Source organism: Rattus norvegicus, chromosome 2 (assembly GCF_036323735.1).
Source record: "Rattus norvegicus strain BN/NHsdMcwi chromosome 2, GRCr8, whole genome shotgun sequence".
In the NCBI taxonomy this organism is placed as follows: Eukaryota; Metazoa; Chordata; class Mammalia; order Rodentia; family Muridae; genus Rattus; species Rattus norvegicus.
This window is the reverse complement of record NC_086020.1, coordinates 175,160,637-175,232,725: the sequence shown is the minus strand read 5'-3', so window position 1 is coordinate 175,232,725 and position 72,089 is coordinate 175,160,637. Positions and strand designations below refer to the sequence as shown.

Here is a 72,089-nt window from a genome sequence, read left to right as displayed (position 1 = left end):
GGCTCTGATTATAAAGGAAGAGACTGTGGTTGGCCAAAGACTGCCCTGGAGCTAAAAGCTGGTACTATGCAGCCACAGGTTACAATAATCATGCAGACAGTGGTGCAGAGAGGGGAAATGCTACCTGTAGCAGACCTGGCCCATCTCTTAACAGTTCCCCCTGAGAGGTCCAAGGATGTGTGGGAAATTAGTCAGTGTTACTTTAAACAGGGCTGAGAAGACATGGCTGTTTGAAATCTACTGAGGAGTGTAGCCATTAGGCAAGCAACATCAGAATGTGGAATTGGAGTTAAAGAGGGAGCATAAACAAGGCCAAGGAATATTCCATGGATGTTTTTCCACTAGTGAGGCTAGGATCAAACAGTTAATATTTGTTCAAGCAGGAACTTATTTCAAATTATTATTATTATTATTATTATTATTATTATTATTATTTTGGTTAGTGTACAAAGTAATGGGTTTCACTGTGACATTTTCATGCATTAAATCATTATACTTTGTTCTCATTCATTGCCCACTGCCCTTCCCAGCCTAACTCCCTCTCTTGCTAGTCCGTCCCTCCCTCCCCCAACCTTCCCTTCTCTACGTTGAGTATTCTTGCTTCCCATTTCTCTTCCCTTTAAGTTTCCTCCTCCTCCCTTCTCTGTAGGAAACAGAGGAAGCCTTGAGTTAGTGAAGTCCTGAATGGATGGTTATTGATGGCATAGGTCAGGCTTCAGATTGTCAAAACCTTCTTCCTCTGGTTCAAGTAGGAGCGTTTATGAATGATTGAGCCATAGGTGCAAAACCCAGTGACACCATCTTCCTCCTCTCAGACGTTTATATTCAGAGACTCCTGGTAAACATTCAGAGACAGCTTGCCTACAGAGATCTCCTACCCTATTGAGACTAGCTTGAAGAGGGAATCTCCTATTAGCAACACCTGTCAATATAAAAACCTATAGCCAATGAGCTGAGGCAGAAAATGGGAGGTGGGACACTGAGCGGAAGAGAGAGGATTCTGGGAAATAATGAGAGGCTTTGGAGATTCGCCTGGGAACTCAGAGGAGTCTGTGGTAAGCCAGTGGTAGCTGAACTGAGAGTAGAATACAGAGAGATTCGCCCTGGACTTGAACGCATGAAGCTGAGGAGAGGTAACTAGCCATGTGGAAGACATGATGTTTTGAATGGGTTAAATAAGCTATGAGATAGTAGGGAAATGAGCCAAAGCTTGTGGCCTAGGTATTTATTAATAAATAACTAGTCTTAGAGTCATCATTCCAGGAGCAGGGTCTGAGAAGGAAAAACAGAATTTTTTTTTTAAACCCTAACCCTAGCTACCCCTCCCTGGTACTGTATAGAACAAATATGCTAAGGTTCCAGATTGAGGCAAGAGTAGGAGTGGCTCCATTAGAGTACGCAAGGCCCACCTGACCCCTGACCCAGGTTTTCTATATCCATGTGTCTTTGTCACTCTTTAAATGTCGCTGTCCTTTGTTCATTCTAATTGGGCTTAAGACTTATTCAACAAGAGGGACATCATAAATCTATGCACCAAAGAAAGGCAGCCATAGCACACCAAAGAAACAATTGTGTCAAACTCCAACTTGGTGGTCCAGTGAATTTTTACTGGGGTCACTGACGGCAGTTTTTGATGAGGACTTAATTGCATCCCACCCCCGAAAGCGAGCGGTGACCTAGAAAGCTGCACCCCGGAACTCCCTGCACAGCTTACAGGCAGCTTACAGCCCCAGAGATCTTCTTTCAGCAGCTCCTCTCCTCATCTCCTGCCTCAGCTCCTCTCCTCATCTCCTTTCAGCAGCTCCTCTCCTCATCTCCTTTCAGCAGCTCCTCTCCTCATCTCCTGCCTCAGCTCCTCTCCTCATCTCCTTCCTCAGCTCCTCTCCTCATCTCCTTTCAGCAGCTCCTCTCCTCATCTCCTTTCAGCAGCTCCTCTCCTCATCTCCTGCCTCAGCTCCTCTCCTCATCTCCTGCCTCAGCTCCTCTCCTCATCTCCTTCCTCAGCTCCTCTCCTCGTCTCCTGCCTCAGCTCCTCTCCTCATCTCCTTCCTCAGCTCCTCTCCTCATCTCCTTCCTCAGCTCCTCTCCTCGTCTCCTGCCTCAGCAGATGCTTCCACAGAGGGCCTCTTGTAGATCTTGTGGGTTTCAGCTATCCCAGACAGGAAGTTGTTTGCCTTCTCACAATCTTCCCCTTCTCCTGGAAGAAATGCTATACAACAATGATTTGTCTAGTAATAGATATTTTCTAGAGGCAGCAAAATGGTCTTTTGAAATTCCATATGGATTTTAAGTGTATTTTTTTTCTGGGAAAAAAACCCCTGAATTTTGTTAGATGTTGCATTGAATATGCATATTTCTTTTGATTGCGTTGGCATTTAAACATCATTACGTTTCTAATCCTTGTATTAGGGTTCTCTAGAGCAGCAGAACTGATAGATCTGTCTGTCTACCTATATCTATCTATCTATCTATCTATCTATCTATCTACCTACCTACCTACCTACCTACCTACCTATTTACAGAAAGATATGTATTAGAATGACTTTCAGGCTGCAGTCCAGCTTGTCCAACGATGTCTAATGATGTACCTCAAAGTCCTAGAAAAATACGTAGAACCAAGACCCAAACCAGCAGATGGCAAGGAAAAAATAAAAATCAGAGTAGAAATGAATGGAACAGAGAGTAAAAAAATTGTACACAAAATTAATAAATCTACCAAGTTCATTCTATAAAAAAATGGTTCTTTGAGGACACATGGCTGATAAACCATGAGTCAAATGAGAGGAAAGATCGAGAAGACCCTACCTAATAAACTCAGAGATGTAAAGTGGCGGTCACTGCAGATTCCGGTGAAACCCAGAGACTATTTAGAGGCAACTTTGAACATATACTAAAATAACTTGGAAAATCTCTAAGTAGATAATTCATAGACATGTCTAACAGTCAAAATTAAATCAAATGGGTAATAAAAACTAAAAGAGACCCATAATAATCACTGAGGATCAAGCATTAATAGAAACAATCTCCCAGCAAAGAAAGCCAGGTGGAGTCACTACAGAATTATACTAAATCTTTAAAGATGGGCTTACATTAATGCTTCTTAATCTGGTCTGTGAAACGAGAAAGGGAGGGATGGTACCAAATGCATTCTGTAAAGCCAGCATTACCTAATGCTCCAAACTAGACAACACACACACACACACACACACACACACACACACACACTAGCCACTAAACTCCCTGATGAACATAGATGCAAAAGTTCTGAATCAAATGCTTGTCAATCGAATTCAAGAATACATTAGGACGATCTTGCACGATGACTAAGGAAGTTTCGTTGCAGGGATTCATAGTGGGTTCCACACATGTAAATCAGTAAGAGTAATTCAGCGTATAAATCTACTTAAAGGACAGAAGTCACATGATCATTTCAATAGATGCAGGACGGGTCTTTGATAAAGTTTGACATTCTCTCCTGACAAATGTCCTGAAAAACTAGGAATACAAAGAACCATATGTTTCCTAATAAGCACGCACATGACAAACGTATATGACAATATTATTGTTGTCATCGTTGTCGTCGTCGTCATCATCATTATCATCATCATCATGATCATCATCACTATTATTTGGAGCTGGAGACTGAATCGGGGGTCTGTGCTTGCCTGGCTTCTGAGCTAAACTCTCAATGTCTAACAATCATTGTTCAAAATGAGAAAGCTCAGAGGGTTTCCTTTAAAACGTGAAATGAGACAAGGGTATTCTTCATTCATTCATTCATTCAATATGCATTTGAAGTCTTAGCAAGAAAATAAAAGAGAAAGAAATGAAAGGAACACACACAGGAAAATAAGAAGTCAACTTGTCCCTATTTATACAGGACATAGTCTTTAACTGAAAAACAAACAAACAAACAAACAAACAACAAAACAAAAAAACACCCTAGGATTTCATCATGAAACAGCTAGACCCAATAGACACTTCCAGCAAAATAGGAGGTAATAAAACCAACACACATAGAATTAACTTTTCTGTATGCCAATAGCAAACTTGCTGAGAAAGAAACTAGGAGGAAAAAGAAATCCCACTTACAATAGCTTTGAAAAAAATCAATGACCTAGGAATAAACCTAGGCAAGGAGGTGAAAGGTTTCTTCAGCGAAAATCTTAGGGCACCAAAGAAAATGAAGAAGACGACAGACTTCAATAGAAAGACTTCCCACGTTTGAGGATTGACAGAATTAATATAAAAAAGTAGCCATGCTACTTAACACATCTATACATTTAATATAGTCCCCCTAAATATTCTAATAATATCTAGAAGAACATTTCTAAAATTAAGTAGAAGCACAAAAGACCCAGAAGAGACCCCAGGACACTGAAGCTCCAGACACCGGTGGTCCTTGCCTGACTCCCATCCTCCAGCTCCACAGAGCGACTGCTGGAACCAGAGGCATCGGCACTTTACCTTTTAAGTCTGCACAACCGTGCCAACGGTAACCCCATACGTAGTATATGGTTTATTATTTTCTATTACTTAATTCCCACCTCCTCAGACAGGTCTCATGATGGTTTTACTTTTGTTACAGATTGCTCAGTTCACTTCCAGAATTGCTGCTTGTGTCTTTCATTTACTGTAAGGCATTGTTTACGCTCCAGCTTAACTATTAGTCCTTAAAAAAAAAAAAAAAACCAGAATATATATCTATATACTGTAGCAGTCTTCAGACACACCAGAAGAGGGCATCAGATCCCATTACAGATGGTCGTGAGCCACCATGTGGTTGATGGGAATTGAACTCAGGACCTCTGGAAGAGCAGTCAGTGCTCTTAACCGCTGAGCCATCTATTACTTCTTTTTTCCCCACATCTTTCCTTTTTCTCATTATTATCCCCTTAGCTATTTGCTTATTAATTATAATCTTCCATAGTGCTATCAATCTCTAAAATCTGTGGACCCTAACAATAACCCAAATTTTCCCTCCTAGACACATTATCTACCACCTTTTTTTGCATTTCAATGCTAATCTAATATTTAATTTTTATTTCCTCCAACTCTTAATCTTATTAACTAAGATCTGGCCTCACTTTGGTTGTTTATCTCCCAACAGTTATCGAAGCTGAAGGGGCCATGGTTATTAATTGGGTAGTAGTACAGAGTCATAGTGGTAGTATTAAACAGCTGTGGTTGCTCTGATGTGAGAGAAACATATTTGCTAAAGCTTAGAGCCTGGCTCTCAGAAATGTAGGGTACTTACAAGAATGTTTGCTCACCTGCATTGTTCTGCTTCTGTAACTACAGGGCATTCTTGTTCATTGGTCAAACAGAAATACCATGGAGACACAGCTGTGCTACTCTTATTAAAGGTTCATATCCTGTCCTGCTTGCTAACAGCCATTGTAGGTACGACAATGGGAACTACCAAACTTGTGTTTTTATTTTATTTTATTTTATTTTATTTTATTTTATTTTATTTTATTTTATTTTATTTTATTTTATTTTATTTTTATGGAGTCTGAGCTGGAGAGAGCTGCACTGGTCTGGGCTTCTCCACTGAGCAAGGAGTATTGTATACACTTCTCTTCTGGCTTGGGGGCTCCTTTCCAGGTTCATTTTTACCTTTATAAACCCTGTGCTCACCCAGATTGGGGCTGATTTGTAGTTATAAGAGTATGTGTTCCCCCCTTCCCTGCCAGATCTGTGTGGCTCAATAAAAAATTCAGATTCATAAAGAATTCCTTCTGGTCTCCTCTTGGGTGAGAATAGCCCTGATACAGGAGCTCCAATATTTAATATCCTTTTTAGGGAATAAGGCTACAAATCTACAGCAAGTGAAACCCTAGAGCACGCACGAACTCAGGGGATCAAGCAACACAGTATTGAATGGTGAATGGGCCCATGAAAAAAATTAAGAAGGAAATAAAAAAACTTCCTAGAAGCAAATGAAAAGAATCTACGATAAACAGAAATTAAAAATCTCTCAACTAAAGAGGGAAATAGGAAAGGAAGAGACATTAGTAAACTCTTTAGTGAAGCTGGTATTACTCTGATATCAAAAGATAAAGATTTACCAAAATAAAATTACAGACAGACCAGTTTCCCTGGCAATAACAATATTAGATTAGTATAATACTTTCAACTCAAGTTCAAGAACACATCAGAAAGGTCATTAACACAATGAAGGTGAGTTTATCCCAGAAATTCGGGGACGGTTCAGAATATAATAAATCAATAAATATTATAAATTAAATAGGCTCATAGACATAAATCATATGCTCAACTTGGTAGATATAGAAAAGCTTGTGATGAGATCTAATATCCCTTGATTTATTTATTTATTTATTTATTTATTTATTTATTTATTTATTTATTTATATAAGTTCACTGTCCCTTTCTTCAGACACACCAGAAGAGGGCATCAGATTCCATTACAGATGGTTGTGAGCCACCATGTGGTTGCTGGGATTTGAACTCAGGACCTCTGGAAGAGCAGTCGGTGCTCTTAACCACTGAGCCATCTCACCAGCCCCTTGATTTTATTTTTATGTCTATGAGTACTCTATCTGCATGTACACCCGCATCCCAGAAGAGGGCATTGGACCCCATGGCCTGTGAGCCACCATGTGGTTGCTGGGAATTAAACTCAGGACCTCTGGAAGAGTAGTCAGTGCCCTGGGCCATCTCTCCAGCCTTTGTTCAGGACATGTAATATCTGTTATCATTTACAAAATCAGGATGAAGGGACAGAGACAGCTAGTGTATGGTGTAGAGGAGGCAGAGGATCCAAGCTAGGGCATTCTAGACTGCAAAAGGGGTGACCCACTAATAGGCCCTATGTCTTCTCAAGGCTGAAGGGGATAGGGATGGAGACAGATGTGAGACCTTGTCCTGGAGCAGAGAAGCGAGGATTTCACACTGTGTTGTCCTGCCTGGAACGCAGGAGGTCACACTGCCTTGAAACTGTCCTGTGGAAGAGGGGTCCAGCTAGACTTCTGGAGTCTGAGCTGGAGAGAGCTGCACTGGTCTGGGCTTCTCCACTGAGCAAGGAGTATTGTATACACTTCTCTTCTGGCTTGGGGGCTCCTTTCCAGGTTCATTGTCACTAAGCAGAGGACCTTTGAGGTCCTGGGTATGTCTTAAATCTTTGCATGGAGTTTTATCACCAGTTTTCATTTAAAATATGAAAAAGAGGAACAGTATGGGGGAAACCTCCTTATTACTCATAGACACTGTTTCTTTCTCCTCTCTGACATGCTGCCTGGCCCTGGGGAATCTCAGGTGAAACCTTATTTCATAATAGGTCTTAGAGAACCCTAGAAATCAGAGGAGGTGACCACCAATTTGGAATTTTGAACCAGTTCAGGAGAGTGTGTATTGTGGAGTGAGATGCATGCTCAAAGGAACAAATGTGTGTTGTAAGGGAGGAGTTTCAAGTTCCCAGGGAGCTAAGATTCTCATTCAGATTCAGGAAACTCAACACAAACCTTATTTTACAAAAGGACAAACAGTTTCCAGAACTAAAAGATCCTATGCAAATACGATGTGGTTGGTGGTGAAATGAAACTGTCAGGGGACTGGTGAGAAAGAGAAGCACTGAGCCAGAGGGTGGGGGTGGGGAATGCTTAACACACAATACATTCTCGTATGAAATTTTAAAACAGAAAAGAAACAAAATAGAAAGATCTCAGGAACTGAGTGGTAGGAAGGCTTTGACTTACATTAGAAAGAACCCAAGCCAGTAATGAACGTCCAGTGAGTTTCACGCAGCTTGGTGGACTGGTTAGAGTACATTTGTGAAATAGAATTGTGGAACGAACAGTGATCTCTTCAGCCTTGTTTAAAATAGGGAGCTTTTGTGACAAAATGGAGAGCATTCCATCTCTGGATGCTATTTAGTCGGAGAAATATATTAAAGGGAATCTAACAGGCTCTTAGACATTGCTCTTGCTGAAAAGCACCAACTCCTCTCTTGAGGCTGTAAGGTGACTCAGAGCTGAGTGAAAGCCTGACTTTCTGGACTTTAGTTTTTGTTGGTCTTTTCCTCTTTCCCCCAAACTTTGGGGGCAGACGTTGTGCTTAACTGGAGAGTTAAGTTAACTTGGGCATGTTAATTACCCAAGGGGCATCTATCTGAGCAGCTGTGTGATGCATTGCTATACTTCTAGACATGGGAGGCTGAGGCTGGAGAAAGAAGGCTTAAAACTGTCTCAAAAATGGTGATACTCTCACTCTCTTCAAGACTGAAGGAACCAAGATGAGAGTAATCAAAGAACACTGCCACACCCTCATCAAGATTCTAAATCTGGGGGTTGGGGATTTAGCTCAGTGGTAGAGCGCTTGCCTAGCGAGCGCAAGGCCCTGGGTTCGGTCCCCAGCTCCGAAAAAAAGAAAAAAGAAAAAGAAAGAGAAAAAGAAAAAGAAGAAAAAAAAGATTCTAAATCTGTGTTCATCTTGGATTCCAGACACATCAGAATCTACAAACAAATCACCCCAGCAGGAGATAGCCCAAATAGGAGCAGTCATCTCATGGGGAACAAGATTGCCCCTTAGCAATAAAGACTTCTTTGGACTGCATGTCTAAATCAGACCTTAGAGAATGAGTAACTGGAGCACTCTTGGACCAAGATGGCTTACTTATGCATGCTTTTCATTCCTGCCTCAATTCATCCTCTGTTTAAAGTTTAAACTTGAGCCAGGACCATGAAGGTGGGCTGCAGTGTTCTGTGCCTCTCTGAATAGCTATTTTGATAAACTCTTTTCTTGCCTCTCATCTTAATTTTCTTTGCTTTATTGGGTAAGTGGCTGAACCTGGTATGTTGAACAGGGACCAGGCCTCTGGTCTTATACAAGTTGTCTTCAGGGCACTGGGCTCGGAAGATTACAAAAGAAAAATGGAAGACTAGAGACTCTTGCCTGCATTGTAGCCAACATCTAGGCTTCTGTCAGGATTTGTGCTACCGGAAACCGTGGCTAGATCCATTCTGGGCCTTTTCCACACTACCCCATTTCCTCCTCCAGGCTCTAGTGTCTCACATCCTGTGCCCTGGCTTACTCAGACTAACTTCCTGTACCACAGCCGAGCTCTAGGTTTCTGCTGAAACCTGCACTACCCAAAGCTCTTGCCCCAAAGTTCCTTATTAGGCCAGTCCTACAAACTCAATAGATATCACATCTTTGGGAAGAAGAAACTCCCCAAAATATCCAGACTTCCCATATTTTCCTCTAGAGTCTAGCCTAGTGAGTCTCCCTGACCTCCCCACTTAATATCCTCCAGAAGATTTAGCCTTGGTCTCTTAACCCACAAACTAACATAGTCTGACTTTCCCTGCCTTCACTGTAAAGAATACTAGGCAAGATCCTCTCACTGCTTATCCCTAAACCATAGGACTCTATCATGTCATATGCAACATTTCCAACCAGATGTATCTATGCATTACTCCATGATTGGATCAGAAAGCACATCCTGTATTCTATTGCAGTCCCCTCTGTCTATCTGACTTCAATACCACTGAGCTGTTTCCAACATCTAGATCCAACCTGGACTCACCTCTTGCCTTCTACCCCAACATTTTCTGTTCATAAGAAAATTGAACTAGCAAAGGAAGTTCACATGTCCTATTCATTGCAATAATAACAGTAAGAAGAATCAAGCCACTATCTTCTCTCTAAAATGTACCAGTTTTGAGGTAATGTTTGACAATGAGAATTAACTAGATGAACCCCAGAACACAGAATTTAAAAGAACCATCATAAACTTCCTCAACGAGGAGTTTAAAGGTAAAACAAAGAACCAACTTGATGAAATCAAGAACGAAGAGCTTAAGAAAAATAATTATTTGACTGATGTCCAAGAAACCACAAACATAAGGCTGATATGGAAATGATAAAGATAACCCAAGGTTTGAGAACAGAATTCAATTAGGGGATAGAAACATCAAGGTAGACTCAAGCTGAAATGAAGATGAAATTGAAAAAGACAAAAGCTCAAGTAGAAAACTCACAGTAGAACTTTACAAGTCAAATGAATCAAGCAGAAGATAGAATATTAGATCTCCAAGATAAAATAGAGGATCTAGAGCAAATGAACAAGAAACATAAAAAAAATTAACAAAACAAACAACAAAAAAAGATCACACAGGAAATGTAGGACACCGTGAAAAAGCCAAACTTTCAAATTATCGACATAGATGAGGAGAAAAACCCCAAGTTGATGGCATAGGCCAGATCTTCAAAAGATCATAGAAGAAAAAATTCCTTCTTCCCCAAACAGAGGAAAGACATACTCATACAAATACAAGAAGTACATGGAACACCAAATAGACAAGACCACAAAAGAAAAACCCCATAGCATATCATAGTTAGAACAGTAAGTATATATAATAAAGAACATGTATTGAAAGTAGCAAGAGAAAAAATGCAAGTCACAAGTAAAGGAAAACTGACCAGAATAAGCTGGAGCAATGCATTTCAAGTCCTAAAAGACTATAATGGCTAACCTAGAATACTATACCCAGCAAAACTATCTGCCGTGATTGAAGGAAAAAAATTTTTCTATGATACAAATAGCTTAAAAAACATGTCCAACAAACCAAACCTAAGGAAAATACAGAAAGCATTATATTTTTGGCTGAGGAGAAGAATGAACAAAGCTAACAGGCAGTGGAAAGACATATGAAGCCCATAATTAAAACAAACAAAACCAAACTATCACCAAGAACTCAAGCAACATGATGGCCAGAATCAACACACATATTTAAATAAATAATTTTAATATCAATGGCCTCAATTTTCCAACCAAAGGACACAGACAGAAAGAATGGGCTAAGAAACAAAAATCCATCTATCTGTTGTCTACAGAAAATATTTCTTGGTTTTAAAGAGAGTTACTGCCTTGGAGGAAAAGGGTAGACAAAAGTATTTCAGTCAAATGGGATCAGAAAACAAGCAGGCATTACTGACCTATTATCTGACACAATAGACTTCAAACAAAAATTAACCAGAAAATATAAATTATTCTAATCAAGGGAACAGTTACATAAGAAGACAATAGTATTCTAAACATACATGTACCAAAATCACAGGAGCCCAATTTTGTAAAAAAAAAAACGTACTAAGGCATTTAAAGCCACAAATTAACTATGATATTCTGAGGGGCTTTTCTTTTGTGGTCTTGTCTATTTGCTATTCTCTGTACTTCTTGTATTTGTATGGGTGTACCTTTCCTTGGTTTGGGGAAGCTTTTCTTCTATGATCTTGTTGAAGATCTGGTCTATGTCATTGACTTGGGATTTTTTTACTCATCTCCTCATCTATACCTGTAATTTGAAAGTTTGGCTTTATATTGCTGATGCCAAGAAATACAAGCTGACAGGAACCTGATATAGCTGTCTCCTGAGAGGTTAGGCTAGACCATGCAAATACAGAGGCAGATGCTCTCAGCCAACCATTGAACTGAGAATGGGGTCCCCAGTAAAGGAGGTAGAGAAAGGATTGAAGGAGCTGAAGGGGTTTGCAACCCCATAAGAACAATACCAACTAACCAGAGCTCCCAGTGACTAAACCACCATCCAAAGAGTACACATGGACAGACCCATGGCTCCAACTGCATATGTAGCAAAGGATGGCCTTGTTGGACACCAAAGGGTGGAGAAGCCCTTGGTCCTGCCAAAGCTCAACCCCTCTTTGTAAGGGAATGTCAGGGAGGGGAGGCGAAAAGGGGTGGGTGGGTAGGTGGGGGAACACCCTCATAGAAGCAGGGGAAAGGGGGATGGGATGGGGGGTTATTGACTGGAAACCGGGAAAGGGGATAACATTTGAAATGTAAATGTAAAAAATCCAATTTAAAAAAAAGAAAGTTTGGCTTTATCATGGTGTCCTACATCAATTAATAGTAGGTGATTTCAACATTCCACTTTTCCCAATACATAGGTCATCTGGACAAAAACAAGTAAAACCAAACCAAACCAAAATGAGAAAACCAAACCAAACCAAAACCAAAACCTGAGAAATATCAGAATTAATTGATATCATATATCAAATGGACTTAACATATCTACAGAACATTCTCCCAAAACATCAAAGAATATACATTTTACTCAATAGTACAGGGTACTTTTCTAAAATCGACCATTTCCCGGGACACACAAAAATCTTACAAAGTTAAAATTTTTAAAGTCACTCTTCATTCTTATCTGAATATAGTGTAATAACACTTAGAATTCACAGCAAGAAAACCTCCCGTGAATATTCATGCCCATGAAAATAACTGATCAGTTGGCAAACTGTTAAAAACCAGAGGGAGAAGAAGCAGAGGGAGCACTCCCAAACTTCTACAGCCTCAGCCAAATATCCAAACCAGACAAGGACACAACAGCAGCAGCAACAACAATGACAAAAGAAAGCTACAGGCCATTATGGCTGACAGACACAGACTCAAAAATACTAAACAAATACTCACAAACAGAATATAGACATTTATCAGTGCCCAAGTTGGCTTTATCCATGAAATAAATGCAGGGATGGTTTAACATAGTCAATAAATGTAATAAAGCGTAGACTCAAAGACAAAAATCGCTTGATCATCTCAATAGATATAGAAAAAGCCTTTGACAAGATCCAACATGACTTCATAGTAAAAGTCCTAGAGAATACAGGGCAGGAGGGAACATACAATATGAAAAAGGTTGTATTTGAGAAACCCACAGTCAATATACTCCTAAATCCGTGGTACTCAACCTTTGTAATGCTGTGGCTCTTAAATACAGTTCTTCATGTTGTGATGACCCCTACCATAAAATTATTTCCACTGTTACTTCATTACTGCAATTTTGCTATTGTTATGGATCATAATGTAAATATCTGATATGCAGAATTATCTTTATGTGACCCCTGCGAAAGGGTTGTTTGAATCCCAGAGGGTTTGCAACCCACAGGCTGAGAACTGCTGTACTCAATGGAGAAGGCTTGAAATAATCTCACTGAGGTGAGGAAAGAGACAGAGATGTCTACTATCCCCATTTCTTTCTAACATTAGTGCTAGAAGTACTAGCTGGAGTGATTAGGCAAGAGAAAGAAAGTAAAGGGATACAAATATAAAAGAAGTCAAACATTCTCTATTTACAGATGGCATGAAAGTATACATTAGAGATCCTAACAAAGTCACGACAAGCAAAGATTAGCAACGAGGTGCAAGACCAATGCAAGAGCCTCATCAGTGAAGACTAGCAAAGAGGAGCAAGGAGAACCAATGGAAGAGCGTTGTCACGCCATCTTTGGGGTTATATTTATATTTTTTTTAAATCATCATGCATCCTTTTGTGTGTCTACTTCAGCAAAATATCCTCTCACCTGTGTCTGCTTCAGCAAAACATCATATGACATAACTGAGTCTTCAAGGAAACTAGAAATGTCCACTTCACCAACCAATAGCTTTTATACATACCAATAACAAATCTATAGCAAAGAGATCATGGACATACTTCAATTCATAATATCCCCCCCCCAAAAAAAATAAAATGTCTAGAAATAAACCTAACCAAGGAAGGGAAGAACCTCTGCAGTGAAGACTAGAAGCTCCTGAAGAAAGAGATAAGAAAGACACTAGAAAATGGAAAGACATCCCATGCTCATAGAATGGTAGAATTGATGTTGTGAAAATGACCATTTTACCAAAAGCTATTTACAGATTCAATGCAATCCCCATCAAAACCTTCATCCTACTTTTCATATCAATAGAAAAAATTGTCCTAAAATTCATGTGAAACTGCAAAGACCCCCCCCCCCAAGTGGCCAAACAATGCGGAGTGAAAAGAACGATGCTGGAGTGATTACCCTTCCAGATCTTAAGCTGTATTACAGTCATAGTAATAAAACCAATGTGGTATTGGCACAAACCGGCATGTAGACCAATGGAACAAAATAGAAGGCCTGAGCAGGAACACACATAACTTCAGCCAATTCATATTTGAAAAGGACACCAAACATAAGGTAGAGAAAATATTCAATAAATGCTGCTGGGGGAACTGGATGTCCATATGCAAAAAATAAAATTAAACCCATATCTATCACCTTGCACAAAGCTAACTCCAAAATGCATCAAAGACCTAAACATGAAACCTGAGAGAAATACTGAAGCTGATGTAAGGAAACAGTATGTTACATGTTATAGGTGTAGGAAAGAACTTCCTGAATAAGACTTCATTTAGCCAATAATTCTAGCCAACAATTTACAACTGGGACTTCATAAAAGTAAAACGCTTCTGCACAGCTAATGAAGGTGAGGAGGAAACGTGAGCTGTATATCTGAGAGAAAATTAATATCCAGGATATTCAAATAACTCAAAAAAGGAAAGATTAAAAGCCAGAAACATCAAATGACCCATTGCAGAAACAATAACTGACAGAGCTCTCTGAAGAGGAAAAGAATGGTTAAGAAATATTTCAAGGGCTGGAGAGATGGCTCAGCGGTTAAGAGCACCCAACTGCTTTTCCAGAGGTCCTGAGTTCAATTCCCAGCAACCACATGGTGGCTCACAACCATCTGTAAAGAGATCTGATGCCCTCTTCTGGTGTATCTGAAGACAGCTACAGTGTACTTATATATAATAAATGAATAAAAAAAAAAAGAACACTTGCAAAGAAATATTTCAAAAAATGTCCATCTTCTATAGAAATTAGGGAAATGCAAATCAAAATGACTTTGAGATATTATCTTACCCCAGTCAGAATGGCAAAGATCAACAAAACAACCAACAAGAATGCTGGAGAGGATGTGGTGGAGGCGGGGCTCATTCATGGTTGGACTGCAAACTGGTGCAGTTATATGAGAGCTGTGAGCATTCACCTTCCCACTCCTCCTGACGCTTGCCTCTTGCCTTTCCCCACCGTGATGGACTCTTACCGTTCCCTCCGTGATGACTCTTATCTGTATGGAACCTCAAGCCCAATTAAACTATCAGTTGCCTGGTCATGGTGTTTTATCACAGTGGCTGGAAAGTAGCATTCCTGTTTGGATTCCCATTTCTTTTTGCTTGTCTATTAATGGTCCTTGTTTCCAGTATAGATCATCTTTTGTGAAGGGAGGGGGCACAAAATAGAGACTTGAAAGTAGGCAAGTCACAAATCACAAGAATTCTTGCAGAAACACCCGCTGAATATGTTAGTGAAAATTGGTGGGCTGCAGGGATCAGAGGGACTGACGATGTGAGGAAACCTGGAAACCAGGTTTGGGTGAAGGCCATTTCTACCAACAATGGCAGTTAGGATAAGTCAGGGCTCGCTTCATGTGGAAGGAAAAAAAATTGCCAAAGCAATTCATTAAATTGAGCTCGGGTTTTAGTAAAAGCTTCTAGAAATTGCTTAAATTTGTTTGCATTGATAAAGAATGATTGTTTCTTTAAAATTATATATACTTATCCATTTATTTAGCACGTGTTTGTGTACCGTGTGTAGTATACATATGGAGGTCAGACTTGTGGGAGTTGGTTCTCTCCTTCCACCATGTGTGTCTTGGGGATGGACTGGCTCCTTAGGCTTGGCAGCAAGCACCTTAATTACTGAACCATCTCAATGGACCTGATTTTTTTTTTATTTTGTTTGAAGCACAAAATTGAGAACCACAGTGGCCCCCTATTCGTGATCATGATGGTTAATTGTATGTTAGGTTGACTAGATACTTAATCAAACATTATTCTGGGTGTTCCCGTGAAAGTATATCTGGGCTAAATTACAGTATGTGTGCCCTCTATCTTTTTTTTTTTTTTATTAACTTGAGTATTTCTTATATACATTTCGAGTGTTATTCCCTTTCCCGGTTTCCGGGCAAACATCCCCCTCCCCCCTCCCCTTCCTTATGGGTGTTCCCCTCCCAACCCTCCCCCCATTGCCGCCCTCCCCCCATAGACTAGTTCACTGGGGGTTCAGTCTTAGCAGGACCCAGGGCTTCCCCTTCCACTGGTGCTCTTACTAGGATATTCATTGCTACCTATGGGGTCAGAGTCCAGGGTCAGTCCATGTATAGTCTTTAGGTAGTGTGTGCCCTCTATCTTACACAGGCTTTACAAAGCAGTGCTTAACTTTGAGTCACCAACAATGCATCAATGGCACATTAAGAAATAAAAGTGCTTCCCTGGAGTCTTTTTTTTTTAAAGAATTTATTTTATGTCTATGAGTACACTAGCTGTCTTCACCAGAAGAGGGCATCGGATCCCATTACAGATGGTTGTGAGCCACCATGTTTGAACTCAGGACCTCTGGAAGAGCAGACAGTGCTCTTAACCCCTGAGCCATCTCTCCACTCCCTGCAACCCCCAAGTCTTTTACGCAAGAATGGGTTCAGATCTAAATTCTCTACTTCATGCCACCTGTGTCTCACATCCTCAGCCTGTCTGTTCTATGAGTCTAAATCTGTACCTGCATGAAGGCTGTCTTAGGAATCTCTGTCCCTGTGCCTCTCTGTGTCTATCCCTATGTCTGTCTGTTGTGTGAATTATGTGTCTCTGGGTGTGGTATCTGTCTGTCCCTAACAAACAGCTTCACTGTTTATCCATTTAACAGCATGAAAAGCATCACGCAGGGAAAGAATGGAGTACTTTACAAACTTAACTGAGTTCTACAAAAGTATTAACTCACTGGCTCCAACTGAGCCCAACTGACCCAGATAACAAACATCATTGTTTATCAATCAATATCCATAAATGATTGCAGTTACCCTTTATAGACGTTGCTTTCAATTTCTGTATTTGCAGTTTCAGCACAGTCAGAAGACGTGTGTCCAACTCAAGCCATCAACCAAAGGAGCTCCTCCTTACCCAGGGCCAGGTAAGCCCTGTTTGATTTAAGCCTTCAGCTAATGGGATGTGTGCTGACGCCATATTCTGAAAATGTCTCTTACATTCTAAGAGACTGGACCTTTAGCTGGACCCCACAACCAGTTAAGAATAAGGCTTGAAGTCACTATCATTGGTTTCTGTTTAGACATCATGGTGGTGATATGGGTCAGTCGAAGCATGACTGACACTGAGCATTCTGGGAAGCCAGAAAGTAAACAGTGATATGATCTGTTAATGTAAGTATTAATGTCAGAATGCCACTTTTGTATAGATTCTGTATAAAGATGGCCTTGAAGTCAGAGGCCAGAGGCCTCAGCTTCTTCCTTTGACAGCAAGTCTATGTATTTGTTGGCTAGCCTATGTGTTTGCCATCCTGAGTTCTGTGTGCCACTTGCTTGTATACCGTATTCCTGCTTGTGCCTGGGTGCTTGTCTAGCACCCTCTGCCCGAGGTGAATGATGATGATGATGATGATGATTATGATGATGATGATAAGTTGTTGTTTTAAATCTGCCCACATATTCTCAAAATCCCTTTAACCTCTTGGACTATTGTGACACTCCCCACCCCCTTTCCTGAAATCAAAGCATGGACCTTGCACCTTTCTTCTAGTTTCCCTGTCTTCACCTCTTCTCCCACAAACTCACATTTTTGGGGCTCTGTTTCTTTAGAGAATAATGCTTAAAACAGGGTTAGAGGTCAAGAGAAGGCATGGCAGGTATGATAAATGGGGAGGACTACCTCAGGAATGGAGAGAGATATCTGAATGTAGAGGACATATTCATTCATACATCATTCACAGTCTGAGGCCTGAGGAGAAACAACACTGGTGTATTCCCTGCTAGGGTAGTTGGCTAAACCCAAGATTCCCTGAGGGTGCTTGGTTAGTTCAGTGGATAGTGTTCTTAATGTTCTATTACTGTGAAGAGACACCATGACCACAGCAACTCTTATGAAACAAATCATTTAATTGGGGCTGGTTTATAATTCAAAGGTTTAGTTCATTATCATCAAGGTGAGGAGCAGGGCAGCATGCAGGCAGGTGTAATGGTGGAGAAGGAACTGAGAGTTCTATATCCAGCAGAGAGAGATAGAGGGAGAGAGAGAGAGAGAAAGAGAGAGAGAGAGAGAGAGAGAGAGAGAGAGAGAGAGAGAGAGAGAAAGAGAGAGAGATTGATTTTCACTGGATCTGGCTTGAGCTTTTGAAACCCCAAAACCTACCCTCCAGTGACACACTTCCTCCTATCCTTCTCAAGCAGTGCCACTTCCTGATAACCAAGCATTGAAATATATGGGCCTATGGGGGCCATTCTTACTTAAACCACCACAATGCTTTTGGCTAAAGAGTGGCTCAAAGCACTGAGTGTGATTCCTGTAAACATCCCTGTGGAGTTTGGCAGAGGGTAGCCAGATCTGCTTGACTAGTCTCTGCCAAGACCTGTAGGACCTCAGCTCTTAGCATAATCCCTGGAAGGCTATTAGAGATGCAGACTCTCAGGCTCTATCTAGGCTGAGGGCCTGCACCTGCGTGTCCATCATGTCCCCGGGTGATTATGAGCACATGAAGAGCTGAAGCCTCTTGATGAACCGTCTTTCCCACCCAAATTTTCTCTCATTCTCACTTGGGGAAGAGCAGGGTGCTTCTGCGTTTCTTGCAGATTGTATAGGATCCCATATTGCTCTCTTCCTCACTCTTTTCTTTTCTTTTTTTTTTTTTTTTTTTTTGGTTCTTTTTTTCGGAGCTGGGGACCGAACCCAGGGCCTTGCGCTTCCTAGGCAAGCGCTCTGCCACTGAGCCAAATCCCCAACCCCTTCCTCACTGTTTTCTAACATTTGCACAGTACTTCCTACAACTCGAGAGACACTATGGAGTCCTTGGTGCTCCTGATCTCGACTTTTATACCAGGTGCTGACCTTAACGTCTAGATAATCAGAAGAGAATAAATGCAGCTGTGCCATAAGGAATTCGTTGTGAGTCCACTGTCCAAAGAGTGTGTGCTTGGTAAAGCAGTACAGAGGGCCACCACGCTGACACTATGTTCCCTAAGAACAGGACTCTCAGCTACAGTTGAGCAGTCCTAATCTAGGGGCAGCAACAGCCATCAAAACTGAAGGTCAGTGAGGAAGACAGGAGATAGGACTTTCCCTGGGGGTAGGTGGGAGCTCAGTAGGGCTGTGTGTCTTGGCCACTTGGCACAAAGAGTACAGGATGTACTTAAGACTCAATGCAGAGCAACCTCTCTCCCAAGGAGAATGCTAGGGTGCACCAGCTAAGGCAGGAGTTGGGAGATCCGTGAATTCATCTGTGAGGTGCTGAGGTGGCCGACTTCTGGAGCCTAGGGTCTGTGGTGCCTGTCAGCTTCATCTGAGTGTAATGAGAAGATTCCGTGAGGATGAAGAATTCGGGTGAGGGCAGAGCTGGCAGGCTCACAAGGGAAGCCACAGGTGTCAGGACACTCACAGTATCTGTGGTCACCTTGAGCTCAGAGGCCACTGTAGAATTAAAATGTGGGTGCTGCTTAGAGGTCTCTGTGTCCTGTTTAGTGAGGTCACCCTCTGCCCTCTATCCTTTCCCTGGCAAGGTTCCCCAACAGCACCTCACCATGCTGCCAAGGGCTGTCAAGGGAAGGCCATTTGCTTTCTTGTCTGTTAGTTGTTTGATCTTAGATTTGTGCTACACATTGTGGAGAGGCAGAGGTACCATGGCTGAGCCCTGGGTTGGCCTTGCCACCACCCTAGCAAGGGCTACAACACTCAGCTCGCCTGGTCTGTTTCTCATCTGTATGATGAGAGCTACCTCACTATCTGTAGAATTACTGTGAAGTCATGTGCATTTGCATGCAGGTACGCGTGTGCTGTGCCTACATCTGTATCCGCATAAGGCCCATCGTCTTCATAGTGTGGACAGTATCTTTATTCTCTTTTGCCATCTTCATATATGCTGCAGTCACACACACTCAGGTTGTAGTTCTAAGGGAGAGAATACGTTTTTTACTTGTAGGTCTTAGTACATAAAAACTGTTCATACTGCTACAGTTGCTTGAGCATCAAGGTTTTCTGAAGCTACTGAATTCTTTTTGGTGGTTTACTACTATATGACCTCAGGCCAATAATTGAAGGTCTCAATTTTTTTTTTCAACTTTTTTTTTTTTTTGGTTCTTTTTTTCGGAGCTGGGGACCGAACCCAGGGCCTTGCGCTTCCTAGGTAAGCGCTCTACCACTGAGCTAAATCCCCAGCCCCCTGAAGGTCTCAATTTTTATCATCTACAAAATAGGAACAGTAATGCTTACCTAACGGGGGCTGTAAGGTTAAATGGCCTCATGTGTATTACAGAAGAAAAGCGAGATGCAAACAATTTGTTTGACTTTATGTAAGTTGGAAACCCAGACCAGGAAACACAGTGGTTAGAACCACACAGCATTTTCTATAAAGAAAAGTCTGCTCAAGGACTTGGTCCCCCTTTTCCGTCCTGGTAGGAAGAAAGCTAGGCTCCCTCACTGAAGTCACCTGCATGCAACAGTGAGACTGCCAACACACAGCCATTGCCACAGCTGCTCAAATGCTCCTGCTGCAAAGCACTCCTATGGCTGTGTCCTAAGGTCATGCTCAACACAGTTCCACATGACAGCATAGTGCCTGGTGTTTGTGACTCCCTGACATTCACACTCTAGCCCTGCAGCCTGTGAACAGGCGATCCTAGGTAGAGAATATAGGCCTTTAGATTGTGGATCATTCGTGTGGGGGAAAGAATCCTTAGCGGTGGGAGTCTAATCATGTGAATTGTTACATTCATATGAGTCCTTAAACTCAGACACTTTCCTTCCTGTGGTCAGAGTGAGGTCTGACTCTGAAGGTTGATAAGAGTGTAACACACTCGGTAATGAGGACACAGGAAGTGGGAGGCGGGAGGTGTCACTCCCCCAGAGCAGGTGACTTCTAAAAACTAAAGCAGACAGGAAGCAGATTTGCCCCTCAGTTCCAGAGACACACATTGCCCTTCCGAACCTTGAGTTTTGCCGGTCACACCGAGCTACAGAGCTGCGAGTCTCTATCTGTGCTGTTTGACGCAGCCGTTTGGGGTAGTTCACTATAGTATTAGTAGTAAGTACTGTCTATAGGAAGGTTTTACGGACGGAACACTTGTGTCTGTTCATCCTTTTAAGTTCTGGCTTGCAGTGTGGTGCTTTCAGAGTGGAGCCTTTTCGGTAATCTGCCCATGATGTGACTAGTGCTTCTCTGAGGCATGAAAGTGATGATTTTGTTACCATGAGGAACATAGAAAGAAGACATCTGTCTGCTTGCCACAAAGGAGCTCCCGTTAGAAACCTAACAGGCTAGGGTAGTGCAGGACCCTTTAATCCCAGCTCTCAAGAGTCAGAGGCCGGTGGATATCAGTGAGTTTGAGGCCAGTCTGGTCTATATAGCAAGTTCTAGGCCAGTCAGAGCTATGGAAAGAATCTATGTAAACAAAAACAAAAAAGTTCACCACTTGGGGCTGGGGATTTAGCTCAGTGGTAGAGCGCTTACCTAGGAAGCACAAGGCCCTGGGTTCGGTCCCCAGCTCCGAAAAAAAAAAAAAAAAGTTCACCACTGTTATTGGCCTTTGACCACTGCTGGGGGATGAGAGTCAGTGTTCTTCAGGGGCACAGGTCCTGAGAGGTTACCCATGCTTCAGCAGATGGTGTCACATCCGTGTACACGCAGGCAGCACTAAAGAGAGGAGCAATGGCTCAGTGGTAAAGAGCACTGACTAATGTGCTTTGTAAAATGGCGTATGTTGCAGCAGGACGGGGTGCCTCAGTGGGCCCATGCTGAGGCATCCCCAACCCCTGAGGTACCAGCCATATGACAGATCTAGTTTAAAATAAGGTTTATTTGGGGACATGAGAAGGGGGTTGAGAAGGGAGTAGAGGCAGAGAAAGAGGTGACAGAGAAGGACAGAGAGAGAGGAGAGAATAAAAGAGAAGAGGCCAGCCAGGAACAGGTGGAGGGGGTAGGAGGGGGAGGGAGAGGAAGAAAGAGGCCAAAGAGAGAGGGGGGGGGGGCAAGTGCCAAACAGTCCTTTTATAGCAAGCCAGGCTCTTACCTGGTAGTTGCTAGGTAACTGTTGGGCAGAGCCTAGAAGAAATGCTAACATTCTTCCATTTTGGTTTAATTAAAAAAATTAGAAACAAGGAAGAGGCGATGGTAAAGCAGGAATAGGGTCATTGTGATCTTTAGTTGCTTCCTTCTGACTTTGGGGTGACGTGTTTCTGGAAAACCTAAGAAAGTGGGGATGGGGATGTTGGTCCAGTCTTAGGAGAGTTGTCTGTTTCATTGCTGTCCATGCTCTGTGGGACCATCTGTGGGCAGGAAAGTGCAGGCACAGTAGACTGAAGTAGCTGCAGGTTGCTTCTCTGGAGCTGTCCTGGATGTAGATTTTGAATAAATAACTGGACTTGGCAAGATGCTGAAACACACACACACACACACACACACACACACACACTGAAGGCAGAATAAAGTTAAGTAGGTTTGGAAGAAAAACTTTTTCTTAGGTGTACATTTGAAACCCTTAGGCCTTGGTGGTTGAGGTGAATGGAGTCCCAGTCCCAGGGAACAGGAGAGGAATCCCACCTCTGGACTAGGTGACAGGTAGGAACTTAGGCTACTGATTGGCAAGTGTACTTATTCGGATGGAGTCTATTTGGTCCATGAGACGTAGATCTGAGTAGGTTTCCTGGAGGTTATAAGTTTATAAAGGAGATAAATTTGTCAACAACACAGTCTTTAAGGTGAGCCTAGGGAAGACAAAACCCTTTTGTGGAGTAGAAGGGGCAAGAAGGGATTTTTTTCCCTCTGTCTAAATGTGTATTAAGAAACTCAAAAATCTGACCTTGTGAATATAACAGTTGATCATGTAGATTTAACATGAGAGACACCTTACGTCTGTAGTTACAAGACAACTGAAGGAAACCTCAATTTGAACTTGTGATTATAAAAGTGGATTATGTGGTGGAATGTTTTATTAGAGTTGGGCTAATTTATCAGAACTCTGTCTTGAACATTTGAAGTCTCAATCTCACAGTGCCATAGCCGGGGGCAGGAATCTGAAGCACTTTGTATGTTAAATCAATTTTTATCTAAGTTTGTGTGTCCTCTAACCTTTAGAATTGCCAACCTTAAAACACCTTTCTAGACCCTCATTTAGATCTTTATAAACTTAAGCCTTTTATCTAATCATTTACCATGAGACATAAAGTTACTCACTGGGGAGTAGCCATCATTTCTTCAGGTAAGTAGCAAAAGGTTATATCTGCAAAAGGTTACATGTAAGACTTGTGTATCTTTTATCACGAAGCCAATGAGCAAGGCAGACCCATCTGCCTTTTTGATAAGAGATCTGGTAGTCTTAACTAGTTAACACATTGACGAATGAACTAATACGCTGGTGAATTGCCTTAGAGTAAGAAGCTAGGTCAATGTAATCAGAAATCTGGGAAGAATTAATTATAGTCTAGATGTCATATATTAATTAAAATGACAGAGGTCAGTCTATAGTCCATGGCCTCATCATCAGCTCCTGCTTCCTGACCTGCTTGAGTTCCAGTCCTGACTTCCTTTGGTGATGAACAGCAATGTGGAGGTGTAAGCTGAATAAACCCTTTCCTCCCCAACTTGCTTCTTAGTCATGAGGTTTGTGCAGGAACAGAAACCTCGACTAAGACAGTAATATTAAATTACGTTACTACTTAGCAAGGTAGGATAGAAATCATATGAAAATCTTATCTTAATTGAAAAGTGTCTTTGGAGACCTTTTTTTAAAAGTCAGATTGTTCTCGAGTAAGAAGCCGGTGAAGTGGGGACTGCCCATAACAAAGACAAGTCAGTGTGACTGCCTTCAACCAAAACTGTAGCTCTGCCCCTCCCCCACCCTCATCAAAGGCGGTGGAAAACCAGTTACATCCTAGAGTGGAACAGCGTTTATTTACAGAAGCGTGGCTATGTTTCAGCAAAGAAACACTTTTCCCTGGTAGGCAGGACATGATGTGCATGTGAAGAGATCTCTCCCTGTCTCCACAGGCAGCCTCTGCGGCTGTGCGGGTCTGAGCGAGTCTGAGCGGTGCTCGGCTGCCTGTGTCTGGAGGAATCTAGTAACCGCCAGGCCCTTCCTTCTGGCCTAGAGCTGGTGCGGACCAGAATGGAAAAAAAAAATCAGAGATAAATTTTTTTAGGAGATAGAAGCTCACAGGTGGGGAGCGAGAACAGAGTGAGTTAAATCTGAAGAGTTCTTTTAGAGTCAAAGGAGCGGGAAGCGAGAGTGAGAGAGCAAGCTAGCTGGATCAAGGGTAGGAGTTGGGGAATAGGAGGAATAAAGAGGTTTGGAGTGAAGGTAGGGAAGAGCTGTACATAGGAAAGCTTCCGTTTTCCAGATTGCTGGCAACAGTTGTAAATGTTCCTTCAAAAGTGTCGTTAAGTGGCCATTTAGAGATACTATCTAGTGGGTATTGGGGCCAAACTTAGTGTGTGAGTTGGGCAGACTTTTAGTCCAGGAGGTGTCCCAGCAGGGAGCCTGGAAGGAATGGTGAAGATGAGTTACCCATTTAGTGAGAATAGAAGTTACTATTCCTATCTCTAAGCGTCCCGGGGATAGACTTAATAATCAAGCATGCAGCACAGGCTACCTACATTACCAGGTTGTCATGTGACAACTAGGGGCTGGGGGAGTTGGTGCCCTAGAGAGACTGGATCACCCGCTATTCGGATTTTCCAGCAAAAAGAGTAATTGTGTCTCAAGAAGAGAGAGGCTTCACCCAGGGGAAGAGGTCCTAAGGCAGGAGGGTCAGTGAGAAAGGCTAACAATGAAGACTGTGAATATCTTGGTCCCCAAAGACACCAGAGGGTGACTGGGAGCCCAACAGTCCTCCCTTGGGACCAGGTACTGTTTACACTGACCAATGGGGTAGCTTACCAAATCGCTAATGTTTGGATGGACAGATCTAGTTATCCAATGGCTGGAAAGTACATGTGGCAGAGAGATCATGAACCTTCGAGTTTAAGAATCCATGTTATGGCATCATTGATATGTTTTGTCAAACGAGGTATGATGTGACAGGATGGGGTGTCTTAGTTTGACCATCCCTTCCCTGAGGGACCAGCCTATGGGTCTAGTGTAAAATAAAGTATGAGAAGGGGGTTTGAGAAGAGAGTAGAGGCAGAGAAAGAGAAGGACAGAGAAAGACAGAGAGTAAAAGGAGAGAAGAGGCGTGAGCACCCACACACAGTCCTTTTGTAGCAAGCGAGGTTCGTACCTGGCTGTTGCTAGAGCCTAGACGAAATGCTAACACTGACTGTTCATACAGAGGACCAGGGTTGGATTCTCCACCGCCCTCACACAGACATACATGCAGGCAAAACACTAAAACAGATTTAAAGAAACCAATACATATAAAAATAAATAAATAATAAATAAATAAATAAGAAATCATGATTAAAAAAAGAAGAGAGCCTGTGAGATTGAGAGAGAAAGGTGGTGGAGGGTGGGAAACAGAGGAGGGGCTGCAGACAGGAGCAGACTTGATCTAAATGTATCGCATGTATTTAATACAACATTAAAAACATATTTAAATGGTCAAATAAAAGTGAATAAAGAAAAGAAAGAAAACCTGGCGATTGTTAGCTCTCAAAGAAACATGGGAAAATGGTTAAATGAGGCCTATTTAACCTATCAAACCTGGCCTCTGACCACCAGTCTCCCTAAGTCCTTACTCACAAGTACCTGCTACAAACTTGTCCTGGCTGGCATACCCAGTCCTCTATCCTAAACCTCTCCATTTCCTGAGCTTGGCTTTCCTCCAGCTTCTCTTGTCTCCTATGTAACCCAGCCATGTTGGCTACGTGCCCTCTGGGCTTCAGGCTGATTTTTGCCTGGCTCTTCCTTGGTCCCATTTTCCTCTTTCACTTCTGTCTTCCTATCTCCTCTTATGACTGGGTTCAGTCTGCTGGCCTTGTTCAGTCTGGACTCTTCCAGATGCCTCTGGCTGTTCGGTCCCTCATATCTATAATAAGCCTTCTCCTCAGCCGCATCTGGGAGCACACATGTCCTCGTTTTCCTTCACTTGGTGCTGAAGCTGCTGTAGCAGGTGTAAGTTCCTTTGCAAAGAACTCAGTCCATCTGGGCCAAGCTGCTGATTTGACTCTCCTAAGGTATGGACGGCTGTTTCTGCTGGCTCCTGCCATCCATCAAATTTGACTCCAAATTCTGGTGTCTGCCTCTTCGTGTGCTTTTCTCCTCCTATTCTCTCTATGTACCTCATTGACTCAGTGTCTCTCTGGCTCCTGGCGCCTTCCATACCCTACCTGGGCATATTTTTTTGTCTCTTTGATCAATTACATCCACATAGATAGGCACTGCTCTACTAAAGACACTTACTCTCTCCCTCTCCCTAAAAGCCTCAGTCTGCCTTTTCTGCTGCTTCCTCTGCTCTCCTCAACTGGATTCCTGTCACCCTCGAGCTGCCTGCTTTGTCTACTATTATTCCAGAAGCCACAGCAGTGTGCCAGGCTGCTCCTCTTGCCCTACTGGGCTCCATTCCTGAGGAAAAGAATGTCTCATCTCTGTGGTTTGGGACATTTCTTTTGGAGGAGTCTCTCCGTTTTCTTGGGGACACACAGAATTGAAATCCTTAAACCTCTGTTCCATTTCAGCTCTTTTCTTCTCAGTTCTTTTCTGGAGTTTCCTTACCTCTCCCTAGAAGCTGCAGCCCTGTAGCTTCCTTAAGTCCTCCTGGGACCCATGACCTTTCCTTTGCTTTTTCTTGGGAGGTACCTGCTCCCAGCTCCTTCCCAGAGCTTCCTCTAAGAGCTGCAGCTCTGTATCTTCTTCCATAAGCCTACTTGGGCTTCTGTGATTCTGTCCCATGTCTCTCAGCTCCCTTCTGGAAGTTCTGTAGCTTCCTTAAACCCTCTGGGCCTCATATGACCCTTTCTCTTGTTCTCCTCAGATTCAGGGATTTTATTAAAGCCTCACTGTCTTACTCTAAATGGCTTGGCCTCAGTACTGCTCAATCAGTAGGGCATGCTCAGCTTATACCACCGCACCAAACAAACAAACAAACAAACAAACAAACAAACATCCCCAAATCTCGTATGTCTAAACTTTCTTTGCTCTACACTTTACCTCTTATCTCTAAAGTTTTTCTACTTTCCACTCATAAACAACCTTTATCCCTATAATTTGTCTCCTCTTAAAAAAAAAAAAAGATTCTCCCAAGACTATACTGGAAACTCTCTCAGGGTTTGTAGGTTCACTAGGTATGGTTAAAAATCTGTAACAAAATTTAGCTTAACACATGTGATAGAAGGGCTTATAGTTAAAAAAAATACCCTATACCTGGGTAATCTAAATATAATGTTCTATATTTGTGACTCAACTCGTGTTTAGAATATTCTCTGTATGTAATTTAGATTCAAATCTTGTTTTAAAAAATAGATCTCCTAGGAAAATAGATGCTTTAAAGTAGCAACCACATGTCTGGCAGCCCATCTTTACCAAAGTTAAAAAGGAGTGCATGTCCTAGATGCACAGAACACATGAAACTCAAGAAAGATGACCAAAATGTGGATGCTTCACTCCCTCTTTAAAAGGGGAACAAGAATACCCTTGGGAGGGGATAAGGAGGCAAGGTTTAGAACAGAGGCTGAAGGAACACCCATTCAGAGCCTGCCCCACATGTGGCCCATACACATACAGCCACCAAACTAGATAAGACGGATGAAGCAAAGAAGTGCAGGCTGACAGAAACAGGATGTAGATCTCTCCTGAGAGACACAGCCAGAATACAGCAAATACATAGGCGAATGCCAGCAGCAAACCACTGAACTGAGAACGGGACCCCCGTTGAAGGAATCAGAGAAAAGAGTGAAAGAGCTGAAGGGTTTTGAGACCCCATATGAACAACAATGCCAACCAACCAGAGCTTCTAGGGACTAAGCCACTACCCAAAGACTATACATGGACTGACCCTGGACCCTGACCTCATAGGTAGCAATGAATATCCTAGTAAGAGCACCAGTGGAAGGGGAAGCCCTTGGTTCTGCCAAGGCTGGACCCCCAGTGAATAGGATTCTTGTGGGGAGGGCGGTAATGGGGGAGGATGGGGAGGGGAACACCAACATAGAAAGGGAGGGGCTAGGGGGATGTTGTCCTGGAACCCGGGAAAGGGAATAACATTTGAAATGTAAATAAGAAATACCCAATTTAATAAAGATGGAGAAAAAAAAGGAGTGCATGTGATGTAATTTCACTACCATCTTGGTTAAGGTGACCACGTGGTATAAGGCAACAATTATACAACTTCTCAGTTCTACCGAGACTTCTGTTTATTATTGCATCTCCCTTTTAGACAAAGGAGGCAATAGCAGGGCTTCTAAATATTCAGACGAGGATGAATTTTTATGTGATAATAAGTTCCTAAGATTATGAAGTCTGTGATGATAAGCTCTGAAGGTTACACAGCCTACTCAGGTGAACAGAAACTGTTTTAGGGATGTATATTTAACCACTCATATCTTTGCTAACTGCTCAACACCAGGCCTCTACAACATTAAAATAATAAACAAAATATGCTCAATAAATAAGGTTTATGGATTCTGCAGAGGTTACCCATAACTGGCTAGACGTGTGTCTAGCCTCTGTCTTTACTGACTTTTCTAAGTTTAGTTACTTGGATAAACAGTCTTCTAAGAAACTGATATTCTGTAAAGGAGCACCAAGAAAGGATAAAGCAAACAAAGAGGTTTCTGATCTCTATATGAACTGTCCCTATGGTTTTGTAAAGTTTCCAGTCCCTCTATGGAACACACCTACAGCTCAAAGTTTTATTTCGATGCTAAAGGATCTTCAGTCAAATCTTCAACACAAAGTTTTAAGGCTCAAACTTAGCAGAGGTAAAGTTGTACAATCCCGGTGTCATAAAGCTACTAACTCGTAAACTGTTAAAGATTACTAAGACATGCAAGTTAATGCCCACCCACCTTATAAATGATCAAATTCCTTAATGTACTCAAAACCATGCACATGAGCCATGTTAAGTACAAATGTAATTCGTTTACAGGGGCAAGCTTTATTTAGTATTCAATATGTTTTCAAGGTTAAGCCTTAAAGACCAGTAAATAAAAACATGAAACAAGTACATTTTGTTTAACTCATGAATACACGATAGATAATGGTCCTCAAACTCTTCAGAGATCTGTAGAAAGGATATCTTATGTCTGTATGGATGAGGCATCTGTCAATAATAAATCTGGTGGCCTATAGCTTGGGCAGGAAATAGGAGGTGAGACATCCAGGAGGAGAGAGAATTCTGGGATAGAACCAGGCTCAGGGAGATCTGCCCAGGAAGATGTGAGGAGACAGGCTCATGGTACCTGAGTGCAGGTAACCGGCCACATGGTGGAACATAGTTTAAAATAATTGGGTTATTTTAGTTATGCTTTAGTCAGAGAAGATCTAACAACAGACTTAATGGTATGGCCAAGGTCTTTGTAAATACATTTTGATTCTGAGTCTTATTTTTGGGAGCATGGGCTGGGAAGAAGAACCAGGACTTAACTTCTACAGAGATCTGCTGAATGCGGCATTTAAAATGTTTAATTGAAAAATATTCCCGTGGCAGACAGAACTGCAAGCTCCTAGAAGCAGCCCTAACATCTCAAAAGAAGATGATGGGACACAGATGACCTCACTGGACTGCTGGAACACACATCACTGGCTGGAACTGCCCATGCCTTACCTACCACCAGGGCCCTGCACAAATTATGGATGACATCGAGTTGACCACTCTACTCTGGCTTGCCAAAGTGGGTCAGTTTCCCCAGGTTCCTCCACAGAAAGAGCTCTCAGACTTTCTGGGTCTGGAAGCCAAAGGCCAATGCTGTCCTGTGTAGCAGTGAAAGATATAGTGCTGTCTGTCTGTCTGTCCTGTGTGACAACCAACAGTTATCTCTCCCCTCAATGAACCCACGGAGACCCCAGGAGTCTAGAAGAGCTGTCCAGACAGTCATTCTCTGTCATTTTACTTGGTCCATACATTTGGATAGTACTTCCTGCTATAATTTATCCTTTTCAGGTCTCTGCTGATGTTGATAGCTAACTCTAGCTTTATGTTAACAGCGGCAGGCACCCCTCAAGGCTGCAGCTACCATTTCTATGTAAAAACCAGCATCAGGACTCACTTTTCTATAGCTACTAGGTCTCTGGCTCAGAGACAAAGTCACAGTTTACCACACAGATAGAGAAGTACAACAGGTTTTAATCAACTTTACAGTTCCTTTATTTAAAGGAACTTGCTTTGCAATAACTGCCCTCAATAATCAACCCTTTGTGTCCCATGGTAAATGGTCAGTTGGAACGAAAAAGTCCAGCATTTTTATAAGCTATGCGGGTCTAAGAAAGTAATTTGTAAAAAAGTCTGTAAATTCAAGTAGTGGTGATGTGAAAGCTTGAGTTGAGTCTAAGAAGATAATGTAAGGTGTGTAAGTGCAAGTTATAAAGATATAAGACAGTGATTTAAAGGGATGACAAGTGTCTGGTATCTCTCTCTCTCTCTCTCTTGTGTGTGTGTGTGTGTGTGTGTGTGTGTATGCATGTGTGTATGCATGTGTGTGTGCATGCGTGCGTGTGTGCGTGCATGCATGCGCACATGCATACACGCGCACGCTCTGGTTATATAAAGACTTCTAAAGTTAGCAGTTTTAACATTAACCAATGGAGTTTTGACAAGCTACTCATCCAGCCCTGGTAAAGCACTACTGCTCTCACCGTTACAGCTCAAAATTGTCTTCCAAGCATAGGCTCAACCTTCTCAATCATGCTAAAGCATCTCTGACTATCTATATATCCAGGCCTCTGGATAAATAGGAACAGTGTTGATGCCTTTAACTCAGAACCATAACATCAGGGTCCCAAGCTTTGACTCTGACTCACAGGCGTGAGGCCACTGCTTTTCCTACAACGTGGATTTCAGTACAGACTGCAAACAGTGGTGATGCTAATATGTCTAAAACACTTGTCTTTTTGAAAATTTAAAAACTATTCTTGTAAGCTTCAGGAAGTCATGACTTGCATCCACTTGTCACAGGTCAAATGGACTCCAGAGAATTACTCCTGTCCATCAGCAACCTAAGTTTTCCCACCTACTGCCTACCCCTGGTTTGAGGGCTGCTCCCTAACCCCACTACCAGAACTGTGGGACTGGAAGTTTCAAGTATACACCCAAAATAAAAGTTTCCCCTAAACTCCTTAACTTTACCCTCTGTCCCTGTCTATATCTGTCCCAGCAGGTCCCAAACAGCTGCAGACTGCTGCAATATTGCCTGCAATGCGTCAGCCCCAGTGTTCTTGCAACCTATGCGCCAGGCTGCATTTCCCTAGCCCCATATGTTTCCCAGCTTGCCCTCTTCTCCCCATTCCTGGCTTTGACCAATATTCCAGTCCTCTTGGGCCCCGATGATTCCCCAGTTTCAGCAGAAAGTAGTTACAGAGGAGATTACATCACCCGTTATCATTAGCAAAAAGCCCGGAATGTCAAATCTCAAACTCAGGACAACCGGTTAACTTAGGTGCCCATTTAACATATCAAAGCAGACTCTGGCCACCAGTCACCACCCTCCCCACCTTCCCACCCCCCCACCTCCTCACCCTTCCCACCCCCAACCCCCACTCCCACTGCTTGCTCTGCTCCTGAAACTCTCTTGGTCTCTTTGTCCCATCACCCCATGGCTCAGTTCAGTCTGTCGGCCATATTTAGCCTGGGCTCTGTCAGATCCCTCTGGCTGTTCTCTCCCTCATGTCTACAGTAAACCTTCTCCACAACCATACCTTGAAGGAGACATGTCCTAGTTTTTCTCAGCCATCTGGCACCTTGATCTTGGGCTTTCAGACTCCTTAACTGTAACAAATGTTTGTAGACCAGCTGCCCGGTCTACAGGGTTCTGTTTTAGTAGGAAAGTAGGGATGACAACCCTATTCCACCTCATAGGTGCTGACACAGAAACTCAGAGACGAGGGGACTCTGCTGTGGTTTTGTAGCTCAGGTTATCCTGAGTTCATCCATAGACAGTGGAGAAGCCATTAGCACTACATGGTGGCTTTGGTTTAACTCCAAACAATGTAGGTGCAAGTTAAGGAACTCTAGGGTCCTCGTGAAGAGAGGCTCTGTGCCTGGCTGGCCCAGACCTGCTGAGAAGTGAAGGCGAGCAATAGCAGGGAACAGAGGGGCCCCTCGTCTTTACCTGCACGTTTCGGTTTCGGTTTCGGTTGAGTTCTCCGTATTTCCGTGTAAATCACGGCTTCTTTAGGGTCTATTTAGGAAGAAGGCGACGTTTCAGAGGAAAATAAGGAGCTTCCCTCTCTTCTCAGCTGCCCCCCCCCCATCCTGCCAGTTTGTTCTCCAGAAGGATTATACCCCGCCCCCCCCCCCCCCCGACTTTATCATCTTCCTGACCCTGCTCCAATATGTATCCTGTGATTTCTGCCAAACCAGAGACCAGAGGGCTCTTGTCCTCACCATTGCTGTACACTGGCTGCAGTTCTATACAGGCTGGCATGTTATAATAGGTGGGCTCCTGGGGTTCTGCATCTGAAGGACTCCTGTAAGATATGGAAACACTGATGTTTCCCCAGAGGGAGTAGTGATCCCTCCTAAGGAGTTTTCAACCAACGTTATTTCTGTTTCTATGTTATGTCCCCATGGAATAGAAGAGGCACGGTGACAATACTTAGAAGTATTTAGTTCTGTTTTGTTCCCATTTAATATGTGTAAGCAATGAGTGTTCTATAAAGTGAAGTGGCTTACCACCACCACTTAACTAGAAAAGGGGAAGGTTTAAAATAGGCCTGAGGCCCCTTTCAGAGATGTCAATCTCATAGAAACAAAGACCTAAGGAACTCCTGTGGTTTGCATGCGGCCACTATGGGAGGAGGCTCCATGGCAGTTTGTGAGCTGTGGAATGACTCTTAAAGTGAGCATTCAGTATACAAGATGGTGGCATGGTGGCAGTCTCTTCACAGATCCAACTTCTTGGCAGAGCAACTCCTCTAGGTGTGTGAGATACCGTGCTCCATGTTCTTGGCTGTCATTGCAACAGATTTTGATTAAGTGGGCCATGCCTAGAGATTTCTGGGTTAATTAAGCTACGTCATTTCACAATGTGGGTGGATTCAATGTCTATGTGATATGGGAAAAAGAACTAAAAAGCACATTCATGATTAACATGAAGAAATCCAGTTGGCAGAGGGAGACCGGAAGCTTTTCTTCATCATCGAACAAAGAGAACATGTGTGAAATGAAGCCCAGGATGAACAAATGGGAGGGAGGGGGTGCTAGAAAGATTATGAACCACATAGATGGCTGATTTGGGGACTCTTTTCTCAGATGGCTGGCCCTGTTCCACTCTTGAGAGTGATGCCTCCTTTTTAAATAAACTATTTCTATGTATGCCACCTGATTTCAAAGGCGATTTCAAAGAAGATTTCATCTTCCTTCATTAGTATCACCAGGATTTTCATCTAACTTGTCTATTTTTTAAATTAAATTCTAGTAACTTTGTATTGAGCTTTCTTCTTAGCTCGTTTCTAAATTCTTTTATTAATGAAAATAAGAATCTCCAAAGGGAACCTGTCTCCCTGGTAACTGCCAAAGTGGTCATTTAGACATCCAAGCTCACAGTGGTACAAGGAAGTGATTTAATGAATGAAAATCGATTACCACTTGATATGAGAAGGAGGCTTAGCTCCCTGTAGCTAAGGTGTAGGTTCTGGGAAGTGGCTTCCGTCATCCCAAAGGAGGGGCAGCATCAATTGAGAACAACCGACCTCAGCAATATGTGTAGAAATTGTGATCTTGGTGATAATAAGATAATAAGATAATAAGATTTGAGATTCGATTTAAATTTTCTGTCCTATGGGTGTTTACATTACTTCCAGAGATATGGTCAAGTTATTACCTGGACTCATCAGAGGCAGGCTTTCCCCCTGTAAAGAAACACTGGATTTTAGGAACAGGCATCTTTCATGGGGACTAGGAGGCAGCTTAGATGGGGTTCACGTGGAGATTGCCAGGGACTTCTGTTACTGAGATCAGAATCTTTGCTACATACATGGAGGGGAAGAAGGATAAAAACAACTGAAAATTTCCTTTTGACCCAGAGTGAAGGAAGCCTCCTCAATCCATCCTCCCTCAGCCTCAGTCCATCCTCCCTCAACCTCAGTCCATCCTCCCTCAACCTCAGTTCATCCTCCCTCAACCTCAGTCCATCCTCCCTCAGCCTCAGTCCATCCTCCCTCAGCCTCAGTCCATCCTCCCCTCAGCCTCAGTCCATCCTCCCTCAGCCTCAGTCCATCCTCCCTCAGCCTCAGTCCATCCTCCCTCAGCCTCAGTCCATCCTCCCTCAACCTCAGTCCATCCTTCCATAACCTCAGTCCATCCTCCCTCAACCTCAGTCCATCCTTCCATAACCTCAGTCCATCCTCCCTCAACCTCAGTCCATACTCCCTCAACCTCAGTCCATCCTTCCATAACCTCAGTCCATCCTCCCTCAACCTCAGTCCATCCTTCCATAACCTCAGTCCATCCTCTCTCAGCCTCAGTCCATCCTCCCTCAGCCTCAGTCCATCCTCCCTCAGCCTCAGTCCATCCTCCCTCAGCCTCAGTCCATCCTCCCTCAACCTCAGTCCATCCTCCCTTAACCTCAGTCCATCCTCCCTCAGCCTCAGTCCATCCTCCCTCAACCTCAGTCCATCCTCCCTTAACCTCAGTCCATCCTCCCTCAGCCTCAGTCCATCCTCCCTCAGCCTCAGTCCATCCTCCCTCAACCTCAGTCCATCCTTCCATAACCTCAGTCCATCCTCCCTCAACCTCAGTCCATCCTTCCATAACCTCAGTCCATCCTCCCTCAACCTCAGTCCATCCTTCCATAACCTCAGTCCATCCTTCCATAACCTCAGTCCATCCTCCCTCAACCTCAGTCCATCCTTCCATAACCTCAGTCCATCCTCCCTCAGCCTCAGTCCATCCTCCCTCAGCCTCAGTCCATCCTCCCTCAGCCTCAGTCCATCTTCCCTCAGCCTCAGTCCATCCTCCCTCAGCCTCAGTCCATCCTCCCTCAGCCTCAGTCCATCCTCCCTCAGCCTCAGTCCATCCTTCCATAACCTCAGTCCATCCTCCCTCAACCTCAGTCCATCCTTCCATAACCTCAGTCCATCCTCCCTCAACCTCAGTCCATCCTTCCATAACCTCAGTCCATCCTCCCTCAACCTCAGTCCATACTCCCTCAACCTCAGTCCATACTCCCTCAACCTCAGTCCATACTCCCTCAACTTCAGCTGATACTCCCTTAACCTCAGTCCATCCTCCCTCAACCTCAGTCCATCCTTCCATAACCTCAGTCCATCCTCCCTCAGCCTCAGTCCATCCTCCCTCAGCCTCAGTCCATCCTCCCTCAGCCTCAGTCCATCCTCCCTCAACCTCAGTCCATCCTCCCTCAACCTCAGTCCATCCTCCCTCAACCTCAGTCCATCCTCCCTCAACCTCAGTCCATCCTCCCTCAACCTCAGTCCATCCTCCCTCAACCTCAGCTGATACTCCCTTAACCTCAGTCCATACTCCGTTAACCTGGATTTTCAAAGACAGTGGTCTTTAATGATTGCATTTAATTCAATAGTCTTAGATAGGAACATAGAATTGATTGACTATAAAAATGCTATACATTTTAAAGATCAATAATTTACCAAATCCCATTTGGTTTCTGTTTTGACCTCCATTTCTTAGAGTCTTTCTCTTCTTCTTCTTCCTTGGGGAATCTTATGAACATACAAAAAAGCCTTTGCCCTTTGTGAGGTTAGATAAATGGCATCTCATCAAGGTATGTTGTACTCATGTGGCTGTTGGAACAACTTTGTATTTGGTTAAAAGCACTTCTGAGGGACCCAGAGGGAAAGGCTAGGCACCATGTGATGGAAGAGGAGGAGCTGTTGAGAGCCTAGGGATGGTCACATAGTCAGTCTGAGCATGAAGGAACAGCTATGGGAAGGCTGTGATTAGGGAGCCACCCACCTGCTTGTCTAGAGAACCAGCAATATGACAGAAACACTCCAACAGCTGTGATGAGCAGTCCCACAGTGATTCCGGCAATCACAGGAGCACTTCTGTTGTTGGTCATTTCTGGGGGGCAGAGGATATCTAAGCATAAACTCAGGAAGGTGTGGACAGTTTTGGATGGCTCTGAGTCTTGAATCTGATGTTTTAGTGTTGGGGAGGAGAAGAACCTTTGTGACCAGGAGTACTGAAGCTTAGTAGTGACAGATGTGGCACAGAAGATGGCTCACTTGTTTGTGAGAAAGCTTGTCTCTGTATCTAAGGAAAGGCTGAGGGTCATGATAGATTGTGGCCAGAGAGAAGGAGCCCCTAGCTGGTGATTCTAAGTTCTGAGATGCTCTTAAAAGTCTCACTCTCCTGCACCAATTAAGAATCACTTCAGAATACAATGATTTAGAGAGCCATCAGCTCTCTAAAGGATGGACTACTGTTAGCAAATACTACTGTTCTGCTAAAGCTACAGCAGTGGAATGACTCTTGTTTTTGAAAAGCACTTTCCTGTTCAGCCACAGTGAGCACTGTATGCATATTTACTGGTGATGAAAAGTGTATACCCTAAGGCCATTGTCAGCCTCACAGAACTTTCAAGAATGTTCTGCAGTCAGAGAGATGTTGACGGAGACTCCTTCTCCAGAGGGAGCTGAGATGTTTCCCAGGGTAACTTTTTTTTGTGATAAAATTAGTACAGGATTCAGGGGAGGGCTTGTGAGAGCCTCACAGTGAAGGTCCACCATCACCCACCACAGCCTGAGCTTCTGAGACATCCTGAGTATAAGGACAGGGAGGGACCCTGGAACTGAATAGAAACGAAACTTTAGTAGAAGCCTCCATTTTTAACACATGTGTTATATTTACAAGGAGAAAGTGATATTAGAAGCAAATTGAAGTAAATAAAAAAAATCTGATTTAGAATGCTAATGATTCTGATCCACAAGTAGCCTTTCATATACACAAGTATTCAATAGAAGTGTTATATGAATCACTGAAAACATCTGCCAACAAATATACAAAAGACTCATTTTCATTATTAATTAAACATATAATTACATTCTACCGTAAACTAGTTTCCCTTTCACTCCTACAGAGATTGATAACACTGATAAAATTGTGGCAAAGGAAACTGAGGGCACTCAATTGAATGGTAGTTTGACAATATCTACAAAATTAAAGAAATGCGTAAACGTGGAGCACACAGTCTACTTCTCCACATAGGTAAAATGTGTTTACTCAGTGCTTCCAGAGGAACAAGGTGACCACCAACCCAGCCACAAACCTCATGATCTACAATGTTGACCTGCTTTCATGATTGACTCATATAACAATGGCGCAAAAGCTATGCAAGTAACCAATCAGTATTTGGTTGGATTTAAGGCCCACTCTATGAGATGAAACCCATATCTGACACTGCTTTGGTGGTCAAGAGACTAGGAGGAAAGCAAATACTACTGTTCTGCTAAAGCTACAGCAGTGAAGTGACTCCTAACAACATTCCGCTGTGCCCATAGAGTAGTGCCTCACTCAGCTGCTGCCAGAGAAGCTTCCTCTCAACGTAGATGGGAGTGACCACAGAGGCCTGCAACTGTCCAGTGTGCAGGGAATGAGAGACTTTGGAACACTCATTGCTTGAGTGGGATGTCTTCACTATTCCACTCAGGGCTCCAGGAGCCACGGGGAGGAGGAATCAAAAAGATTGTAAGAGCTGAAGAGATGGGTGACTTCAAGCAAACAGTGTCTTCCAGTCCGCCTGCCTGCCACCATGTTTCCCTCCATGATGACAATGGACTAAAGCTCTGAAAGTATTAGTAGGCTCCCCACTTAAATGGTTTCTTTCATAAGAGTTGCCTTGGTCATGATGTCCCTTCACAGCAAAAGAGCAGTGCCAAGACAATCACAGTCAAGGATGGGCCCCATGCCCAGAATCAGATGACCAACACAAAAAGAACTCAGTGGTGCTTTTATAGACTTTTGTTTCAAATTACCTTTTATTGTCTTACTGGTTTTTTGCCTGTGTATTATAGTTTCTAATTTTGTGTTTTTATGTTTTGTGTTTGTGTGTGTGGTTTGTTATGTTTATGTTTCTTGTGCCTTTTCTTATTTATTTATTATTCTTTTCTATGTTTGCTTGATTGTTTTCTAAAGAGAGAAAGAGAGAGAAAGAAAGGGCATGGAGTTGGATGAAGGAGGTGTGGGGAGAATCTGGGAGGGGAAAACCATATATATTTTCAAATATATATTATATAGTGTATGTATGGCAATATATATTATTATAACTATTATAACATATGTAAGTACATGTATATAGCTCATGCAAGAGTTCTATGTTCTAATGTTTCTGTAACACAGTGAAACCTATAGACTGGGTAGATGCATAGAATTTATTTTAAACTTTAAAACAGAAGTTTTATAGCTAAATGCACAAGATGATCCTGTTATTAAAATACTTTATGCTTTATTCCTCAGCAATATAGTATCTGTTAAGTTCAAGCAAATGACAGCAATTTGTGCATATGCATGCAACTCTAATTAAGGGCAGTGGGGTAAATAATAAATAGATAAATAATATCAGGAAAAGAAAGTAGGATGTGACATTGAGAAAAAGAAAGGGGGAAAATAAAAGGAGGCGAGTCAAAAGATTAGAGAGGATGAGAGTGAAAGGAACTCTGTGGAGATACCAACAGGAAGCAGCTTTTCAGCAGCCTGAAGGAGCAGGTGCCATCAGTGCTTGCTTGTGACAACTCTCCTGTGACACTGACCTTGACTGCCTCAAGTCGATTACTGAAGCTTACTAGATCTTTTTTTTTTTAAGTTTACAAAAAGAGATAAGTTTTAGACAAGTTAGCATTACCACTGTTTGTAATCTATACTGAAACTCACATACTCACATCCTTGTGTCGTAATAGAAGTTTGGGAAACAGTTTTGGGTTAACAGCATGAACACGTTTTAAGATGAGCTTAGGGAGCACAGAAACCTTCCGTGGAGCAAAAATGTCAAAAGATTGCTTGATTTTGATTTTCAGTATGACTACAAAACCATGAAAGAGACTTCTTACCTCTATCCAGAAGACTAGATGTGTGTGTGTGTGTGTGTGTGTGTGTGTGTATTTAGCACAGTGAGAAGCACTTTTAAATCTATACTTAGAAGACAACCAAAGGAAACTTAAAATTCTGAGGTTGTGTCTATGATATTATCAGAACTCCATTGATCAATATCAGAACTCTGAAATTTTGAAGTCTTAGTACAACAGCAGCATATGGGGGGGGGAGAATCTGAAGCATTTTTTACTCCTTTTACATACTTTAACTCATGTTCTTATTACTCTTCAAGCTTTCACATCCTCTAACCTTTATAACTTGCATGTATACACTTAACTTAAACTCCAAAACACTTTCTTAGATCCTCATAATGTAAGCTTTCATATCCTCAGACTTTACCAAAAAAACCCCACAAAACCCAACAATCCTATTTTGAGAAATCTAGTTCTTCCCTGAATTGCCTATGCTGTCTTTCTTTATTTTCTTTATTCTTAAGACAGTATTACAAAACATTCTCACCTACCCAGGACTCCTGAGCCTCTTTTTCCTTGTGATACAAAACAGTCGAAAGTATTAGACTCAATATTTTTCTACAATGGTGTTATACTGCTTTGAAAAACAAAACAAAACTAAACTAAACAAAACTAAACTAAACTAAAAACCAGCTGGATTTTTACTTTCTTCTAAACAAAGATCCAAGTACAAATACAAGCACATTTGTTCCTTCAGTGGCTCCATTGTGATGTTAACTAGGGCCTAACAATGACCAACCATGATCTGTGTATTGAACAAAATGAGGATCTGACTGATCTAAGGTGTAGCGGAGAATAGATTGATTGTAGTTATGAGGGAGAGTACAGCCAAAGACATCTGGAAGAGTTCAGAAGCAGGGAGAGGAAGTAGAGGACTGCATATGGCCATCAGTGTGAACTGGGCCATGGGAGGAGGGCAGGAGGAGCAAGGAAGAAGGACCAAGAAAGGGGATCAAAAGAGAGAGGGGCAAGCAGACCAAGAGAGGGCCAAGAGCCAAAGGGGTAAAGAAAACCAAGAGAGTGCATGACCAAAATGGCAGGGTTATACATAGAAATGAGAAGCTGGGGGAGGAGAAACTCATGGGCTGGAGAAATTTAGGGTAGGGGCTGGGGTTCTACTGAGAAAAGCCAGGGTGCCAGCACAGGACTCTGTAACAGGCACTTGCTGAGAGCCTAGAGGTCAGCATGTACTCTGGTATGCAAATAGGCACATATCCCGTCACTCTCTAACAAAGGTCTAGAAAACTACATCGTGCAGTAAACTTACATTTGCTTAAATGGGCTCCTAGAAAGAGGCTCATGAAAACCCTAGAAAATTAAGGAACACATTTCCCAGGGAAGCCATTTTCTCGTTCTCTTTCAAATCCAGTCTTCTCCCAACCTACGCTGAGAGTTGTAATTGCTTGGAACTCTTTGGAAAAACTAAGGTCTTGCATAGTGTTTGTTCATGCCACTGTTCTATAAGGAAGTTAATAATTGCTTGTAGAGAACTGGGTGTCTCTGTTGACGTGATTAGCTTGGGAACTAAACACCACCGGGCACGAGCTTGGGAACTAAACATCACTGGGCATGAGGAGGCAGTGTGAGATGACTACACACATTTATTAAAGGATGTGGAGGCCTCTGAGCTAGGCAAAAGTCAGGCCTAGTGAGGGATAGATAAGCACAGACAGTGAGTTTGGCTGAGAAGGGAGCCTAGAACAGGGCTGGGGTGATTATGGTAGGAAATAAAGCTGTGGGGGCAAACTTCCAAAATGGTTTGTTGAGAGGAAAATCTGTATAGCAATGGGTATCAGCAGGAGCCCAGGACTTACCAGCAACAGAGATCCATATAGCCTCACTGTTCTGGGCTCCCAGGCCATTGTCTGCTGTGCAGTGGTAGTTTCCAGATCTCTCTGTGCTCATCGAGAAATTGAAGGATGCTCCTCCTCCTTCTCCTGAGAGTGTAGAGCTGTTCCCCAGGGAGACGTTCTCATGGTAGAACTCATACAGGATATATGGAGAGCCCCTCTGGGATTTACAATGAAGTGTCATCAAGTCTCCCTCAAGGGCCTGAGTCTTCCCACTACTTAGGGTGAGAACTGGTTGAGATACTGGGACTGGAGGAGAGAGAGTGGGTAGATGGTTACTTCTGTTTTGTTCTAATGAAAATGCCTGGTCTCTATGTTACCAAATCTTGGGACAGCTCAACCTTCCAGACTGTACATCAGCAATCTCCTGACTTCCGTGCTGGTCTTTTTATCTGTTCCTTTCCAATCTGCCTTGTTCCTCCTGGCTCCTCTTGTTAGCCAACTCTCCTCAGTTTTACAGAGATGGGGCCTTCAGGGGAGAAGGTCATATTTTGCTGCCATAGGACTGACACCCTTTCCTCAATTAACTTTTTGCTCTTTTGTGTCCCATTTCCTCTCCTGAATTTTAAGCCTCCATGTTTGTCTCTGTTCTCCATTTCTCTACTTAGGGTAGCTTCAGTGCTTTTCTCCAGGATCTTTAACTTTCTAAATTGACATTCTCTTGCAGGATGCCCTCCTCAGGTACTGCCTTCTTCCAGGTACCCAGAACCATCCATTCTATCAGAGTATTGGAAGCTGAGCAGGAGAAGGGTAAGTAAGGAGCCTCTGTGGATGTTAACTGTTGCCTGTTAGGAGCATGCAACCTGACCCTGTTATATGTCATCTGGAGGTTGCTTACTTCTGATGGACAATAGCTTCTCCTTGCTCTATTGCCTGGATATGGGAATAATTTTGCAAGTGCTCAGTGAATAGGGAGATGTGTTGAGGTTTGAGAGCCTTAGAATTTCAGTCTCATGTTAAAACCAACAGGCAGATGTTGGGACAGAGGGAGAAGCCCTCAGCCTCGTGGTGAAGCTCTACTCCATTCTCCATAGCATCTCACTAGGAGACCAAGGGTGGGAATAAGTGAGCTGCTGGGGTTTGAAGACACAGCAGTGTGGTCTGGGTGGGTCCTGAGAATCCTTCTGGTTATAGTAAGATGCCAGGAGGCATTTCCCAAGACACACTGCTTCTACCATCCCTTTATAAAGAGCCATTTCATTTTAACAGAGAAGGACTTGTAATTTACAAAGGGTGTGTTCCTAAATCACTGATCATTTCCCTCCACTGAGTTCCACTGCCCTCAACCCGCTCCATCTACTTCTAAGTCTTTCCTGTTAGTTTTTGACTAATGCTTGTCAGGTTACTTAGAACATTGAATTATTGGAATCTGAAAACGTCCACTTCCACTTGTCTGTGTCAAGTCTACCCTAAGGATCTTCATGTGCAATTTGGGGGATCCCTGGTGACACACACCTTTTATGGTGATGGGAACTGCCCGGCTGACAAAACGTCGGCGACTGTTTTTAGCCTCACAGTAATACTCCCCTGCGTCGCTGACGTTCACCTTGGAGATCTTGACTTCTGCTCCTGAGGACTTTGGAATATTTGCTTTTTTATTCAGCATGTCCCTTTTGTACCAGGAGAATTTGAGGGGCCCTGGGACTCCATTTACTGAGCAGTTGAGTAACAGTGACTGCCCTTCGTACACCAATTTTGAGGCTGGCATGATGTATGTTTGGAAGTCAGCAAGAGCTCCTAAACGAATAAGAATGACATGTGTGAGACTTTTGGCAATGGTGTGCTCATGGGCGAGGGGTGGAAAGACAAAACCTGTTTTACCATGTGGGATAGGGGCCTTATAGTAACATTAGGCTTATCTATGGGAAGTGAGAAGACGGTGGAGACTATGTGTTCTGCCAGCTGAAAAGGCCCCACATTCCTCGAGGACCTTGCCATGGTTATGGAGTAGGACTATACGTTATTCTGCCCACCTGACCTCATGTCTACCCTATCCTGGTAATTCCAGAGCTGTTACCCAGGGTGCATCACTTAGGAAAAGTGGAGGAGGGAAAAAGGAGACTTGGCATCAAACAAAATGGTCTTGAGTACAGTGTTAGTAGCATTGGACTGGAAATGAAACATTGCCAGGAGCAATAAGCTGGCCTCGAGTTGGCACTTCTTAACTTCTCTAGTGTACCTGTCAGACAAACAGAGAGAATAAGTCCAGGATTGACTCACAAAGAAGGATTGTCCATCATGGGAACAGTTTTAGGCATGTCTGGACAGTTCTTTTTGGATTATTCTCCAGTCTTGAAGAACAAAATATGACAGTTGACTAGAGGATGGGAATGTGTATAGTTTAGCCGTTAGGTTGAAGGAGAGACTGTGCTAGGAATAAATGTGATGTGACTGTTGGATAGTGCCCTCTCTTTCCTCTCCAAACTGTTCATCTTTAAATCAGTAGCTACAGGAGCACCCATTTCTTACAACCAAAGAGTAGACTGATAGAGTTTAGTCAGTCAGATTGGTTGCTTAGCAATGGGAGCAGATTCATAGGTAATGCTCTCACTTCCCCTTCCCTCTATACCTAGTACATCTGGGTGTACTAGACTATGTATCCCTTACTATGCTTAACTAGATTTCCTGTGAGATGGACCAAATGCAGTCAGACAAAGCCACTGGCTAGCAACCATGCTTGAGAAAGCTAGCTTATTTTTGAGCCTTAGGAAAAAGTGGTAGTCTGTGCAGTACCATCTCTAAGGGTATCAAGAGAGATCTGCTTATTCCCTAAGACTTCATCTTTTTGTTTTCTGGTCCTTAAGCTGTCTGCACTAAGCACCTTGTGTTCTGGAAACGGGTCTTTTTGGCTGAGTAGTTCATTCAACCCAGTCTAAGGGCTGACTCCATTGTAGGGATGGATCTGATGCTGTCCTGTTCCCCAATTGGTTCTTGATCTGACAGTGAAGAAGCCATGGGCCAATTGGTGGACAGAAGAAATAGGCAGGACTTCTGGGTCCCTGGAGAAAGGGACAGATGCAAGGGAATAGAGACAGAGTTCGCCATGCTTCTGATGGCAAAAAGTTGACCAGTCATGTGAGATCTCCAAATGGTAGGGATGTGTAGCAGGAAGGTGATCAGGGATGTGTAGCAGGGACTAAATGTAACAGAGCAACTTAAGTTTAGGGCAGGTAGGATGTGCAGAGCTGAGAATATTGATAGAGGCGTGCTAGCAATGGGAGTTTAATAATGCCCAGCAGTTGTGCCCAAAAGGCAAGTTGAAAACGAATAACTCTGTGTATGTGTTTTATCTGTGAAGGGAAGCTGGGTGGGGGCTGGTAGTGTGGCCATTCCTGGCGTTATGGTGGGTAGCAAAAGCTACATGGAATATCCCATAGCCCACAGTTTAGGATTATAGTGTTGGAGGAAAAAACTTATGTCAGCCTGAGACCAGAAATGCCTTTATTTAAAGGCATAGAGAGAAAAAACAACCATGTTTTTTGTTGTTGTTTTGTTTTTCTTTCTTGGTTCTAAGCTCATCAGGGATATCCACAAGAGTTGAATAGTTTCTCTCATACAACTTCCATACTTTATAGAAAGTGAGACTAATGACCCAAACTGGTGTCTGCTTCAAAATGGCTTCCAGTCCATGCCTGGAAAAATCTCACAATGATACTCACTCTGCACTGGAATTTTTAACGCTATACTTTGTTTTTCAGTTTGGGAATTCACTGTTTCTGCCCTGCACTGGTACCATGTTGATTCTTCAGTCCATATAGCAGGAATGTGAAACTCTGAGGAGTTGCTGCAGCCTGATTCCAGAGCCTGGAGGTTTTTCAAGAAACAGAACTGGAGCTGGACATTTGACCTCTGTGCAGGGAGCTGGATCTGACAGGTCAGGGTCACTGGGCTTCCATCTATGGGTTGGGAGGGTGTGGCCATCAGCACAGGCCGTGGGAGCAGCTCTACAAAGGATCACAATCATCCCACGAGCAGTTAAATCCTCTGCAGAAAACCCTGAGTCATCCTCAGCACCAGATGTGTGGAGTGCTACCACTCCCCAGGCGCTGGCTAGGAGGTGCTGCTTTTGATTACCAACGTCCTCCCACCCAAAGACTGTGCTTCTGCTCAATGGACTCACAGCCCACCCTTTCTTCCTATTCTCCAACCATAGGAGGCCTGCCCCTGACTAACCTGTTCAGAATCATTGAAGCCATACCTTGGACTTGAACTCTGACCGTATTGGAAGGGGTATACTTCAAATGCCAATTCTTCCTCCCAGTGCACGTGTATTGACCGTTGTCCTCCCGATTTGCATGATGAATATGGAGCTCAGAACTTGGACCAGATAATTCCAGAGCTTTACCATTCTTGTAAAATTTCAGGCTCTCTGCTGCTATGTCTTCCCTTGTGTGGCACCTCAGAACCACAGAGTCTCCTTCGAACACAGCAGGGGGAGCTTGCAGCACCAGAGAATCTGTGAAACATACTGGGTCTACACTTGGTTCATTCTCCCAGCATTAATTCTCTTTCTGAGCTTAAAATAAACACCTGCACTTTGACCTGGACAGCAGAAGGTAAGTTAAAAAGCTCCCCGCATCCCTGTGAATGCAGTCTTGCAGTTCCTTCTCCCATGTTAGCATAGCAGAGTTTCTGAATGTCTTTCGCTCTTAAGGGATTTTAATGACTCGTATCTACTTGCTGGCTTGTCTTTCGTTTGCCCAGTGCCCTCTCTAGTTGAACCGTGGCTGCAGCTACATTTTCAGAAGCCATGGTTTTCTCTCAAGATCCTCAAGATCTTTTAATGAGGTCTCAACTGAGTGCCCTTTATTTGGGGGTATGTAGATTTGTGTGCTTTGGTAGGTAAATGTTCACTGTTCACTGTTCACTACGGGAATCGTGAGGTCAAAGAACGTTACTTTTTCCCCTTCCTTGCTAATAGTGTGTTTTCTTGCTCACAAAATCAAAGGCTGTTTTCACAAGACTGACACTACTTCAACTTTTAAACAGAAGGCTTCAAGACCAAAAAAGAAAATGCCTCCCTCCTTTTCTTCCCCTCCTCCCCCTCCCCACCTTTTCTCCCCCTTTCTCTCTTTCATATCTATAAAAATCAATCCGTTTATTTCTATCTATCTAATATTCACACACACACACACACACACACACACACACACACACACACACACACACACACACGAGACAGTCCTTATGCTACTTACTATTCCTAATAAACAAAATGGGTTCAAGAAGCATTCAAATAAATTGCTTCTCAAATGTCACTTACATGAGCAGTTTATAAACACTACATAATCATGGGGCCCAATAATCTCAATACTTGAGTCTGTAAATACAGGGGAGCTCCCAAGTCTTTGTGTGGTCACCAAGCTGCCCAAGCTTTTGGATTCATGCTAGACTTCAGGGACCACAGGGACAGGAGTGAGTATATTTAGAACTAGAACTCGGTTAGCTGTTGGTGACAGCTATGACCTTCTGTATGCACTAGTTGAAGTCACTGCCTACTAAGCTGAATAGACTTTATTGAGATTATTTAAATTTTATTAATTTTTATGTTTAAATTTAAGCTAATTCTGTGCCATATCTGGGTCTCCATAGGGATTTTTAATCTCTCTGTAACCGTAGCATGAAGTAGAATGGTTTGTTCATGAGTGGTTTGTGGTAAGTAGTAATTAAATCTATGGGGAAAATTGGACAGAGATGGTATCCAAAGCTTTAGTTCTTTGACTTCCATCTCACCTTGACGAAAGTCTAAGTGCACGTGCATGCTTGGAAGGAAGTTGTCGGCTTGGCACCAGTACTCTCCGGACTCACGGACCTCTAAGGTAGATGTGCTTCGTAATTGCCTCTGTGTTTTATTTTTCCGGTACCATTTTGTTTTCTGGGGTAAGTAGAAGCCAAATCCATAACAAAACAAAGTGACTTTCTCTCCTTGAAAGAAAGTGGTCCATGGAGGCTGAAGGTAAACCACAGACTGGAGTACAGCTTCTGAGGAGGAGAGAAAATGAGTCTGTAGCAGAGGTCCCACAGTCCCACAGTTTCTGATCCAGAAGAGCCGGGGGCCCTGCATGTGTGCGCACGTGCATGCACATAGACACACAGACACACAGACACACAGACACACAGACACATAGACAGACAGACAGACAGACAGACAGACAGACACACACACACACACACAGAGAGAGAGAGAGAGAGAGAGAGAGAGAGAGAGAGAGAGAGAGAGAGAGAGAGACAGAGACACCTGGCTTTGGACAGTTCCCAAGAACACAGTGTTCCTTCCCTGTCCCGTCTCACCTGTCCCATGTCCATGTCTATCCCGCCCTCTGTGTCCTCCTGTGTCACCTGTGGACAGTCACCTGCTGATCCTCAGGGGGACTAGGTACTCACATGACTGGGTGGATAGCTATGAGGAGATGGGGAAAACTTCTTGATATGACTTTGGATCCTCAAATATCCAAGACCCTTCTGACCCAGGAAATTGGTAATGAGGCAGGACTGAGAAAAATGTGTGATAACTCCTCTTTGCTTTCATGTTAACTTGCCACAAATTAGAATCCCCCAAGTAGGGAAATTTACCTGAAGAGCTGTCTGGACTGTCTTGGTTGATGTAAGAAGCTCCAGTTTGATTGTGGGCAGCACTCTTGGAGAAGGAAGGTTCTCCCGCCCTTGCTCTCCTAGCCCTCCTTCTGAATTCATCTGCCCTGTAGCTGCTGCAGCTATTTCTATCACTGATAGGAGAGCCAGCATTCCAAGCTTCTGTCATGGACTGGGGACCAGAAGCTCCAGGAATCATCTAGACTTTGAATGCCAGATTGGGGCCTACTAAGGCACCCTGCCTTGTGGATTGAATAAATCACCAGTCACCTTACTCTAGTGAGAGACAGCTATTCTAGGACCTACTCTAACTGGGTGACTTATGAGTTCTTAGCTTCTTGGGTGTGATTTAGCTTCTGTTGCTATTTTAATGAGTTCTGCGATATATATTATATATAATATATGTATATTATATATACATTGGCATCTCTAATGTTTTACAGTTTGCCTACTTGATGGACTGTGAGTGAGCTCTTCACATTTACCACAGAGACAAAGGTGATTTTTCATTGCTTAGTGGAGTCCATTGTCAATAAGATTCAATTCAGGACCTCAGAAAGACCCAGGCAGTCTGTGCATTCATCTAACCTAGGAAGTGCTGGAGGGCAGCATGCAGTTGCTTTGGCTTGGAGCCATACCAGGGGGCTAGCCCTCACCTTCAAGTTCCTGTTGGTCTGAGTAGAGAATTTTTGACTTTAGGGGGAAACTCTTACCAAGGACTCCCAAAGCGGAAGAAAGGACTCACCATGTTGTCCATTGACAGGGGCTAGAAAACAAACAAACAAATAAACACTAAGAGTTAGAGATGAGGGTTCAGAGTACAGACTTTTTTTTCCTATTCAGAAAGATAATGTTTCTATACCCATTTTACAAATTACTTCTCTTTAAAAATTCATTTGTAGAAATGTTGACAATTGTCAAATGTTTACTGCAGGAAGACATTGCCCATGAACTTTAAAGATAAAGTTTAAAATGTTACTTTCTGACAAAAAAGTATAATCCTAGAGGGAGGTAAGTAACAATAGTAAGACACATAGGCTAGCTCGCTCAATGTGTAGTGTGTAGTGTGTAGTGTGTAGTGTGTGTGTGTGTGTGTGTGTGTGTGTGTGTGTGTGTGTGTGTGCTGAAGAGGTGGGTATACCATGGATGATACTTGAAGGAAATTATGACCAAGAACACAGGAATGTTCCAAGTGAAGGCTAATGCCATGCCTGGCCTGAAAGTACAGAGAGAGGGTGATCAAGGCGAGAAGGGCACAGGAGTAAAGGAATGACATTGGTGTCTCCAAGTAGAATGAGCAGCTCTGGAGGGTGAGGAGTACTGGGAGAGACATGGTCGGGGAAGAGTGGGAGAGCATTCTTTTCTTATAGAAGCCATGGGGAAACTATAGGAAGAGTCCAAGGAGTGCGGTGAAGTCAGAACTTGAGGCTTTGATGGAATATTCTGGCAGAGAGAAGTCTTCCATGGAGAAGATGGGAAATATCCCAGAACGGTGATGGCAAAGGTTAACTTTCTTCAATGCGTTTATCCAGGATTATCTGAATTGTGTGTGTGCTGGCTGCTCGTTCATGAAGCCTGCTCTAGACTGCAAGGCCTGCTCTTCAATGGGAGTGCTCTAAGCTTTCTTGAGCAATGAATCAGTTAAAAAATAAAACCCTCCCAAAAACCCAGAAAGGTAAAAACCCTAGGGTTGTAATGGTAGACATAGGTCAGGTTGGAGAAATGAGTAATAAGGAGAGGAAGTAGGCAGAGCTCAGCAGGGTTTTTAATTTATAAATTATCCAGAGAAAGGGTGGATTTTCTTTTTACTTAAAAGAAATTTCTAGAATGCCAGCCATTTGCTGGGAAACGCAGTAATGATCAGCTGTGAGTGAGGGACACGTCATTCCTGTCCATTGGAAATGACAGAAGAGCAGTTTAGAGCCAAGTATTTTTTTTTAAGTTGGATCAAATAATTAGTCACTGTTACCTACATATCATGGTTATCACAGCTTTTGTATTTGAGGGTTTCTACTTGGTATGCATTTGCGCGTCATTCCATGTAATCTTGTCAGAAACACTCTAACCTAAGTTCCAAATCAGACACAAGGAAGCCGATTAAACTTGAAATGAAAACCAAAACTGCTTTGAGATTTCATCTTATACCTGTCAGAACGGCTAAGATCAATAACTCAGTTGGCAGTTCATGCTGTCAAGGATATTGAATAAGCAGAAGACTCCTCCTCCGTTGCTGGTCGGAGTGCAAACAGCCACTATGGAAATTAGTGTGGCAGTTCCTCAGGAAGATGGGATTTGATCTACCATAAGATCAAGTTACACTCCTCTTGGGCATATTCAAAGGACGCTTGAGTGTACCACAAAGACACTCGCTCAGCTATATTTACTGCTGCTCTAGTCATAATAGAAAACAATCTAGATGTCTCTCAACAGAAGAATGAATTAAGAAACTGCGGTACATTTACACAGCGGAGTATTACTCAGCCATTAAAAATGTAAACAAAACAAAACAAAAAACAAAAACACAGCAAAAAAACAGCCCTACATTGTGGATTTGCAGTCAAATGGAGGGAACTAGAAAAGATCATTCTGAGTGAGGTAACCCAGACCCAGGAAGACAGATATGGTATGCACTCACTAATATGTGGATAACCAAGTTATAATCCCTAGAACCACAGAGGGTAGGTATAGAGGATAAGAGACTAGAGGGAACAGATAGATCTCATCAGGAAAGGGAAATAGAATATATAATTTTGTATGGATAGAGAGAGGCTGGAATGGAGGATCACATGGGGAGGGAGTTGAGTGAGGGAACACAGGGAGGGACAGCTTGAGGGATAGTATGGAAACTTAATACAGTAGAAACTTCCTAAAATATATACATATATGGAAGAGGTCTAAATGAAAGCATCAAATAATGGGGAGACAGTGTCCCATGGGCCATCTCTTGTCACCAAGTAAAGCTTCCAATATTGGAACTGGGTAACATCTATTGGAGTTGTTGGCCAAAGGGATCTCATGGGAAGCCTCAAACACCCCAGACTGTTGAGAAGATTATAGTTTGCTCTTCACAAACCGGCATCAAGGTCCCATTGATGAAGAAAACACCCATACAACTCACTGAACATGGAAAAGTTGAACTGATACCTACACAAAGCCTTTACTCCTATTCTTGGTTATAGGTAGGTACTCTGCACACTACAAAACATGAATCAGTCCAGCCACAAACCTTCTGATCTACGATAGTGTCCTGCCTGCAAGATGTGCTAGGGCAATGGTGGCACAGAACTTGTGGGAGTGACCAACCGGTAAGTGATTGGACTTAAAGTTCACTCGCCGTTAAAGTTCACTCGCCGAGATGGAACCCATACCTGACACTGCTTGGGTGACTAAGAATCAGAGACTAGATAGCCCAGAGATTGAAAACCAAGTGGCACTAGTGTTAAAAACAAAATAGAAATGTAGTGACTGGCTGCTAATGATAGTCTGCTGTACTCGTAGATCAGTGCATTGTTCAGTTATCATCAGAGAAGTTTGCTCCTGCAGTAGATGGGAACAAAACCAGAGACCCACAGCCTGACATGAGAGAGAGAGAGAGAGAGAGAGAGAGAGAGAGAGAGAGAGAGAGAGAAGGATTTCTCCATCAAATTCTGAAGGAAAGGAAGCAGAAAGAGTGTGAGAGCCACTGGGGATCCAGTGGGGATGGAGGACACCAAGAAAATAAGGCCCTCTAAACATAAGCAGAAGTCATTGGAACTCAGAGACTGAGGCAGCAAGCACAGGGTCTGCATGGATCTGCACCATGCTCTCTGAGTATATATTATGGCTTCCAGTTTAGTGGGTTTTTTTTTATCTTTATTAACTTGAGTATTTCTTATTTACATTTCGATTGTTATTCCCCTTCCCGGTTTCTGGGCCAACATCCCCCTAGCTGCTCCCCCTCCCCTTCTATCTGGGCTTCCCCTCCCCATCCTCCCCCCATTACCACCCTCCCCCCAACAATCACGTTCACTAGGTGTTCAGTCTTGGCAGGACCAAGGGTTTTCCCCTTCAGTTTAGTGTTTTTAATGGGACTCCTAAGACTGAGAATAAGTGGGTCTGATTCTTGTGCCTACTGTTAGACGCTTTTCCTTTGTTGGTTTGTTTTGTTCAACTTCAATAGTGATAGTTTTTGTCTTATCTTACTATATTTTGTTATATCTATTTTTTGCTATTATCTTTTAGAAGCCCATTGCTTTCTATTGAGAGTCAAAATGAGAGTGCATTCTCATGATAGGGGAGGTAAGGAGGAACTGAGAAGAGTAGAGGGACGGAAGACATAACCAGGATATATTATGTGAGAAGAGAATCTATTTTCAATAAAGAACAAAGAAAGGAAGGAAGGAAAGAAAGAAGGAAGGTGGTTAAGTGGCTAATAGGTGGTAACACAGATTTGAATCCAAACTCTAACCTTAGCCCACAGTGCACCATATTGACACCTTTCTCTCCTCTTCTGTCCTGTCCTGTCCTCTCTTCCCCTCCCTTTCCCTTCCCTCCTCTCCCTGGCTTCTTAAGTACCATGTTCAGATGTGCTTCTGCTTCTGGTGGGCCTTGCCCCATCTGCTGCTTACTCCTCAAGTTTCAGGAGCTATTTATCAGCTGACTTGTATGTAGATAATGATCTGTCTGTGCCGTCCACTGGGATTTTTTTTTTTTACTAGAATTGTGTTTCCCAGCTGTTTCTTGTACACTGGCTTTGCTGAGACCTCTTCTGTAGCTGACCTTCGTAGACACAAAACAGCCCATCATCCTCAGCATTGCATACAATGCTGTTCGTAGACGGCTCTTTGATTTTTTTTAATAGATGGACCCACATTTAATTCTAAAAATTAGTTCTAAAAATTAGAAACACTTTGCAGGCACGAGCTGACAGAAATGTACACATATCCACGGGCAGTGGCATAGCCACTGCTGCAGCTACCTCTCCTTTCTGATTTCCCTACTTGTCTTATGGCGCCCAGTCCTGCTCATGACTTTCACTAATGCGCAAAAAGAGCTATCCTCGATGCAGATCCCTCGTTATCTTAGGTACAAGATCACGGTCTAGCCTGTCCACAAAGGATTAAAATATAGTTCTCATCTGAATAAGAGATTATGAACAAGCAAGTGTGATTCACTTTGTATGCTTTGTAAAGTATTGTTAAAGAAATAAAAGAAAGCGAAACTCTATTGCTATTGTTACAGTTTCTTTCTGTCAATTGAAGGATTTTTTTTTCAACCTGTGACTCCATTCTTTGGGCTCAGGAGAGGAAATTCTGAGCTGTTCAGTAAAGTTGGGGAACATAGTCTGGCATGGGGAAAGTGAGGAGCTGAAAGTCAAGAGAGGACCAGACCCATGGTGGAGAGGGATGTTGCCTTACCCGCTCTATCCCCATATTAAGCCATCTACTCACTCACAACCAGGAGAGTCAGCCACAGCTGTGTGAACGCCACACCGCATGAGAAGGAACCGGGCATTTGCTCAGAGGTCGTGCTTCCCTCCTGCTCTTGCTTGCACCGCAGTCAGTAACAGCTCCAAGGAGAAATCTGGGAAACTGCTCTTCTTAAACAGTTGAGTGTATCTAGAATCAGAAACAGGAAGTAGGGGCACCTGTATTCAACTGTTAATTAGTTTCGTGCCCTACAGCCAAAGTGAAAACTTTGGGGTTTTAAAAATCACATGCTCTCAACACCACATTTTGATGTTGGGGAAAATACCTCAAGGAAATGTTGAGAAGATGGTTCTATAAAAGATGTCTGTCATTTGTCACTGTCTGAGCACATAAGCGTCATACATAATCATGGCTATGGGATTGTACACTAACACCATTAATGGAGAGGCTAAACTATGCAGACGCAAAGGGCGAGACCACCTCAGCTGCTGGGAGAGAGAAAATGAGGTGGAGCAGAGGTCAGAAATGGAGTGTGTGTGTATGAAAAACTCTCAGGGTGATACTCCCCCTAGGGAATGTACTAAATCAGCAGTTATAGTTGAGAAATCAAGGGGGAAATAGGCATTCCATTTTATCTTTCTCTTATTTCCCCCTTTTAAATTACGATGTGAGTGGATTGCTTTTAATTTTAAATCTAATTTTTTAAAAGTAGAGTTTCTATCCTGACAATGTGTCAACAAAATCCCCTGTAATGAGAAATGATGTTTTCTTTCTTACAGAGACCGCTTTTCCCATAGTTTCTTTCTGGACTCAGACCTGGGTCTTCCCAAAGAGATATTTCATTTCATACATATCAGTGTCTCGGGTATTTATGCCATATCAACATCACTGTGCCCTGAGGAATACACACAGAAATAAGCAGATTAATCTGTCACAGCTCGGGAGGAGACTCTCAAAAGGAAGCAGGTAAAATGCTTTTGGAGCTGAGACAGACAGCATGGCTGTGAGTATTCCGCATGTCTCCTGTGGATATGCGTACACATTTCTACTGGACACGCACTTGGGGCGGGATTCCTGATTACCCAGCAGGCAATACTGTGTCTAGTTCAGAAAGTGATGCTTGACTGACTTTCTGGTCGGACTGAGTCAGTGGGAGCACCACCATGCAGCAGCAGGTATGTGCTCACCTTGTACATTTTATTCATTTCCATGGATTTTGAGATTCTCACTTTTTCATATTATATGGCTAATTGATTTTTAAAAGAGATCTTACTGTATCCACTGGAATCCACTCCGTAGACTGGGCTGGCTTTTTAACTCAGTTATTTGCCAAGTCCTGAGATGAGAGGTGTTGTACCTAGCACATGGTTTAAATGGTATGTTAAATAACTTACCTTAAAATGGGAAATGTTTGTTCAAATCCCTCATCTTTCTCATCCCGTTTTGTAGTTCTTTAAATTCTGGAGGTAAGTTTTTGGACACATTTGTGAGACATATTTTCTTACTCTGGGTCCCCTTCTTGGTCATGGCTATTGCCTTCTTATGAAGTATTATTTCAGATTTGGTACAGAAGAATTTAGTCATCCTTCCATTTATGGCTAGGGATTTTTTTACAACCCCTGCAGAAACTGTGTATACTCCAAGGTCATGAGAGTATTCTCAGCTTGTCTCTGGATATCTATAATACCGTGATAGCTAATGTCTGTGTGTATCTTAAGTGAACATGTTTTTATATTTAGTGCAGAGGATTTACACCACAGCCTCACATGGGATCACATAACTGGTTGTGGGGATTGTGAGAACTCTGGCAACAGCAAATGTTTTTGAATGTATACGGACTCCAAATCAACCCAAAATGAAACACATGTAACGAATACAGAGCAATTCTGTCAGTGGTTGCCCCTGCTGCATGATGGGACTTCACTGTGGCCTTGGTACTGAGCATACAACCTGTGTGTTTTACAATGTGTATGCTACCACTCCACCCAGCACCAAGATCTCTCTCCGAAGCTCAGACTTTTTATATATTATAAGCTTCTGCATTCTTACTGTACATATAATGGTTTAATTATTGAAAATAAAGGCTGAGCATTTTCCTACCAACTTTCCTTAGCATGTGTCAGATTAGCACATATTTGGATTGTACTATGTTGGCAAAATGGCTCTGAAGAGAGAGGTGTTTATGGTCAGTCTGAATAGCTGAACTTGATTCCTGAAACCCACAGAGTGGGAGGAGGGTGCCAATCCCTGCTGGTCTCCCTCTGTATGGTCATGGCCCCCCCAGAAGTAAATATATGTTTTTAAAATGGCTGCTTGAGTTGTGATTCATTGAATGAATTTCTGCTTTGAATCAGTACAGGATTTCCAGTTTCTAAAATGGCACCAAAATACCCCTGACATTTTGAACATCACAGTTATGTGAAGCAGTGTTCTCTACAGCGATGATTATAAAATTATTAACAAGCTCTGAAGAAATATTGAATTTGTGTGAACATTCAGCCAAGAGGTAATTCTTCATGTAAAACAAACACTCCCATATCATCACTTACAAATTCTCTTTCATCTTTAGTAAATGGTAAAATAATATGTATATAAAAGAACTGTTTAAAAATAAATTTCTTTATGACTTATTACCAATAAATGCTTGATATATGTATACTTGGTTGATGCACCCACTATCTGGGGTAATGAGTAGATAAAGCTTAAGAAACCCTGATTGGGACACTTTATGCAGCTGGACTCGCAGAAATTTGGTTCATTCTACAACCTGGGTTCTTTTAAATTTATTGCATGCACAAGTCCATTGCCTGGGAATACTGACAATTCTATTGTTACTTTTAAAACACTTAGATCCCATTTCCCTCTGACTATCACCTTGAGGTTGAACTTCAGCCTGGTGTTGAGGTAGTGGCATACTCTTGGTCTCACAGGGAAAGCACTTAGTATCCCACCTTAAATACGATGTTTTCTGGGAGTATTGTTGGGAGATACTCTTGATTGACTTGACTAAGGTTCCTTCTGTACTGAGTTCAGTTACAGTTTTCTTCAAAAGAGGATGTTGAGTGTATTAGTTAACTGTCGGATTGGGTTTGGCGGAAGCAACTTGGAAATAAAAGAAACAGACATTTCCAGAAGCAGAACTGTTTCTTCAGTCAGAACAACTGAAGACCCACAGTCTATGTGGGAGTAGGGACTGTGTACAAGTGGCACAGGAGTTTTAAAGGGCAGGAAAGGGCTGCAGGTCAGTTCTGGGGCAGTCTCGAGATACTGGACGTCCGCTCCTATCAGTGGACTAACAGCCCATAGATGTTATCAGTCAACTTTCCCATCCAGAGCTTCTCATCAACCTGAGGCTTTTAAATCAGTAACCTTTCTCCTTGCTGAGACTAGACACCCAACAGAAGCAAGCTCATGGCAGAGAGGTTAAGTGGCTGCATGTCTTGTGGGGGAGCTGGATGGCCTTGGCCTGGCAGACACGGATTACTGCAGTGGCGCGTTTGGGTAGCAGAGAGCTTCACTGTGCGGTTCTGGGTTACAGTCCTCAAAGATCTGAGCCACAAGTGACTCACCTCCCTCAGCCGTGTCACCCATATCAAAGGTTTCCACACCCTGGGGATAAATGTCCGAAGACCCAGGTTGGTGAGGGGCATTTCACATTCAGAGCACAGCATTTCGATGAATGTTTTCCATCACATTAAGGACATAGACTTCTATTTTTTAGTTCACTAAGAGTTTGTCCTAAATAATAGAAATTGTGTTTTTGTTAACATCAGTTTTGCATTTATGTTATGACTACATGATTCTCTCTCTCTCTCTCTCTCTCTCTCTCCCTCTCTCTCTCTCTCTCTCCATTTCTCCCTTCCTTCCTCTCCCTCTCTCTCTTTGTCAATATGCCAAATTACAATGATAATTGAAAATGTGAGGTCAAGTCTGTACTCAGCTTGTCTGTGATATGTGTCTATTGACCTTGGCTTCTAAGTTTGGTTTTGGGTTTTGGCATTTGTGTCCGCAAGAAAGACAAACCTGCAATTCTTTATTATCTGTATCAAAATTATAGCAGCCTCATAAATCAGGGTGTTTTTTTTTTTTGCATTCTTTTGAAGAGTTTTTGTAAAGCGAGTGTTGCTTATCCCGTAAGTATTTGGATGGTTTTACTATTTAAGTTAACTAGCATTTTATTTTCTTGATGTGGCGTTAGGAAGATAATTTATTACAGACTGAATCTTGAAAGTAATATGGGTTTATTCAGATACTTTATTTCTTTTTGTGTAGGTTTGGTAAATTGTGTTCTTCCCGGAGTTTGCTCGATTATGTTTCCAAATCGCAACGTAGTTTACACTGTCCCGCAGTGTCCCCAGTGTCTGTGATGTCTGCAGCATCTCACAGGACACAGCAAGGATCCTCCTCTCCTTTCCTAGTTGATAATCATGTCTGCTAAAAAGAAATCTCCTTTGCCTCTTATCTGTCTCTGTAGGGACTCATGTATGGAGTTAGCTCCCTCAAAGAACCTTTGACTTTGTAGGTTTGCTATACTGTGTTTCTGTTTTCTGTTTCATTATTTTCTGATCTTTGTTGTTTTCTTAATTCTTCCTTTTAAAATTTAATTTGTGTTTGAAGAACTTCATATAGAGACATTTATGTCCTTGTTTTTAAATTCATTTTTTTCTAAAATATATGTTTATGCTATACATTTCGTCTAAGTGTGGCTTGAAACTGCAACATCTGTTTTGACATGTTGTAAGGGGAGGTTCTGTTGCTAAGGCTATTTCCCCAATTGGCTCTTGATTTGTCAATAAAGAAGGCCGGAGGCCAATTGCTGGGCAGAGGGGTACAATTAGGACTTCCTGGCTCTGGGAGGAAAAGGGAGAGGCAAGGAAAGAAAGAGGCTTTTTCTACCATGCTTTGGAGGAAGAAGGACACAGCTATCATGTAAAGCCTCAGGGCTTGCAGCCTCTGCTATGAGCAGGTGGTCAACGATGTTTGGCAGGGGCTGGTGGAACAAGCCACTAAGTTTAGGGCAGGAGGAGAAACAGAGATAATAAATTAGTAAAGGCATGCATTTCCAGGCAGGAGTTATCTGTGGCCAGCAATTATGCCATGGAAGGCAAGTTGTAAAGTGACAAGCTGTGTGTGTGTGTGTGTGTGTGTGTGTGTGTGTGTGTGTGTGTGTGTTTTATCCACGGATGTAAGGGTCTCAGGTAGGGGCTGGAGAGATGGCTCAGCGGTTCAGAGCACTGACTGCTCTTCCAGAGGTCCTGAGTTCAATTCCCAGCAACCGCATGCTGGCTTACAACCATCTGTAATGGGATCTGATGCCCCTTCTGGTGTGTCTGAGGGCAGTAATAATGTGCTCACATACATAAAATCAAGGGTCTCAGGTTAGGCCTGGGGGAGGATCCAGAGCTAGTCTGGGTGGAACAAAAGGGAGCCTTGAGGGCTGATAGCATAGCTGCGGCCCTGGGGAAAGGCCTGTCTTTTAAAACTACATGCAACAACATGTCATACTTCTATGGTCATTGTCTTCAAAATATTTAAATTTCATTCAGATTTCCTTTATGGTCAATGGTATAATTTGAAGCATATTGCTATAATTTAAAACTCTTGGAAAAAATTTTCTTTTGTTATTGATCTCTAGTTCAATTCTACTGTGTTCTGAGAACACATTTTACAGTTTCAGTTTATAAATTTATTGAAGCTTGCTTTATAGACTAGCACAAGCCAGATTTCCTAAACATTCTGTATTTTCATTAGTAGAAAAATGGATTAAGTATTGGTGCTGAATTTTATTGTCAATCATATTATCCTCTATTGTGTATAGCAGTTCAAATATCCTGTTCTCAGTTTTTTTTCTAATCAATTAGTGAGAAAATTATGGTAAAATTTCTCACCATAATTGTGAGTTATACCTCTTTTTTTTGTTTTGTTTTAAAATTTGGAGTTATTTTGTGAAATGTGCCAACACTTAAAATAGTTATCTTTCCTCAAGGTTCAATTTGTCCTTTTTGTTGTTTATTTATTTATTTTTTAATTTTTTTATTAGATATATTTCTTCACTTACATTTCAAATGTTATTCCCCTTCCCGGTTTCCTGTCCATAAGCCCCCATCCCTCCCCCTTCCCCTCCCCCATGCAGGTATTCCTCCTATACATCCCCCTTATTGCTCCCCCATATCCCCTGCACTGGGGGTTGAACCTTGGCAGGACCAAGGGCTTCCCCTTCCACTGGTGCCCCAACAAGGCTATTCTCTGCTACATATGCAGCTGGAGCCCTGGGTCAGTCCATGTATAGTCTTTTGTTGTTTATTTTTGAGATTATAATTTAATTAAAACCTTTCTCTCTTCCCTTTCCTCCCTCAAAACCCACCCATATACACTTCCCCACTCTCCTTTAAACTCATGCTTTCTTTATTGTTATCGCATGCATATATGTATTTGCATATACATAAACATTCCTAAGTGTAGCATGTCGAGTCCTTATAATGTCACTTATATGCATGTTTTCAGGGCTGATCATTTAGCACAGGACAACCAATTAGTGTGCGCCTCCCTGGGGCGGGCCACCTGCTCCACCCAAGCTTTACTCAGTTGCCTGTAGTCCTTTGTGTTGGGTTGAGGCCTTCTGAGCCTTTCTCATTTATCAGGCATGACTATCGGTATCGTCTTTGTTCAGATCACGCGTGGGTAGTCAAATTCATGAGACTTTCCAGATGCAGCTTCTGACATTAGTAGGAGACACAATCAACAGCAAGGCCCCCGATCCTCTGGCTCTTACGATCTTTCTGCCCCAGTTTTGGACATTTCTTTGAGAATTTAGGTGTGGGGTGTTTTGCAGATGTATTCACTGGGACTGGGCTCCAAAAATGTTGCATTTTGATTGGTCGTGGTTTTCAGTAGAGATCTCCATCTGTTGCAAAGAGAAGTTTCCTTGATGGGGAAAGACTACACTTAACCATGGGTATAAAAGACAAACAGTTAAAGGTCAGTGGAGGGATTGTGTTGGTTAGTAAATTAGTGGTTGGAGATTCCCATCCAAGAACCATGATTTCACCTGCATTGAGTGGCGAGCTGGGGTTTTCAGTACCAGGCATGGTATTCTTCTTGTTGACTACATCTCCAGTCCAATGACAGAGCTGTTGACCACTGCCAACACATGAGTGCCAATGCTATGTCCATAGGATATTGTGCCAGGCTGGTCACAGCTGAATGGGACTGCTGGTTGCCTTCCACCTTTGGAAGTTTGCACAGTGCTTTCTGATACCATGAATGCTAAGTCTCAGAGACGGGGCATTCAGGTTAGTCACAGCTCAAGCCCTGTATCTGAAGAAAGTCATTTCTTCAGCAATAGGAACTTAAATTCTACCTCTGGGGCGGGGGCAACCAAAGGTAATAGCAATAGGCTGTACATCTTGGGAATCTCTTCGATAGCCCTGGACAAGAGAGGGCTCGTCATGTCGTATAATGGGGGTTTTGTTAGATGGTCTTTGGGTCTTGGAGGGAGCAACCTCAGCCCAGATGAGAAAAATTTATTAAAACTATACATGTATAGTTATACACTTAACTATGTGAATTATAGGGTTTTATTTTTTAGGTAAGAGTTGTGGCTTTTTCAGACATCCATATTGCTATTTTACCTACCCCTTCCCCTTCCCTAAGATCCCTTTCCCATTTCCATGATCTACTTGCTAATACCCTGTTGTTTATTCCCCTCTGTTGCATCCTGATGCCTCCTATCCTGGCAAAGTTTTCCTCTCCTGGCTTCTGCAATTGCTATGGGCTCTGGACTCACCTCTGAGTATTAGGAGCTTCCAGGAAGAGGGAACATTTGTAGGGGCAGGATTATCTCACCCAGCATGATCTTTTCTAGTTCCACAGACTTACCTGTAGAATTCATGGTTTCATTTTTATTTACAGATGGATAGTGTTTCCTAGTGCATTGTACCTCATTCTTGTCACCCACTCATCAGTAAGTACGGGTAGCTTCCATCTCCTATCTATTGAGTAGCAACGAGCACGAAGGGGCAAACATCTGTGACATAGGATGGTGGTATAGCTGGGTCATAGGGTAGACTTATTGTTAGCTTTTGAGAAGTCTCTACATTGATTTTGGGAGTAGCTGTCCTGGTGTGCAGCCATACCGACAGTGAGTGAGGGGCACCAACCAGCATAATCCTTCCAAATAACTGTTTCTCCTGTGTCCTCTCCAGCATTCGCTGTCAGTTGTTCATCCCTCCTTGCTGTTCTGACTGGGGTTAGATAAAATCTCAAACTTGTTTTGGCTTGCATTTCACTGATTGCTAGAGATGATGAACATTTTTTTTTCTTTTGAAACTTCTCTTTCTATGTCCCAAGTCCATTATTTTTTTTTGGAATGGGTCATTCATTTTTTAAAAAATCTTTCTTTTTCTTAGTTATTTGTCTATTCTGGATATTAATCCTCCATCAGATATACAGCTGGCAAAGACTCTCTCCCATTCTCTGGGGTCACTCAGTTGATTGGGTCTTTAGCTGTGCGGATCCTTTTTAGTTTCATGAAGTCCTGAGTGTTAGTCATTGGCCTTACTTTCTGAGCAAGTGGGGTCCTATTTAGGAAGACCTTCCCTACACCTACATCATGTAGGTGCTGCCTGTTTTCTTCCAGCAGCTTCAGTGTTGGAGATTTCACGTTTTGGTCTTGGATCCATTTGCCATTAGTTTTAATGCAGTTTTATTTTTCCACGTGTGACATTCAGTTTCCCCAGCACTATTTGTGAAGATGCTGTCTTTTCTCCAGCTTATGTTTTTGGCTTCTTTGTCAATTACAAGTAATGGGAACTCGTGTTTATGACTTTGATTTGGTATGTATCTGGTTTTATGACAGTACTATAGTGTTTTACTACTTTGGCTCTAGAATATATCTTAAGATCTGGAATGGTAATCCCCCCAGCATTATTCTTTTTGGCCAGGAATGTTTTGTCTGTCTGAGGTCTTTTATTGTTCCATATAAATTTTAGGACATTTTTTTTCCTTCTTTTCTATGTGAAGAGTGAGATGGGATTTGGATTTGGATTGCCTTGAATCTGTAAATAGCTTCGGTAAAATGGCCATTTTTCATAATGTTAATTCTACCACTCCATGAGTATGAGATGTCTTTCCACTGTCTTTCCTCATCTTTCTTGGGAGTTCTAACGTTGTTTTCATCATAGAGCTCCTTCCCTCCCTTGGTTTATTCTTACTGTTTTATTTTCTTTGAGCTACTGTGGATTGAAGTGTGTCCATGATCTTCCTCTTTGTATGTTTGTTGTTGCCTTATAAAAAAAAAGCTATTAATTTGTGCAAGTTGACTCTGTATACTGTCACACTGACGAAGTTTGCTTATTTTTCTATAAGTTTTCTGGTAGAAATTTTGGGATCTCTAATGTATACTATCATGTCATCTCCAAGTAGAGAGAGTGTTGTTGTAAAAATATAAGAAATAAAAGGGTATCTTTCATCCCCCAATAGATCTACACTGCAGTGCCCTAAGATATCTCCTGGATATCTTAGTCTCACCCGCTCTGCTCCATCCCGTATCACATTGCCAATGGCCTCTCTCTGAGCCTGGCAGCAATCTCTCTACCTATCCAGTTCCCACAGCAGGCTGCTCAGTGTCTCAGCCGCCACACACTCTCTTACACTTAAATCACCACATGAAAGAACACACAACACAATAACCTTTGACCCAATTGATAAGATATAATTGCCCACCTAAACATACAAAGCCCTGTACACATCCATCCCTTAAGAACATTCATAACAACCTGTAAGGGTACAGAGTGGAATCTTTTTTTTTTTCTTTCTTTTTTTTTTTCCGGAGCTGGGGACTGAACCCAGGGCCTTGCGCTTGCTAGGCAAGCGCTCTACTGCTGAGCTAAATCCCCAACCCCTACAGTGTGGAATCTTATCTTCACCTCTCCAGTTCTGCCTCTCTTCATAGTGCTCTTCTCTCTCTCCCATCTCTTCACTGCATACTTGTACATTGTAGTAGCTTCAGCTGTGGGCAGGTCACGTGGTGGCGGGTGGGCGGCCCTCTGACACATCTCTGGTTGGAAACTTTTATCCATCATTTTCTCTAAGCTGATGCCTCTCTTTAAAACTGACATGTTTCATGTAGACAACAGATAGATGGATTCTGTTTCTTAATCCATTCTTTCAGTGTGTATCTTTTGGTTGGAGAATTGAAGCCACTGGTATTTGAAATTATTACTGATATGTGCATATTGGTTGTGGGCATCGTGTTATTAATTTTTTGGTGTTGTTGCTTGTATTCTCAGTGGCATTTTATGTTTCAATAGTTATATCTTTGTATTTCATTCCTCTGTCTCTCTGCTATGCACATTCATCTCTTCAGCTTGAAATAATGACTCTCGTATTTTCTTTCGGTTTGGTTTGTAGGATGCAGTCTGTTACAGGCTATTTATGTTGTGGAGAAATTTACTTTTTCCCTCGATCAAAACAGATAGCTTTGCTCAGTGTAGTATTTAGGTTGGCTACCACAGTCTTTCAGTACTTGAACGGCATCGCCCCAGGCTCTTTTGTCTTTCAAAATTCCCTCTGAGAAGTCAACTGTTACTCTGATGAGTTTTCTTGATGCTTTTAATAGTCTGTGTTGTGAATGTCTGGTGTTTTGACTTTTACATGTCCTAGGCAATTTTTTCTTCTGGTCCTGTCTACTTGGTGTTCTGTATGCTTTTTGTACCTTGATGGGAACCTCCTTCTTTAGGTCAGGGAGATTTCCTTTTATGGTTTTGTTGAAAATATTTTCTGTTGCTTTGATCTTGGTTTTTCTCCTTGATCCATTTCTATTATTCAGAGTTTTTTTTTTCATAGTATCCCAGATTTTCTTGGTATTTTGTGCCTGGATCCTTTTAGTTTAACATTTCCTTGACTGATCTTTCCATCTCTCTGCCTGCCTTCAATGCCTGAGATTCTCTCTTCCACGTCCTATACTGTTGGTGACGTTTTTCTCTGAGGTTTTTATTAGACTTCCGAAATTTTTCATTTCCAGTTTTATTTTAGTGTAGGGTTTTTTTCTTTGATTCTATTTCTTTGTCAAGTTCTACTTTCATGACATGGACTGTTTCTATCACTTCATTCCACTGTCTTCATAAGGGATTGTATCCTCTTTAAGGCCCCTGAACATACTCCTAGTTGCTTTTTGAAGTCTTTATCTTATACTTTAGTAATACTTCAGTTCTCAGGGCCTACTCTTGTGGTGAGTACACTGCATTCTGGTGGACACAGAGTGTCTAAGGAGTTAATGTTTGTATTTTTGCACTGGAGTTTAAGCATCTGCAGTTAGGATAACTAAGGTGATTCTTGATGCTAATACCTGACCTTCTTTTTGTTGTGTTGATGTTCTTTTTTGTGGGTAGGGGGATGTTTGTTTGCTTGGTTTTGAGACAAGATCTCATTATGTAGCTCTGAACATCCCAGAACTCACTATGTAGACCAGACTGGCCTTCAACTCACAGAGAACTGCCTGCTTTTGCCTCCCGAGTGCTGTGATATCACCCTGCCAAGTTCATGGGCATTTCCATCCTTTGCTTCTGTTGACCTCTCTGGATTTTAGGACTGTGTGGTGGGTGTAGAATCCATTGGTATAGGGTGCTTCTGCAGATCAGTGGGTGGCAGAAAGGAATAACTAGCAAAAGGCTAAGAGGAAATGCTGAGATGAGATTGAGGAAGAATCTAAGGAGATCCTGCTCACATCTAGAGTCAGGGTCCCTTGGGAGTGTGGGTGTGGTGTAGAAAGGGTTCCTGCAAGTCAGTTGCAGTATAAGATTATGTGCAGACACAGAATAATCTGGAGAGGTAGAGCTGAAAGGGTTAGGAGGACCCTAGGTCTGTATTAGAGTTGGAATCTCCAGTGAATGGAGTTGAAGTAGAAGGAGAGACAACTGTTATTATAGAGTTGAAGGTGGAAATGGGATGGATCATAATGGAAGACAGGAAGGACACTGTGAAGCATTGTAGTGGCTATTCCAGCTTGTCAACTTGACTATATCTGGAATGAACTACAATCTAGAATTGGAAGGGTCACTTGTGATTCTGATCTTGAGGCTGGGAGATAAAAGTTTCTGACCTGGATCTTAGCATGGAGATCTTGAGGCTGGAGAACTACATAAGGACATTGGAAGAAGGAAGATCCTCTCTCTTCTTTGCCTGCCTGGCTTGTGGGACTGAGCAACCGCTAGATCCTTGGACTTCCACTCATAGCTGCTGCTGACCATTGTTGGGGAGTTGGACTACAGACTGTAAGTCATCACCAAATTCCCTTACTATACAGAGACTGCCCATAAGTTCCGTGACTCTAGGGAACCCTGACTAATACAAGCATCCCCCTGAGCTCCATCCCAGTGTGGTCACTGGGGGCTCCAGCAGAAACTGTTTCTTGATACTGGAGGTGGACACAAAGGAATGGGAGTATGCCAGGAGAGAGGACAGAGAGGGCTTGAAGGAAAGAGGAAAGCTAGGTCTGAAACAGGTTCTGGCAGAGTTCCCAGGGGATGGAGGTGGGTTGGGAGGAAAGGCACCTGTCAGTGGGATGCTGCTCAGCTGGGGTGAGAATTAACTTGGATCAAGTTTGAGCAACACAATAAGATTTATTAAAAACTGACTGGATAACTGGATGTAGTGCCACATGCACTCAGGAGGCAAAGGCAGACAGACCCCCATGAGTTCCAGACCAGTCCAGTGTACATAGTGAGTTTTAGGACAGCTGGAGTTACATAGTGAGACCCTGTCTTGAAAAACAACAGTAGCAGCATCATTATCAACAACAACAGTAACAACCACCACATATAAAAAAAAGAAACCAGCCAACAAACAAACAAAAATCTACTGGGAACTTTCACACTTTTCTCAAGGGAAGCACAACTGAATAGAAAGACAAAGATGAAAGGTGTCTGAGTGCTGGCATCCCCCTGTCTCCTTGCCAATCTGTCTGCATGTGAGCAGGCAGCCTCTTGTTCCCACTGCCACACTGGGAGCTCCCCCTCCCAACCCACTCCACCCCCATCCCTGCTCTCACGCCTTCCCTGCCACAGTGAATGATACCTACTGGAATCATGAACTAAAATCCCTTAAATTGTTCCTTTCTGGTACTTCACCACACCAGTGAGAAAAGTGCTAGTACAAATGTTCTCTGAATATGGATGTCCAGATAGACCCATCTTCCATAGGGAGGTCAGGGGATTCTAAGCAAGTTTAAAACTCGTATCACACAGATGACTGACAGCCCCATGAAGCTGTGCTTTCAACTCAAAATGGAACTTGCTTTCCTTGCATAAAGAAAACAATACTACTCTGAGAAGTACCACCATGAAGAATACTCTTTCCCCTGTCACTTCTGTTCCTTATGTTAGCTAAACAGTCAGTCTGGTAAATCAGGAGGCATTTGGCGTTGCTTCAACCTTAATAACTATTGGTAGAATATATACATTGTTAACAGATGAAATGTTTATTTTAAAAAAGTTGTGTTTCCATTGCTCTCATAAGAGAAATGTGTATATGTTTTTTTTTTCTTTTTTTCGGAGCTGGGGACCGAACCCAGGGCCTTGCGCTTGCTAGGCAAGTGCTCTACCGCTGAGCTAAATCCCCAACCCCGTATATGTTTACAAACTACAGTATAGGGACTGTTTCATTTTGACAGTTCCATATATGAACTAGTCACTCTTACACCGAGAGGTAATGTCAGAGATGGAAAATGTACATGAGAGCAGGAATTTTCACATTCATTCATATTTCAAATTGTATTTTTCCTTAGGATGACATTAATTAGCAAATAAAAATGTCAAAGGAGAGTCCACAGAGGAAAGACAAAGGTTTCTATCCTGTCTCTTCTACCTACTTGTTTTGCCTTGGGTTTTGAACAGGGATTTGGTCTTTTCATTGCACATCAGCCAGTTTCCATGGTCATCTTATTCTTTTGAAGTTCCTGGGCAGCTTTCTGGATAGAATTCTGGTGTTCTGAATAGCTGTGTTCTTAGAAAGGGACCCTGTGCAAATCATCTGACCTCTTCCCCACCCCCCAGTGGAAATTCTAATATTTAAGTCAGAAAAAAAATAATAAGCCACTGGTCTGAGGTTTTATTCTTCTCCAGAATTCATGTAAATATTTGGGGTGTTAATTTTTCCATGCCTCTGGGAAGTGACACAACCTACGTTTGTATAAACACGGGTGCTATATTTACCTCAGAGTTCCTCTTTCTGTGGCTTTTGAACTAACATTTGGGTGAAGGATGTTCATACTTATCATCTCAGCTTGTGCTTTGCTGTCTGGGATGGACTGCTGGGAGCTGACAGAAGATGATGGCACGTGAGAAAAGGCTGTGAGACGCACAGCCCGCAAGGACTGTGGAGACAAGTAAACTGTGGCTCGATTCGTAAGTGCCGGAGGTGAAGAGTTGCAAAAATATACACGATTCTTTTAAAAGGAAAAGCAAAGATTAGATCCCAAAGCGATGGTCCTATGGGGAATTGGTTGCCCTGGGAACATGCTTAGAACGTTAGATCTGGGTGGAGAAAGAGCGACGTGAAGAGCAATTGCAGAGACTGCAAGTGGCTAACGGTCTGTTGGGTCCTCTTTGCTCGACACATCCGGCTGCCCAAAACAAGTATCTGGGAGTATCATCCTAGACTCTGTTGATAACGTCCAAACACCAACTGTTTGCCCAGCTGTCTGAACTGAATATCACACCCTTTCATTGAGCATACCTGTGGCTCTGGCCTTCCTCCTCGAACCTAGATGACAGTGACCACAGCCAACCCTCCCTATCTCCAGCTATCCAGAGTCATCGTTCTACCATCCCAGAGAGGCCGTCTGTACAGCGAGCTGAATGTGTAGCTTTACGATGCCGGCAGCTCCTGCATTTTCAAGACACAGCTCCAGAGCACACTAGAGTTTCTTTGTTTCTAATCTTTCTGGACTGAGTGGTTTCCAGGAAAACCCATTTTATTATGCAAATGTACTACTAGAATCCTTGTGATTTCTAGGACACACCTGCTCTCTCATGCCTCTCCACAGCATCTACTTCTATTCAAAGCCTTTAGGTGTCTTCGCAAGCCCACCTTTATTGTGGGCTCTTATTTATTAATGTTTATAGCTTCATTTCTTTTACTGCTTCTGTTCCCCGTGGTCTCCTCCTCCCTCCTCTTCCTAATTATTAGCATCTGTTAAATGTTCCACCTTGCACTCCGGATTGCACACATTCAACACAAGTTCCTGAATTCACGTTAATTGAATTCTTTAGCAATCTCAGTTTGTCAGAGTTCGAATGTAGGTCACAGCGCTTGCATAGCCACTAAGGTCACATAGTTCAGTGTGACCTGAATTTGAATTTAGATTTTTCTGGTTCCACGTGTCAACACTTTCCCTGGGAGTGATGTGCTCTTGGAAAATGTCCCTGAAATTTTTCCCCTGGCTAAATTGTAGTAGTGCTGCCTGGACTGACAGCCTTTGTTTCCTGGGCTGTAACCAGATCACCTTCCTCCCCTTAATTAGGCAGGGAATTGTGGCAGAGGAATGTCACAGTCAGTGCTGGCCACACAGCCTCCTGGGTCACTTTCCATACCGTCTCTGCTTTTGTAGAGAATTTGGGAGCCTGACAATGGCAGCATTGTGGGATAGGAGGAACCTGGTTTCCTTTTAGCCCAGAAGCAACAGATGGTGTTTGGGGGAAGCCCCAAGATCTCTGGGGTCATCTGTTAGACCTGTTAGATGTCAATAAACATGTGTTCTTTTTTATTAAATATGAATGGGGTAACAGAAATAGTAGAGTTTATAGAATAGAGATTTCAGCTCCTTATACTCTCTGCCTTACATAAGCCTTATGTTTCGCTGCTGTTGCTTCAGTACCTGCCACATATTTGTCTCTGAAAGATACCCTGGAGATGTGTGAGAGAACCCAGCAGGTAAAGGCCCCTGTTCTCATAGAGATTAATTTTAGGTAGAACAGCTAACATGAACTAATATCAGAGGGTAAGAAGTGCTCAGAGAAATATGGAAACAGATGAGGGGGCTTGACAGGGCCTGGGACATGCACTTACCCAAATGGAGCGGGAAAAACTCATGGCGGAAGCAGAGGCAGTGTTTGAATAGAGACTGGAAGTAGAAACGGGCAGTCAATCCATAGGTGTCAGGGGACAGCATTATAGAAGACAGAAGAACAAACACAAACTGTGTTGGACCCAGGGTATAATGCTGGCAACCTTCACAATTGTAGGAGTGGAGAACCATGTTGGTTCCAGTGCCCCTTTGGCTACCTGCTTGACCCACATAATGTCACTGGTCTTGAGCATTGGGAAATGGGTGGTAGAGTTGGGGCTTAGCTGGATTTCTCAGATAGTTGAGTGAATAGCCTTGATGGAGGACTAGAGGATATGTAGTGACTTCAGAGACAAATGGCTGGTCTTTGAGCTGGGGAAGTGGTATGCATGTATATGGGTTCTTCCAAACATAATCTCTTGGGGGGAAATCCATCCCTATATAGAACGCAGAGGGCCTGAAACAAAGCAAAGGAATCAACTACTGCATCTCCCACATACACGGTTTTACATTTCATCTGGTGACAGCCACGGCGAGCACCTGCACCAGCAGAGCATCATCAGACAAGAGGGTAACAGGACTGATGGCAGGGGTCCCAAGATGAGATGTTTGGATTCTCCCTGCTTCTACACGGGGTGGCAACAACTCTGAAACACAAGCAGGAGCCAAGTGGCAAAACAAGCAAGTACTCCAGGAGGTGGGCAGGCATTTTGGGCTTTCTTTGGGTGACCTGGCAGAACCAGGTCTTAAGCTGGGGGTCTCATTCCAGAGAAAGCCAACAGGGAAACAGAACCAACAGAAACACATAGAAAAACACATAGTGAGACATACAGTAAAGGAATCAGGGGTGGCCACAACATATGCATTCTCCTGAACAAACAGGGTTTGGCAGAGATCCAGTGGCTTCTCACATGGATCCTGGACACTGGATCAGCAGTGTCCTATGTGTCTCACCTCTCCTATGTGTCCAGAGGATGCCTTAACCAGACTTAACCCTGGAGGTGACAGACCGGGCAACTTTCTAATTTGTTCCTTTTGGTGTGAAGGTGTTACACTCCTCTGAAGTTTTAGGCATGATTGATCAAGGGGAGTCCTAGAACATCTGAGATTGCGTACTGTCCAGGTGTCCCCTGACCACTGTACTCTTACATGCTCCAAAGAACTCTAAGACCTTTAGTTTCTCAAGGCTTGGCCTCTGTGATTTTGGTGGGATCTCTCGAAATCTTGTGGTGGGTATCCACCAGAGAAGACTACTTGGCCATGGGTGTAAGCCAATAGAAAATCTTTATAAGTCAGCCAGCAACCACACTGGGTGTTTGGGGTTCCAGTGTAGCCCCAAGCCTTTCTCAGGGTGAACTTTTAAGCACAAAACCACATCCTGGGCTGACATACTTCAGTTAACAAGAACAGTTAGCCAGAAGCAGAACTACAGAGCCCAAAAGGCAAGGTTAGTACATTTAAAGACTTTACAATAATTATGAGCTTTGGTGGATTAGGTCTGTGTTTTTGTTTTTGGCAGGTGGTGCTGTCCATGTGTTGAATTTTATGGCCTTAATGGTATTTCCATCATGGAGCTGCTTGAGTTTAGGTCTGAAGGTCTGGGGTACAGTTACAATTGTAGTTGGCACTAAATAAAATGCAGTAGCTATGAATATGTATAAAGATACAAACATGATTTGAGTTTGTTTAAATTCGTAAAGAGATGACTTGCTTATTATGTGGTCATGTGATCCAACTTCCTTTGCCAGGACAGTGTTCTGAGTACCTCCTTGTTTGGAACCGCTTCATGCCAGCAGCAGCTTCTTTGCCCAGCCTTGACCTGTTTTTATTTTAATTCCCAAATATTGGCACTTAGGTCATTATCGTTTCATCATTGCATGGGAAGAAATGTCCTATTAGGAAACAGTTATGGTCTACGTGAGTGGTTCACACATAGTAAACTGCTTTGACAATTTCATCTCTATCACACTTTGAATACTTTCCCACATGCAGAGGAATGTCACCGTCTTAGTGTTTCTATTGCTGCTATGAAACACCATGACAAGTTGGGGAGGGAAGGGTTTATTTGGCTTAAACTTCTATATTACTATTCATAACTAAAGGAAGCCAGGACAGGGGCTCAAACAGAGTAAAGAACCTGGAGGCAGGAGCCGATGCAGTAGCCATGGAGGGATGCTGCTTACTGGCTTGCTCCCCCTGGCTTGGCCAACCTGCTTTCTATAGAACCCAGAACCACCAGCTCAGGGATGGCACCATCCACAATGGTCTGAGGCCTCCTTTATTGATCACTAATTTAAAAATTAGTGATCATAGGCCTACTGCCTGATCTTATGGAGGCATTTTTAAAACTGAGGGTCTTTCCTCGCTGATGACTTTAGCTTGTGTCAGTTTAGCCAGTATACTGTTTTAACTTTGTCTGTCTCAGTTCACTGCTGAGTGCAGCTTTCAATCTAATCAAAAAGTAGCCAGCGATGCTGTCAGCCACATATCTGTGTTCATACCTTGACCTAGCACGTACTGTTACCAGTCCATTTAGACTAAAACTATATTCAGCCACTGTTCTTCTATCCTCTGCAAACTATTTTCTGCTATAATTTTCTTTTTATCACTATTAACATGCAGTTCCCCTTCCTTGAGTTTGCCCTCAGTTGCTTTTATGGAGTTGTGACCAAATATCTGGCAGAAATAACTTACAGGAGAAAAGACATGTTTTGGCTCAGTTTCAGAGAGCTAAGCATCTTCTTGCTCACTTGGGGTCACAGAGACAGGAACAGGTGGAAGAGTAATTATCTCGTGAGAGACAGGAAACATAGCGAGGAAGCAATAGAAAGGGGCCAGGGCAAGATATAGCCCCCAAGGACAGGTACCTAGTGACCAACTGCTAACAGCAGGCAGAAAGATCCCCAAACCACTAGTAATTTTACAATTTTGAATTTATAAACTGATGGCATCATTTGTTATACCGGAACTCCCATGGGCTAATCTTCTCTAGACACACCCTCACAGACGTGGCCAGAGGTATGCTTTACTAACCTCCTAGGTTTATTAACCCAACCAACAACCAAGACTAGCTAGCATACTTTCACTTTGCAACGTACTGGGGATAATGCTTTTAAGAATGTTAAGTCAATGCTCTTGTTCTACAA

At 42.8% G+C, this 72,089-nt stretch overlaps 1 protein-coding gene and 1 long non-coding RNA gene across 2 annotated transcripts in view; one reads left to right on the top strand and one right to left on the bottom strand.

The window, feature by feature from the left end:
• Positions 1 to 21,545: 21,545 nt before the first annotated feature.
• Fcrl5 (Fc receptor-like 5) lies at positions 21,546 to 53,096 on the bottom strand. Its single transcript, XM_017591299.3, has 13 exons — positions 52,902 to 53,096; positions 48,218 to 48,238; positions 46,615 to 46,863; positions 45,080 to 45,337; positions 44,541 to 44,825; positions 42,337 to 42,618; positions 40,846 to 41,130; positions 35,925 to 36,032; positions 33,817 to 33,844; positions 32,379 to 32,461; positions 32,104 to 32,172; positions 31,691 to 31,760; positions 21,546 to 22,237 (listed from the first exon to the last, which is right to left on the bottom strand). Exons 1-12 carry the CDS (start codon positions 52,963 to 52,965, stop codon positions 31,708 to 31,710), a joined length of 1,785 nt encoding a protein of 594 aa, XP_017446788.2. The 5' UTR covers positions 52,966 to 53,096; the 3' UTR covers positions 21,546 to 22,237; positions 31,691 to 31,707.
• A 16,845-nt stretch (positions 53,097 to 69,941) lies between these two features.
• The window catches only part of LOC108350053 (uncharacterized), a 12,499-nt gene continuing 10,351 nt past the window's right edge, over positions 69,942 to 72,089 (top strand). The window contains exon 1 of the long non-coding RNA XR_005501067.2: positions 69,942 to 70,390. This is a non-coding gene — a long non-coding RNA (uncharacterized LOC108350053). The remainder of the gene's footprint in view (positions 70,391 to 72,089) is intronic.

Coding starts and splice junctions, on each gene's coding strand:
- Fcrl5 (XM_017591299.3), bottom strand. CDS start 52,965: ATGCCCGGTTCCTTCTCATGCGGTGTGGCGTTCACACAGCTGTGGCTG. Junction 42,619..44,540: donor GTTAAAAATTCCAGTGCAGA/GTGAGTATCATT, acceptor TTATTCGTTTAG/GAGCTCTTGCTGACTTCCAA. Junction 32,173..32,378: donor GCAGCCAGTGTACAGCAATG/GTGAGGACAAGA, acceptor CTTCCTAAATAG/ACCCTAAAGAAGCCGTGATT.